The sequence below is a fragment of the Callithrix jacchus genome, chromosome 10 (genome assembly GCF_049354715.1).
Source record: "Callithrix jacchus isolate 240 chromosome 10, calJac240_pri, whole genome shotgun sequence".
Classification (NCBI taxonomy): Eukaryota; Metazoa; Chordata; class Mammalia; order Primates; family Cebidae; genus Callithrix; species Callithrix jacchus.
In genome coordinates, this window is record NC_133511.1 from 19759430 (window position 1) to 19830368 (window position 70939).

General features: G+C 49.7%; 1 protein-coding gene and 1 pseudogene across 2 annotated transcripts; one reads left to right on the plus strand and one right to left on the minus strand.

Moving 5' to 3' along the window:
* Nucleotides 1-709: 709 nt before the first annotated feature.
* Nucleotides 710-27665, minus strand: TRIM29 (tripartite motif containing 29). 2 transcript variants are annotated; one of them, XM_035264871.3, is made up of 10 exons: nt 26779-27665; nt 17575-17670; nt 16527-16760; nt 14927-15125; nt 12206-12307; nt 9845-9937; nt 7574-7672; nt 6315-6416; nt 4732-4808; nt 710-1870 (listed from the first exon to the last, which is right to left on the minus strand). In XM_035264871.3, exons 1-10 carry the CDS (start codon nt 27580-27582, stop codon nt 1808-1810), a joined length of 1869 nt encoding a protein of 622 aa, XP_035120762.1. In that variant the 5' UTR covers nt 27583-27665; the 3' UTR covers nt 710-1807. The 2 variants fall into 2 exon arrangements, with proteins under 2 accessions (XP_035120762.1, XP_035120763.1); XM_035264872.3 differs by lacking the exon at nt 6315-6416.
* A 28899-nt stretch (nt 27666-56564) lies between these two features.
* LOC128929057 (uncharacterized) lies at nt 56565-59489 on the plus strand (annotated as a pseudogene).
* Nucleotides 59490-70939: the final 11450 nt, after the last annotated feature.

Consider the following 70939-nt stretch of genomic DNA (forward strand, 5'->3'; position numbering starts at 1 on the left):
GGAAGAACAGTGAGAACAGAGGGGCCTGGGTATCCCTGCCACATCAGAGAAAAGAACGTGGTTGTTTGGCACCCTCTTCCCTCTTTACCACTGTGCCTCCTCCTGGCATGCTCACCTCTTCCAGGAAGACTTCTGTGGCTGTCCTTCCAGCTCTCTCTGGGTTTCCAGGGACTGAGAGTTCTTCTTCCTTTCCTCCATCCCCTAAGCCCAGGATGGTACTGTCAGGAGCCTGGCTCTTCTGCCAGCCTCAGTGGTGAGCTCCTCTGCCCGGAAGCCCCTCTGTGCACTGAGAAAACCCTCAAATCTGAAGCCTCCAGTGGGTTTCCACTGCAGCCTGAGTGTGAGCACCAGAGTGCTTGGGGTTACAGGCTCCCAGCCACTCCTGGGCCCTTCTCTCCCTGGAGACTCTGGGGTGGGCTGGCCAGAAGGTCTGAGCATGGCACAAGGTATTCAGCATATCCCCAGGCCCTCACCCCACTGTCGTTCTCACTGTGTTCATTGTTAGCTAAGCCCTGCCTCCCTGAGGCCCAGGCTCCTGCACTGCACCCCTGTGTCCCAGACAGGGTGACGGAAGTTGGGGAGATTCAAAGGAGAGCAGGAAGATGACCATGCACTCATGCACTCATCAGAGGAGAAAAGTGCATTCAGAAGAACTGCATCCTATTCCTCTGGGGACCCTCAGGGAAACAATCATTCAATGCAAGAGAAGTGATGGATCAATGGTTTATTCCAAAGGGGAAAGCCCAAGCTGGATGTCGCCCTCCCCAACCCCTGCAAGCTGGCCCATCCTCCCAGAGCCCCCATAGGCCTGGGGCTGTTGAGACAAGAGATGTCCCTACCACGCGCTCCTCATTTTGTCTCCTCTCTAAGCCCTGGGATCCTGATATGACACATGGGGGGTAATCAGAAGGATGAGGCAGTCTCTGACGGGGCAGTGGCTGAGACACCCTTTGCAGCCAGCCCAGCAATGTTCTCCATCTCCAGAGAGAATGCCAAATTATAAACTTTGTGAAACTCTGAGGGCAAATGGTATAGTAGCTGGTGAATGGTGGCTGAGCTTGTAGCTATTTTCATGCGTAGATTATATCATGTCAGGGGAATTCTTTATCCCAGCAGAGGGAAGAGAGGAATATCCTGGCTAGGGTCATCCTGTCAGTCAGGAGAGACCACCTTCCAGGGACCAGAGACTCAAAGTGGATGTGGCAGAGACCCACTGCCTCTGTAAGGCAATGTCAAGACACTGAGAGGTTTCCCTCTGCAGTGACCAAGAGCTGCAGGTGGTGCCGTGCTGGACACTGATAGCTAGGAGCAGAGAAGGCACATACGACCAGTCCTCTGGGAAGCAGAAGGCGGGCCATGTGAATGGGAGATGAGTGGCTGTGCTGTCCAGGCACCTGCGGACAACACTGAGGGAAGGGGCCTTGGAGAGAAGGGTCACTAGGCCTGGAAACAGCAGGATGTGGGCAGGAGAGGCAGGCTGCCAGCCCCCAGATCCAGCCCCAGAGGAGGAGGGCGGTGGCTTAAGGGAGGGCCCACCTTTCTCACCCTTGTGCTGGGTTGGCCTCTGAGCACAGGAACGATGGTGGACCATCTGAGGTCATAAGGCAGGAAAGGAATCTGAATGGCGTGTGGCCAGTGGGGAAGCTGGAGAGGCCAGGATCGCCCCGAGAGGCTGCAGAGGGCTGCAAAGGGCAGGTGCAGGACCAGGCTCCCTCCCACCCAAACTAGCACGGTAGCTTAGAAGGCAAGAGCAGCAGGGTCAGAAGGAAGAGCAGGGGTGTGGTGCCGCGTTCCTTCTGCCGGGAGCTCACGGGGCTTCGTTGGATCCAATCCCGTTGCCTTTGTTGACGTAGAACGGCCGGTAGTGAGACTGTGGGGGAAACAAGAGTGGTCAGAGAAGCTAGACAACAGATGAGCCTGCTAGCTAGACCCACCCTGCCCTAACCTGCTCCCAGGAAGCATCAGTGATCCAAGCCCCAACAATTCTAGAGGCCTCCTGGCCTGACCTGCAAGACCTACCCACCCTGGGATCAGAGGCTGGTCCCTAATGTCAGGATTTTCAGATTCAAATCCTAATTAGAGTCCATTCCCATAGTTAGTGGGTGGGCTTGAACCTCAGCCCCCAGCACACTGGTGGAACTTTCTCTCCACAGCCCAAGAGGTCCCTCCAGCGCCCCTACAGCTGCTATTTATACAGCACTTTCTACTCCACAGAACTTCACAGCACGGAGCCGAGGGCTGTATGTGATGCACTCATTTAATTTTTACAACCACCCAATTAAATAGATTACTATTATCATATTCATTTTATAGTTGAGCAAACCAAGGCACAGAGAGGCTAGGCAACTTGCCCAAGGTCACTCAGCTGGTAAGCAAGGAGCTGGAATCCAAGCCCCAGCAGGCTGCCTCCAAAACCCACACCCCCAGCTCCCAGTTCTTGGCATCGCTTCTCTTATGGCAAGGGCATCCAGGGTTTTCTTTGGCTCTTTCCACATAAATCTCCCTTACAGGGGGTGTGCAGAGAGGGCAGGCAACTGCCCCAGCCCAACATGGTCCCAGGCTCCCCCCAGCCCTCTGCCTCCCTCATCCTGTTCCTCCTCCTCTAGCCATTGGTATTCAGGGAGCATCTCTAGAGAGAGAGCCCAGTGACAGCTCTCCTAGCCTTCTCCGTATATCACATCTCTCAATAATTTCTTGAAATCGGCATGCCCCACCTCTCCCAGATCACTTCATCAGGGCCGTGAGGAGGCAGCCCTCCAGGATGGAGTGGAAGAGCACGGCTTAGCTGCTGCTCACCCATGCAAACACTGTCAGCCCCCAGAGGGTCTCAGGAAGAGGGTTTGTCCCTGAGCTGGGTCAGAAGCTGAGCCCACCCACATGCCCCATGGATCCCAATACAGGAGACACCATCTACCCCTCATACACACACCCCAAGGGTGCATTGCCCTTGGCCCTCTCTGCCGGGGAACTGGCACCTCCTGGTCAGTTCCTTGCCTATGTCTGGTCCACAGCAGGACTCATGGGCCTGTGGGATGCTCAGTCCTTGTTTAGAGCACCTATTAAACAAAGGAAGAAACTGAGCCCAGGGAGGGGAAAGAATAGCTATGCAATGGCAGAGCAGAGCCTGGATCCAGGTCTCCTGATCCCCGGGGGTCAGCCTGGACCCCAAGCAGTTCATAGGGCAAAGTTAATAGATTTGGAAATGGCCGAAGCCTTTCTTTGAGGAAGACCAGGTCAATAATATGGATTGCAGGTCGATAAATGGCATTGTCTGGTTAAAAGCCCGGTGTAGGTGGGCAGGAACACAGCCCTATGGCATCGGGGCAGAGTGCTCCCCCAACCCTCCCTTCCCCTCCCTAGCTTGAGGTCACAGCACATGTGGCAGTTGGAAGAGCTAGGAAATCATCCTAATTACAGATGGGGAAACTGAGGCACAAAGGAATCATTCTTCCTCATGCAAGGTCACACAGCAAGTGAATGGACGACTTGGGTGAGCCCCCAGGGAAACTGACTCTCAGCTCAGCCTCTCTGCACCCCAGCACCCGCCTCCACTCTCCTAGTTCTGGGTGCTTGCTGGACACCAGAACCCTGCCCTGCTGGGGGCCTCAAAGTGCTGATGAGTCTTCTCTTCAGGGCCCTAGGCTCTGAGAGAATGGGAAAAGTATGTGGTAGGGAGGGTAAGGACTGTCTAGAACAGAAACCTTCCCTTTCCTCCCCATATCTGCTTTTTGCAGTCCTGCTGTTGCAATGCCTCTGGGCTCGGCTCCAAATTACACACACGATCACTTAGCTCCCATCGCCAGTGATTAAAGATTCTCCCCAATTAAATCAGCCCCAGCCACTCTTTGTGGTCCAGGGCAAATCACCTCCCCTGGTCTGACCTCCAACTGAAAGGACAGCAAAGCCAAGGGCTCCAGCCCTGGTTCCAGCAGAGCTCCTGATGCCACCCACATGCCACGGCATCTGGCTGACTGCCTTCAGGAGCAAGCATTCAGGCACATGGGGGCTCTGCCTGTGAACCACAGTCCCTGGTCACTGAGGTCTCAGTCAGGATCAGGTACATCAGATCTAACGGGCATTGGGGATCATCTCAGTCACCACATTATAAAAAGCAAAAAATAGTCTCAGAAAGGGTATCTAACTTATCCAGGACCCTACCGTCTGCAGATGGCCTGGACCCCAAAGCCATACTTCCCTGTCATGCTGCTCTTCTGATATTCCTGGCCTAGGGCCATTAGATATTGACCCTAAATATATCTATTCCCAACTTTCCAGGCCCCCTCCACCCTGACACTATCACACCAATGGCCTCTTGCTGTCAGAAGTGGAGAACTGCCCCCAGGGAGGTGGGACCCATCTCTAGGAGGCCCGTCCTCCTGCTGGGCTGTTTTACAATCCCAGAGCCGGCAGAACCCAAGCTGTCATTCCACTAGCATAGGCATCCAACAAATATTTGCCAAATAAAAGATCAAGGCTTCCCACTTTATAGATCAGAAAACTGAGGTCCGGACAGTGTGTGCTTGGCCAGTCACCTGCCCGTTAGCCCTGGGTCCTTATTACTTTCTGCTGTGTGCAGGTATTCAGGCCACTGCCCCCTTCTTCTCCTCTACATGTTGGCCCAGAGAAGTCATCACCCTCCCAAAGGCCCTGGAACCTGTTCTCCCTGAGGAGCCCCCTTCAGTGCCCAGGTCTCTGGACCTGCCTGGGCTCTCCCGGCAGCACTTTCCTTACCAGCATGGTCTGCTTGCCAGATTTCCAAGTCTGGGGCTGAGCCTTGGGGCTCTGGCTCCGCATGAGGGAGGGGTAGCCTGGGAAGACAAGAGACTCAGGTCAAAGGGAGCAGGGCTGCTGGTCAGGGGCCCCTGGGGCCAAGCAGCACAGCTGCCTTCTCCAAAGTGACCACCAAGCATCATCCAGCCCATTACCAAATGCAGCCGCCAGAAGAGGCGTGCAGCAGCCAGGGTGCCTGGGGAGGCTGGCCGAAGGGAGGAAGCAGCAAAGCAGACAGAAGGAGGAGGGGCCAGCCAGGTAGGCTAGGCCAGGCAGCAGGGGAGTGTTGCCCCCACATCCAGTTCAGCATTACGCTGTTCTGCAGGGATTTCCACCCACCCCAGAGGTTCACACCACAGGCCCTTCCCTTCCCGGAGCCCAGGAGAGCCACACATAACCATGGCCTGCTAGAGTTTCCTGGCAGAAGGCGCTCACTTGGACTCCCCTGTGCTGTTTGAATGATGCTTCCCATTCACTGAGCCCCACCTGTGCCAAGCACTGCAGGAGGAACTTTGCAGATGTCTTCTCATTGAGCCTGGCCCCCATTTCTATGAGCTCAGCAGTCTGCCTGAGTTGCACAGCTTATAAGCAGCAGTCAGGATTTGAAACCAGGTGCTGCCGGACTCCAAAACTCATATTCGTGTTTTTCCCCCCAGCTCTGCGGCCTCACCCCTGTTTCACTAGCCAGAGACTAGGGCCTAGAGAGGGGCAGGAATTTATTCGTGCAGCCACCCAGGGTTAGGACGGCAAGCCTTAGAAGCCCGGAGCAGGTGTGCTCTCTGAACTTGGTTGCAAAGGTGCTAGTGTAGGGCAGTGCCGCCCGGACTCCCGCAGCCTCAGCCCAGACAGACCAGTAAGGAGCTCTGGTTCACAGACAGTGAAGGCCCTCTCAGTGTCAGCCATCAGCCTGCAGGGACAGGCAGTGTGCTTGGGAAGACACAGGCCATGACCTGGATACTGAGGCCCTCAAGAAATAATCAGGGTCTGTCCTGGGCCCGATCTGTCCAGAGAGAGGCTGCAGCCTGCCTTGAGGAAGCCCCTGTCCTGCCTTACTCTAAGCAAGGATGAGCAGATCAGGCTCATGATGAGCACTGCCAGGCTGCCAACTGGGCTGGACCTTCCCAGGTTGGCACTCAGCAAGGAGGAGTGGGAGGAGACAGAGCAAAGAACTTGGGTCTCTTCCTGCATCTGGGGGTGGGGGCAGCCTTGGAAAGAGGGGAGTCCAGGGGTCCTGAGTGGAGATCAAGAGGAGAATTCAGGTCTCACCTGTCAGTTCCAAGAAAGAAAATCCCATGCCAGCCATGAGAGAAGGGAGAATGGCAACAGGGGTGGGGTCAGGGTGGCCCAAGAGACCCGCCTTGTGAAGCAGGCAGAAGTCCAGATAGAGAGTGTGCTAGGATGGCAGGTGGGGCCATGCATCCCTCTCCAGGGAGCTCTGGGGACAAGGGACCAGCACACCCTAGAAGTGGCAGAGAGCCCCCAAGGATGTCCCACCTGCCCCGCTGTGGGAGAGAATAGGGGAGGGATGGGAAATGGGCAGGTACCAGGATTATTTTTAGACAGCCCACTGCGACCCAGTGGTTTGGAAAACTCTGCAGTGGCCTGTCCCAAGCTGGTGAACTGATAAGGGGTTTTCCCAGTGCCTGCTGGGAGAGAGAGAGGCATTAGTGGTACGGTGCTGGTCCCAGGAGGTGCCAGAAGGACCCACACCTCACTCTGGGGGTTGCTCTGAATCATGCCTGAGGGCGGCCACCTCCCCTGCCAGGTGCTCTGTGGTCCAGGCTTGACGAGAGAGCAGAGAGGCACCTGCCAGGAGCCAAACAAGCCAAGGCAAGTCCTGGAGCTCCCCAGGCCCAGATCAGGGCTAGGACATGCCCAGGGTCCTGCAGACTGGGAACCTCCACTCATATTCCTGTCTGTTTCACCTGCTGGCAGCTCCGAGAATCCCTGCCCTGGGCATAGTCTAGGACCCTGGGCTGGAAGGGACAGATGAGTGACGAGGCCTCAGAGGTCACTGCTCAGGGGTCTCTCTGCCCTGCATAGCCCTTCCTTCTCCAGAGCCAACCCAATTTGCTGATCTTGATTTCCAGGCCTGATGTTTGGGATGCCAGAAGAGAGACAGGGTTCCTCCCACCATAGCCATTAGCGCTGTCTCTGAGATCTTTCAGGAGGTACATGAGGACCTGGGCCCATATCTGGGGTCTGGTTCAAGCCTGCCCCTTTGGGATTCCCCCAGCCCCAGGAGACAGGAGGCATCAACCACTCTGCCTTGTCAGAGTGCTGGGGAGCACCGTAGGCAGGCAGGGAACAGGTTGCAGGAAAGGAGGAGCAGTCTTGGGGGCTTTAGAGGTGGTCTGGTCCTGCCTTTCCCAAAGGGCCACCTGCAGGATTGGCTCTGCGGGATGCTGGCGGGTGCTCCAGGCCCACAGGACCCTATAGCCAACCAACGCTGGGAATTCAATAAACTCTGCAGCAGAAGCAGCACACTTAGGATCAGAGAGGTCGGGGTGCAGGGGGTGTGGTGTGTCCCCCTGTCCTGACCACTGAGAGCCGCTGTTGCAGCCTGTCGTTAGAGACTAGTGTGCAGTAAAACAAGCCCTGGGAAGCACTGATGTGGCCCAGCCCCCACCCTGCCTTCGGTTCCAGCAAAGACCATGGTGGCAGCTCCCCAGGCTCTTGGGCCAGAGCTCTCTCCTCCAGAAGGTGAGGGAGGAACTAGTGGCTCAGGGAAGAGACCAAAGCAGAGCTTGGGAGGTGCGGTCAGCTGCGAGGGAAAGCAGGGGGCCAGGTTGGGCAAGCTTACCTTTCAGAGAGAAGGAGGAGCTGCCTTGGACGACAGGCAGGTCATTGTCAGAGCTCTGAATGCTGGAGGAGTACTCCCAGACCCGGGAAGTGTAGTTACCTGGCAAGGCAAAGGGCTGTCAGGCCCCCACAACTGGGCATGGGAGAGGAGGCACGACCAGGACACAGCCAGGTCAGTGACTCTCCAGCTGCTGGCCACGACTTAAGCCAAGATGCCACTCTGTGATCCCAGTGATGCCTCACCCCTGTCCTTCTGCCCCAAAGTTACCTTTCTAAAATATAAAACATAGACAGTTCCCTGCCCTACCTAAAGGCCACTGTCCTCAGAATAAGATGCAAAGTCCCAAGCGCAGCCCACAACTCTGTCATGAGCTGCTCCCCACAACCCCTGCCACCCACCCACCATCTCCCACTTCTTGGCTTCATGTCTGCTCTCCCTCCACCACAGAGCATTCCAACCAGGCTGAGCATTATTGTCTGAGACACTCCAGTTTCTCTCCTGCCCCAGGCTGTGTGCCCATACCCTGTCCTCTGCCTAGGACCCTCCTGCTGTTCCCCACCCTCGGTGATTCATGTGTGGGGTCTTCAAGTGTCAGTTTACATGGCACCTTCCCAGTGTCTCCATGTGCCTCAGCCCCCTCCCCACATCGTGCTGCGCCCGCTACCCTCTGGGTTGCCATTGCTTGTTCAATTGTTTGCCTCCCGCAGAGAGCTCACACAAACCGGGAATGTGCCTGTCTGGCCCCTGCATCACACCCGGAGCCTGGCACAGAGCCTGGTTCCCAGAAGGTGCTCATTGTATGGTTGATGGATAGAATGCATGAACCAATGAACAAATAAATACAAACACCTAAAATTTGGGGACAGAGGCAGCTGATAATTGCCAAGTTGAGTAGACTAACACATGCCTATGTGCAGGCATGTCCCGTAGTCCAAAGAAGGCAGTGAGGAGGGGGTGGGAGGAGCAGCCAGGGCACTCAGAGGGCATCGGAGTGGGGGCTCAGAGCCCCTGTGGGTGACGCACCCTTCTCCAGCACCACACCCCCACCCACCAGGCCTGAAGCATCAGTGGCCTCCTTAGTCAAGCTCACCCGTCAGCTGTCTGTGGGGAGGGCTGGGGTTGACTTTTGGCCTCAGGGCTCAGAGATGGCTGGGGCTGGCCACTGGCCCCAGTGCAAAGCCCCCCCACAGGGATCACAGGCAGCCTCTGTAGCAAGGCCTCCATGAGCATGCCCACCCAGGGCTCCGCGAGGCCAGACACCTTGTCCTTCTGTTCACTGGTGCCTTTCATCTCTCTCAACAGCTGCTTCCTGGCCTGACCTCTTCCTACTTTTGAGTCCTGGGGCTGTAGCATTGATTAGGACAAATAAGCTTTGTCCTCAAGGTGCTCACGGTCTACTGCATATGTGGAAGAGGAGGTACCCCTGGTCCTGGCTGTGAATCCAGTCCTGGTCATAGAGGCCCAGGCATTGCTCTGTCCTCCAGGTGCCCCTGACCCTCCTGTCTCCACAGGTCTTGTCCTCACTGAAGAATCCTCCAGTGCTATGTCCGGGCCTGGGGCTGACCTGGTCCTCTCCCTCCCCATGCATGGCTGGCATGTAACCAGGAGCCCCCAGGACAGAACCAGGGCCTCTCAGAACCACGTCTCATTGAGTGCATGGCCCTGCTCTTGGGCAAATGGTCCCCTCAGAGCACTGGGCAGAGGGAGACCCTGAACTGAGCAGTTTCCCCTGGGACAGGCACGTCCCCACCCCCATTTCACCTCTCCTGGGTCTTGAGGTGCTGCTTGATCACCTCCCTGCCTGGAGCTCCAGGGCCAGCCCCATTTCCTGCCATGCCTTCTTTTCTAGTCACAGCCAAACTAACTTGTTTTAGCCACTGTACAACTTTTCACTGCAGAAGTACACAAATCAGTAGAGATTTTCTGTGGGTCCTCGTGCCCTGATACTTGCTGTGAGCGGGGTGGGGGGTCCCCACACTTATGCCCAAGGTGGCTACTCAGCCTCAGTTTTCCCCAGATTCTTCCTCAGGGATCAAAAGAGCACAGGCACTTCAGGGACACCAGCCTAAGTAATGGTGTATCCCACGAATGTATCCACACACAATTCAAACTCCATAGGTAGGACCTCTCCCTACCCATGTCTGGGCCCCCCACCCATCCCAGCTCACATTGTGGACCCAGCCCCATGCCCCATGGCCCCACTTCTATGCCCCTCCTGCCTGCACAGCCCCATGTGAACCCTGTGCAGCCTCAAGCTGAGCCACCACCTACCTTTGGTGCCATAGAGATTGTTGAAATTCTTCTGGGTGGTCTCCTTGGTGAAGCGGCCGGGAGACGAGGGCTGGTAAGATGTCCGGGCCCCACCTGCGAAGCAGATGAAGGGAGCTGTCATTGTAGAAAAGGGTGTCATGCAGCACTCCTTGCCCCCAAAAGTTGCTCAAGTGCCCACCACAAGACCTGGATTCCACCACTGAGAGAGGTCCTTTGGGTCTGACATAAGGTAATCAACTAATTTATCACCCAAATCAGCATGCTTTTGAGAGTAGAAGGGCTCTGTTAGCCATGCAGAGAGCATCAGCATACACCTGGAGAGCCCATGGCCACCGCTGGGGCAGAGGTGGCAGGCTCTCAGCCCCATGAGGATGGAGCCTCCTGGAGTTGGCCTGATGCACCAAGAACACCTCCCAGGGGCCTACACAGGCACTGCTTCCCGGGAGATCAGAGCCTCACTTCACAAGTGTTTTCCTTCCCACACACCTGGGCTCTCACAACAGCCTCGTGAGGAAGCAGTGGTGACTGACACCCCCACTGTACAACTGAAATCAGTGAGCTCCCCTGTGTATTCCAGTCCTCTGTTACCTCTGTCCCTCCCCACCTGACCTTCAGAAGACACCACACCCCCAGTTCCAGCCCCGCCCGTCCCGCCTGTAAGCCTTTGTGCCGGTGGTCCCTGATGCCCTCTGCCCATCACAGTCATGTCCCCTCTACTGAGCACAGGTTGCTGGAAACTCACCCCTCCCGGGAAGGAATCACAGCCACTGTCAATCCCGCTAACCTCAAAGCTCCCAGACTCAGGATCCAGTCCCTTTAGCAGCCTTGTTCCTTTCATCTCCTTGGTGACTCCTTGGTACCCTCCCCCGACCTCCACCCTGAGCCTGGGAGCTCCCAGAGGACAGATTTCCTGTCCCTCCTGTCCTCGGCACAGGGTTCTACCCACAGTGCTTGGGCAGGAATGCCGGGGAAACCGGTTTCTTCCATCACAGACATCATAGACTGACTCACAGTGACAGAGCTGGGAAGTCTCCCAGCATGTGAACACAACCTCCCCTCTTCTCAGATATGGGTACTGAGGCCTGCCCAAGGTCCCCTAGGCCCTAGGCCCTCAGGGTGGCATCATAGCAGGTGGTGCTGGTCCCTCCACACCCCCCCCCACAGCCTGCAGGAGGCTCATGCCAGGCCCTGGGTCTCCTACAGAGCAGGAGAGACACAGGAACCTGTCAGGGCACTCGATGGCACCCCAGGGCCTGGCCAACGGATGGAAGGGAGAGACAGGAGGGACAGAGCCAGGGTAAGGCGGGTCAGGGGTTCTGAGGAAAGGGGTGCTGGGGCCAGCTGGTTAGAACAGATCATCCTCTCCTAGAACTTGGCCCAAAGGCACAGCACCCTGGGCAGGGAGGGGCAGGCTGGCCGGCTGGGGCCTGGCCCACACCAGGAATGTCAGAGGAGAGAGAGCCCAACACCAAGAAGCCTAGGGGCTGTTTTCAAATTGGGTGAGGCGGCACAGGTGCTTCTCTGCTGAGCTCATCTCATCTCTAAATCCCCCAAGCCTGTGTGTGTGTGTGTGTGTGTGTGTGTGTGTGTAAAGATATGTGTGAATTACTGATTAGCTCCAGGAGGCTTACCCATGCCTCCCTCCTCCCCCAGCTTCCCTCTCCTACACCCACAGACACACACACCCGTGGCCAGAGGCCTGGCATATCCGCCCTTCTGGAACGGGCAATGTTGTGGTTTGTTGCTGGCACTCAAGAATGTGAGCGGCCACCACAGGGCAAGGACAGGCAGGCACTAGTCTGTGCTAAGGCCAGCGCCTTGCAGGCTGGGACTGACCAGGGCCGGGGAAGGAGGCTGAGGAGGCAGGGTGCAGAGCCAGGAAACTCAGAAGAGGAGGCACCACTCTTCCTGCCTAGAGGAGCAGAATGGTCCTGGGGGCAGCAACCATCCCACAGGGCTGAGCCCCTACAAAACCCTGAGCCAAAGCAAAACGCAGCTCCAGCCTGGCAGAAGGGAGCCCAGGACACTTTCAGAAGGAAAGAGAAGCAAGGGTGTGGACTGGAGGCTAGAGGGCAAGGAGGGCGAAGAGGGGCTGCCTGTGTTTCCGGGTAGGAATGCCTGTGAGGAAGGAGCTGGCACCAAGTAACTTCTCATTCGAACCAAGACGCTTCTGAGAGTGAACGCAGATGCCATTCCTAATGACATCAGGACAACATGTAGATGCCAGGACTTTCCCAGGCAAACTGGACAGACCATCAGCCCTACCCAGAAGGAACCTGGCTAAGAGTCACTGCACAGACTCTGGGGGCCTCTGGGCAGCAGGAGAGACACTAGATCTGGGGCAAGGGGGCTCTCCCTTACCCTTGGGCGTCAGGTACATGGAGTATCTCTTCATCGTGTCTGGTGCACTCCACTCACCCCCGAAGCTGTTGGTGTAGTTATTCATGTAGCGATGGTCACCACCTAGGAAGGAGAGTGTCAGGTCAGCAGAGGGAGTAGGTGGGAAGGAGGAGCTGGCCCACTAGGGAGTTTTGCGGCTCAGTTGAGTCAGCCCATAGTCCATCCACTATGTCCCAGGGAGAGCCAAGGTTCTGCAACCTCAGAGAACATGGCGCTCTGCCCAGCATTCGCTTGGTTCCTGAGCTCTTGGTGGAGGAGCTCTGGGTGGCCTGCAAAGAGCCACCCACCCTCTTGGACCGAGCCCTTGTGAATAAGATCGTGTGCACAGCACTTCATAGCACTTCACCTTTACAAGGTGCTATTAATAGCCATTTCTTATGTGATCTGTACACCAGCTGTGGTTATCTCCCTTGAGACACATAAGGAAATTGAGACTCAGGAAGTGAGAGAAGCAGCTTGCCCAATGTCACATGCCACTAGGGGCAGAGTTGGGGTTTGAGCCCTGGCCCACTACTTCTGGGTTCAGTCCCAGACACTGCTGGCAGCCTAAGGTGATAGGATGATGACCCAATGTTGGCCTCCACAGCCCAGGGATCTGGGCAGTGGAGTGAGCTGCTATGGCCGGGGGCACTCACCTGCAGACCCCCTAACTCAGACAGATCTGCTGCTTGATGCTTGGCTTCCCTCAGCCACCCTCCACCCCATTCCTTTCTCTTGTGACTTCCCTGTGTCCTCCTTTCCCTGTCCTTCCCTCTCTCTCTCCTGAGCAAGCGAAGGAATGTGCCTGAGACCCTCATTTTTCATCTTCATTACCTGCACCTGGCAGTGTCCTGGCACACAGCAGATACTCAAAGAATAAGCAAATGCCCTCCTAGGTGTTGGCCCAGCCCTGAGCCCCACAGAGCCCAGGATGAAGTGGTCTGTGCCTCTTAGCACGGGGCCTTTGAGAGTGTGAATGAGTCCCTGGTCTGGTGGGCAGGCTGGCATCAGGGAGGAGTGGACGGTCACTCCACTGTCTGACTCACCTGCCACTGCCTCCTAGAGCAGACACACTCCCAGCATCCACGCAGCAGCCACACAAAACAACACAGAGGCAGAGGAGCCTCCCCCATGGCCCCAGGCACAGGTGTGGGCCACTGAATCAGTAGAGCCCATCCCTGCTCCTGCTTGCTAACTCGCCACACACCTCGTACAGGACGCAGGGCCACACCTGTACAGAGGCCTTGGCCAGTGTTGTGACCTAGAAATGGGACAGTGAGCAGACAGGAGGCTGAACAGTTTCTGCAAGACTCACCCCAGCCCAGTCTGGGCCAGCTCCCCCAGGCCTGGCCAGACCTCACCGGAGGGGCTCCCAGGGCCGATGATTATCACATTCTTCTACCCCACTGCTGCAGCCACCGGCAGCCACAGCTTCTTAGATGAGAGGGCATGGGAGACTGAATAACAGAGTGTTCAACCCCACGGTACCCCCTACCGAGCTGTGCGCCCTTTGAAAAGATGCTTCTCTGAGCCTCAGCCTTCTCCTCCGTAAAATGCAGTATACCCCGCAGGGAAAATAAGGTAATGTGCCTGAGGAGCTCGGTGAAATGCCCAGCATCTAGGGAGCAATCAGTCATCGCCGGCTGTCACCATCACCATTAGCATCATCACTACTGTCATTAGAAGGAGGATTTCAGGATCTGAGTGTCGTTTGAAGCCAAATGATTGTCTTCCTGAAATGGCTTGCTTATCTATCCTTGGGTGTGATTGAATGTACCCCAATTTTCACAGGGACACTGTGTGATATCACCATCACCAAGGTGCACAGATGGTCTCCTGAACCCCAACCCTTCTGCACACTCCTACTCTCCTCTTCCCCCAGAGAATCATATGCTCTGTCTGGAGAGCAATCAGGGGTCCTTTCCTTTGGGGCATTCGCATCTAGCAGTCATCAATAAGGCTGGACTCTCAAGGCCCCGAGCCATGCCTGGGCCACTGGGTGGGGCATCGGGGAAAGTGTGCTCAGGCTTTGGGCCCTGAAGGGACTGGGTGCAAAAGGACTTAACGATGTTGTTTCTCAGGTTCAGAGGTTTTTTGTGAGATGATTCAGTTCACCTCTGAGGGGACAGCATGACTCATAAGAAAAGCTGACTTCAGGGGAGCTGGTGAGTCACAGAGACTCTGTGTCTTACTGTCCCCAATCCAGCCCACCAGGCCAAGTCCCGCCTCTGGGCTCAGCACTGCTCAGCACAGCCATGATGACAGTCCAGTCCCCCATCCAGGCATGGCTGCATTTCTAGGTCACATCTGCTAGAGTCTGCAAAGCCACCAGTTTGGAGTCTGGCCCATACCAGTGGCTGCATCCACACAGCTGCTGGACTGGGCCTGGCAATTAGATGTAGATCAGAACGAAACCAGTCCCTTAGTCTGATGGACAACCCACAGAGAGGAGGCATTTGTGCTGCCAGTACCCAGGATGTTCCTGCTCTGGAAGCCCCTTGCAATAGCTTCATAACTTTGGCAGCAAGTTCAAAGGGGAGGAGAGTTAGAATCCCTGCATCCTAGTCCAAACAGCCTGAGGAAGTGTGGGTGAGTGGGAACAACGAGAAGAAGCTCACTGGATACCAGCCCACATCAGGCAGCAGGAAGTGATTTGGGAGAGAAAGGTCCACGGCCCTGGGGCCCAGCCACGAGGGGACCTACCGTTCTCCATGTGGTTCCTCTCAATGAAGTTACGGCTCAGGTCCGCCTTGCACATCTTCTCAACGTGGCGCATGCATACATTGAGTAGGTCATCCTTGAAGTTGCCTAGCGACTGTCCCAGGCCCTCCCCCTCCAGCAGGACATGATAGGTGGGCAGGGGTGGGGGTAGAGAGTAATTGCTCATCAATGCACCAAATTCCTACCAAGAAAGGAAAGAATGCCATGAGCTATGAGGACTCTTCTCTGCCAGGGGCTCTCACAGTGCAGTTGGGGGTCTCAGCGATGCAAGCTCCACTCTTCCTCGCTGGACATTTGTTTCTTCTGAAAGGCGAAAAGGTTCAACTAAAACCCACTAGATGCTAACATCCCTGATGGCACTAGCATTCAGATGTGTGCCTCCACAACTCTCTAAAGCGCGTGCATCTGTTTACCTCATAGGGCTTATGAGAGGAACACAAGCTGTGAAGACCAGGAGTCAATGCACTAAAGAAATGCAAGGAATTACTATAGTGTTCGGGGTCAGCCACAGTGGATTTTTTTTTTTTTTTTTTTTTTTTGAGGTGGAGTCTTGCTCTGTCACCCAGGCTGGAGTGTAGTGGCACTATCTCGGCTTACTGCAACCTCCGTCTCCCAGGTTCAAGTGATTCTCCTGCCTCAGCCTCCCATATTGCTGGGATTACAGGTGTGTGCCACCATGCCCAGCTAATTTTTTGTATTTTTAATAGAGATAGGCCAGGCTGGCCTCAAACTCTTGATCTCAGGTGATCTGCCTGCCTTGGCCTCCCAGAGTGCTGGGATTACAGGCATGAGCTACCATGCCCAGCCCACAGTGGTATTTCCACCTTTACATGCCATGCTCAGTCCTGCTTTTGGACTTCTCGTTTCCCTTCCCCCTCACTGAAGACTCTATCCTTCCTCTCAAATCCTAACCTGCCTCCAAGACCCAGTTCAAACTCCACCTCCTCCACAAAGCTGTCTTAGCTTCCTCTATCCTGCCTGCCCCTCTCTGAGCTTCCACAGGCACTTATCTCCTGAGCCATATGCTTTATCATTTAATTACACACTTTTCTATATTGTTCCCTAATTGTACATGTCTTATCTTCCCAGCTGGATTGCAGTTGCTTGGGGGCAGAAACCATGTCTTGTACCTCTCTATTCGCCATAGCACCTAATAGAGTACTGGGCACGCAGTAGAATCCAAAACACTCTAGCAGATGGAAGGATGAATGGATGAATAGACAAATGGAGTAGATTCAAGATAACAAACACGCCACACTCCTACGCCACTCCCCCTACACCCAATTCGTGGATCTCAGAACTCTTGCCTACTGAGCCTGGAGCACTGCTAGCACCTATCAATTGAAGTTGGTACAAAGTGATGTTTGTGTGCCATCTTGAGAGTAGGTAGGAAAATGGATTGGATTTTAAAGAATTAAATAGAATAAGTTTGGATAGATGGATGGATGGATGGATGGTGGGTTGGAAGGTGGATTAATGGATAGATGAATAGGTGGATAGGTGGATGGATGAATGATGGAGGAGGGTCTCGAAAAGTGGATGGGAGATTGAGGGATTGAGTAGCAGAGGAGTGCCTTGTTACCTGCAGAAACAACACAGAGTCACTGATGCTGTGCAGCTGCTCCCGGGTCTGCTTGTCCTCATGCAGTACCTTGGCCCTTTCATCCAGAGCATCCACGATCACCTTCACCTGGTCCACAGCATCCTGCTCCCGCTGCTCCAGTGCAGCCCTCACTTCCTCCTTTTGCTTCTCCAAGTCCCGCACCAGGTCCCGGAAGTTCTGCTCCAGGATGGCCTTCTCATTGGTGGTGAAGCTCTGGGGGTCCAGCGTCAGGGGAGGGATCAGACAGGACTTTAGTTGAGGAAAGAAATCTCCCGAGTCAAGTATATCTTTAGGTTTCCAGCACAGGATCAGGGCATTAGCACTGCCTCAACCTGGCAAGCCTGTTTAACCAAGAATCTCATTCAAAGGCATCACTGAGGGATGCTACCTGCTGACAGAGATAGCCAGGTTTGTTCACAGCCCACACTTCTTATCCACCTGTGGCTCCTTCTTCTTGGTGGGTTGACATGAGCCATCATTCCATGATTGAATGACTCCTAGTGGGCCCCAAAGTTCTCCCACGGGTCACAATATGCTCCCTGAAACCCTAACCAGAACCAAACATCATTCAGAAAATAAATGGGCTGGCTGTGTGTGTAGTCAGGGTTAAGCAGGCAGTGATTTCAGATTGTGGTTTGCAATTATCCAAACCATGGCAGACATACATTTAGCCACACCGGCATAAGTAGAGAAGGAATGGCATGTATTTGGTGGCTGGGTAGTCTGGTAGGCAGAACAGACATTGGATGACATTGGAAGACACACTGGAGGACAAGTCTGGAGTCTTTATTTGCTGGGATAGTACGAAATGGCCATTTAGGTCACAGACAGGATCCAACCTGGGTACTTGGCTCAGACTGAGAAGGGGAGTGGGTGAGAATGTCAGAGAGATGGGAGAAGCCAGAAGACACACGTGTGGGATGTCGATGTGGGCTTGAGACTCAAATGGGAGCTAAGGCCTGCCTCTTCACAGGCAGGCCAGTTGGGGTGAGGGAGTAGCAAGGTGATGAGCTTGGGGGCTGCTCACCTTGATGCGGTCCTTCTCCTTCTGCCACTTCTCAACTTCATCCTCAATCTCAATGATCTTGAGCTGCAGCTGCTCCTTTTGCAGTGACAGCTCCGTCTGCAGAGGAAGAGCCAGGATTGGAGAAGTCAGTGGGAGGAGATGGAAGAGGACCAGAGAACCAGGGAGCGGGTCCACCCAGGGAGCACATTTGCAGCCAGGGCTCATCACTCATCTATTCAGCTCTTCATTCAGCAAACATTCATCAGGACCTCAGATACGCCAGGCACTGTGCCAGTCGCCAAGGATCCAGCAATGAGTTAAATACCATCTTGCTGTATTCTCCGGCCACTAGGGCTGGACATCCTAGCCATGTCTTTTTAAGGGTGGTGCTTGCCCCTTTCAGTGGACCTGGAGACACTGGGAAGAGAAAGGAAAGGGACTCTGCCCAGCTCAGTGCAGCCCAGCCCAGGGAGTGTCTCGCAGCAGTAACAGTGTGCAGCGTTTCTATGGCATGACGTAGGGCTGTGTTGCAAGCAGCAGCCAGAGTTGCCGCCGGCATGGACTCCGTCTGGGCAAGCACAGCTATAAACCTGTTTATGGGAAAGGGAAGGCATTCTGCAGTTTTGGCAAGACAGGGACTTTTACCCAGGGACTCTGGGGAAAGAGAAGGCTAGAGAGGAAGGCTATGTAGAACGAAAGGAGGGGTTGTAGGGACCCATGCTCAGGGGGAGGATACAGACTGTTGGGGTCTGGAGTGGTTTAGGAAGAGGTTGTACCAGTGTATGCTGGGACATTAGCTTTCATTCCCATACTCACCTTCCATTTGGGGAAATGCCCTTCTCTGAAAAGCAGCCACAATCGAGGCAAAAAAAGAAGCATGAAGCTAAGACCAATCCCATCCAGCCAATCCTCTGTTCTGCTGGGCTGCCCTGTAGGACTCCAAAGCCCCTGCTAGTGTGAACAATAGGTGGTCTCCATCTGACAGACAAAGGCATCCAAGAGACCCTTGAATTGCTCCAGGTCTCCCCACTATCACTGGGTTTTGAATGCAGAGTCCCACTCCTTTCTCTGGCCATCTCCTTGAGGAGCTCAAAAGAATAGTCAAGGTGGGGAAGCCACAAACCACTAGGAATGTGAGTTCCATCAGCCATGAGTCATGAGCACCTGGGCATGTGCATCACCACCCTGCACACCTTCTGAATGCCCCACTGCGCCAAGGGAGTGCTAACAGGGGACCTGCTGCAGGCACTCAGGGAAGCGGATCCGATGGTAGATAGAGCTTCCCTAGCTGTCTTGGAAAAGGTGCCCAGAGGGTGGGGAAGGCATGGGGCAGGAGTTGCAAAACTTCCCAGAGTCTTTGAATCCCTGACCTCCCCGCCCCCACCACCACATTCCTGGGCTTTACAGGCAGTGAGACTCAGAGTTGTTCTCAGTAGCATTTACCCCACCAGCAATGGGCAGGAGATGCCATAGCATAGAAAATACCATCACCAGAGATGGAAAAGAAGACCTGAGAAGATGAGGATGGAGATTTGGCCCAATCTCTGGAAAAAAGGCTGGAAAGAAGCCAGCAGCCACTAAATAAGGTGATGAGAGAGTGGAAAACAGAGAAAACAAGACCCACTGTAATGGCAGAAACTCGACCCTCATACTCTCTGAGGATGCAGCGCCCAAGGGCCCAGGAAACACAGGCTGGCAGATCCAGCAGCCCCAGAGGTCTCCGAGAAGGCTGGACCTGGCAGGTGTATCTGAGCTGTGAGGAGCAGCCCAAGAGGCTGGACTGGGAGTTGGTCCCAGACACCTTTCTCATCTCTGGAGAACTGCTGAGTGAAGCCCGAGTTTGGGGAACAGCTGGAGGCCCCCCACCTCTGGACCCAGCTCAGCATTGGAGGAGTTGGCACCTGGGTTTCTCACCCCATCTTACCAGCCCCGGAACAAGGTCTGATGGAAAAGAAAGTAGAGAACAGAAGCACAATCCCTCCCACCATAGACCAAGGGCCAGCCCTGGTAAAAATCCTGTCTCAAATAGGGGACAGGCAGCACTTCTATGAATTGAGCAATGGAGGGCCCAGGGGGAGGTCACTGGGAACAGGTGGCTCTGAAAGTTGCCTGGCTTCTCTGTGCCTCAGTAGCTCTGTCTGGTCCATGGGGGCAGTAAGAGGACCTGCCCCCCAGAGGAGCTGTGGGACGCACTGGGATTGGGAGTAAAGCTCCCAGAAAGCATTTGGCACAGAGTGAGCAGTGTCTGAGCAATGGTCCCCATCGTCACTGGTGTGTGGGCACCTTCTGTAGACCAGGGGCCAGGCCAGGTGCTTTCCTTCACACCATGCTCAGAGGAGTGTTTGCAGTGTGGTGGGCAGTTGGGCCTTGCATTGGCAAGTGAGGAGCACAGCAGGTGTGATCAGGTGAGGTATTGGAGGTGTTCAGTGGTGAGGATAGGGTACACTGTTGGATTGTGATCCAGATGGAGTGTGTACACTATCCAGACACAGAGTGAAGAGTAGGGAGTGCTTAGAGAGGGTAGGGAGATCAAGACACAGGGCTGAGTGCAAGATGGAAGCCTAGCTCGTGGATAATTGAAGATTGGAGGGCACTGGCGGAAATGAAGGAGGGAAAAAGGGGATGAGGGTGGACTAACCACCTGCAAGTGGAAGGAGGTCTGACCAGGGAAGGTGAAGGCCACGAGTCAAGTCCCTGGAGTGAGCAGAAGTGCAGAAGGAGACCGGGTGAGGGCTGCATGTTTGGGGCTGCAGAGGAGGAAAGGTCTCCCCACGTGAGCATGGATTCACTGACCAAGACAGATGAAGGAGATGGAGAGTTCAGGGATGCAGAATTCCATGCGGATTAGAACAGAGAAGTGTCTAGGCCAAGAGCAGGGAGAGGCCAGTCCCCTGGGAGTCTATCCTGTGTAAGGGAGTGAGGGAAGAGGGCGACAGGGCTAGCTGAGCACCGAGGGCTGGAGAGCTGAGCCAGAGGTGTTGGCGGATGATGTGGAAACCGGTGAGGGCAGGGTCAGAAGGGGAGACTGTCTGCAGCTGTGGGTGGAAGAGTTGGTCAGGGTGGAGGAGAATTTGGCCTCCCATTTCTTTGGGGCACTGAGGAAGTCGGACACAGGCTGGGAAGGGGCCTTGTTCCCACAGCATTTCTTGCAAGACCAGACGGGCAGGACACAGAAGGCTCTTGGGAGGGACCTTGGACTGGGGACTCTGCTGCTAGAATGATCCTTTCTCACCTCTGGGATGTGTCCTACCCTGTCAAGGGAGGAGCGTTTTGGGTGAGACCTCTAGGGATGCACATCCTGTCTGTTCAGCTCTTGGCAATTTTTCCTGTATAGGAAGTATATGACATGGGAAGGTTTCAAAGATGTGGGGTTCTCCTTCAACACTAGGAGATGGAAGGAAGGGAGCTTTGATTACTGAGCATCTACTGAGTGCCAGGAATTTTCTCTTAACCAACAAACGCCTCCTGTGGAGGTAAGTGGCATTATCCCCATTTCGCAGGTGTGAACACGGAGTCCTAGAAAGATTACACAGCTTGCCTAGTTCTCACAGTTGGAAAGCTGTAAGGCTAAGCTGCAACAACAGGACTCAGATCCTGCTCTGTGCCTTAAGAGGCACATCTGGAGGTGGTGGCTCTAGGCTGTCCTGTGTGTCTTCTGTGATGTTGTCCTTCCCCTTTACTCCTGCTGACCTAAGCCCACCCATGCTCCCTTCACCTCACAGATGATGCACATTAGCAATTCCACCTCTTTCCTCTTACCCCCACTTCCCTCCTCATACCCTCCCCACTGCCCCCTGAGGCCCCAGCTTTCCCTCTCCCTCTCTCCCTCTTCCCTCAGAAAGTGGTTGAAGGCCCTGATGGCTGACAGGGCCCCGGCTCCCTACAGCCTCGCCCCACCCATGCCTCCCTCCTGACTTCCTACTCTCTGCTTCATCCCTCCCTGTCCAGGCCTGTCCCTAAATGATTCCTTTGTTCTCTTCTCCCACACTTGTCTGATTGCCTCTTGCTCTCTGATGCTGGGAACGGGCCCTGCATGGGCCACCTAGCCTTGAAATCCTTCAGCCTTGGGTGAGCAGAGGTTTTCCTGAGAGCAGATGGGTGGTTCAGCAGCCTCAGCCCAGAGGGTCTTCAGGTGGGCACCCACCTGGATAGGTGTACCTTCACTGCCCCCAGGGAGGGGGAGACTGGCCAGGATCTTCCCCTGGCCTGAATTCGCTGCATGGGCTGTCGGCAGTGACATTTGCCAGATGAGCCAGTTAATTGCCAAATTTGTACTCTCAGACAAATGGTAATTATCTGGATAAGAATCTGAAATGCTGGATAGATTTCCCCATTTCCACCTGGATGACAAACAGCCCGGGATCGGTTAGTCTGCTTGACTGGGGTTCAATGTTCCTCCTGCTTCTCCACAGCCTCAGGTCAGGGAAAGAGTGAGTTGGGGCAAGGAAGATATCACCCTGGCCATCTCCAGGCCAAGAGTGGGGAAGAGGATGGAATGCCAGGCCAACAGAGTGTCAGCAGTCCCCTCAGTCTCCTCCTTCACCTTGCAGGTGGGGACACAGGCACAGTGGAGACCTCCCCTTACTGGGCCATGGTTTCCTTGTGGTGAAATTGGACTAGATTTGATTTCCAACCCGGCTGCACATTAGAATTCTCTAGGGAGACCTTTAAAAATACCCCCTGGCGGCCAGGCGCGGTGGCTCAAGCCTGTAATCCCAGCACTTTGGGAGGCCGAGGCAGGTGGATCACGAGGTCGAGAGATCGAGACCATCCTGGTCAACATGGTGAAACCCCATCTCTACTAAAAATACAAAAAAATTAGCCGGCATGGTGGCTCATGCCTGTAATCCCAGCTACTCAGGAGGCTGAGGCAGGAGAATTGCCTGAACCCAGGAGGCGGAGGTTGCGGTGAGCCGAGATCACGCCATTGCACTCCAGCCTGGGTAACAAGAGCGAAACTCCGTCTAAAAAAAAAAAAAAAAAAAAAAAATACCTCCTGGGATAAGGCCTGGGAATGTATGTTTCCACAATTCACCAGCTGATTCTGGTCTGGGACTACTGTTTGGGAGCCACTGGATTCAGTGATCTCAAGAAGACCTCCTGATCCTACGGGAACAAAAAGGCTTCAAACAGCAGAGAAGAGCCCCAGCTCTGCCACTCTTGAGTGCTGCAACTCACTTAAGTCTCTTGGCGACTTTGAGCCTGTTTCTTCATCTGCACCACATAGGACATGCCGGGCCCAGCACTGGCACTCGGGCGTGCGCCATGGACACTGTGGACACTGGGTTGTCTGCTGCCTGCCTGCCGCTTTCCTCCCTGCTTCCTGTCTCCAAGCCTCTTTTATTTCGTTGTTTCCCCCTTAGCACCCTGAGAGGTTACCCTACCTCCTTTCTCACCCACCCCTTCCAGAGCAAGCATTCTCCCCCAAAGTCACCAAGGTCTCCAGGGAAAGGGGCCCAGCCCCTCCAGGGCACCCAGGACTTTAGCCCAACTCCCCTTCCCAAATCCCAAAGAGCTTTCCTGGGCAGACCAGTGCTGTTCGGACACTCAAGGATCAGAGGCTCCCTATGGCCAGCAGCCAGTGGCTCAGCCTCTCTGGAAGAATTGGGCAACAAGATGAGAAACAAAGCCATGGATGTGGCGAGGGAACGAAATTGACCCAAATGGTGAAGTTGGAGAAAATGGAGGCAGGGAGAGGCTGAGCCTTTCACAGCAATGCACCTGGCTGAGTTACCTCCATTCATGCCTCGTCATGCTGGTGCCCCAGAGCAGGCCAGACCCATGATAGGGCAGGGCCACCCAAGAGCAGCCAGACATCCACCCAGGAGGTCTTAACACCCTGGCCTGCTAAAGCTTGAGATAGGTAGAAGGAAGGACCATGAGACACAGAAAGGGCTGCATGTGGATATTTTCATCCCACTCACCTGACCTAGCCTGGGAAATGTCCATTGGCAGAGAGGTAGACTGGAGGACATGTATGGGACCTATTGTGACATTTAGGGTGGAATTGGAAGGGACCACCAGAGGAAGGGGCTGTCATGTTGATCTTTTTCTACCAGAGTTTCTGCTCAGAGTCTGTAGGAAGAGCTGAGGCCCAGGAGATGGGCACTCACAGCCCTGGGTGTCATCTCAGCCTCACACAACCGACCAAGGCAGGTCTGAGGCTACATCATCCGGGCCTTCACCACTGGCCTGCAGAACAGGTTTAAACAAGGCTGCTTGCAAACAGCTATGTGTGGGCTGATGTTTGGGTCTGCAGGAGAGGCCTCAAAAGGGTGCCAAGACTGGCACATTCATTCACTTTGGCCCATCAACCCACTAACCCTGCTCTGTGCCAACGTCCCTCACCTCTGACATTCCAGCAGAGCCAGGCCTAGACAGCCTGTGTGCCCAGCCCAGTCTCCTGGCTGCCTGGCTCCACTTCTCCCTGCCTAGCCCTATGCTGCAGGTATGTACGCAGCCTGCCTGGAGCTCCCACCATCACAGTCGCTTTAGGGGATCGGGCAGTTTCTCCTAAAGCACACATATCCCAACCACATCCCCTGGCGCCCTTTCTCTGGGGCACTCTCAAATACTGGAAGAGGGCTTTGGGGGCTTCCTCTTCAAACAAGGACCTTGGGCAGGCCCCTTTCTTTCTCTGTGCCTGTGTCCCCATCTTCAAGGTGAGGGAGGACACTCAGGGGTTGCTAATACTCCATTGGCCTGGCTTTCTGTCCACTATGGCTTGATGTTGACTTGCAGCCGCTCTGTGTAACTGGGCAGGTGCTCCCCAGTCCTGTGTGTGTGTATATGAGCCCTGCCTCCTGCCCTACATCAAGAGCCTCCCCTCAAGAAAGGGTTGTGAGTCCTGCAGCAGCCCCCATGCCGGAACCTGAATTCTGAATCTGAGCTCCTGGTACCTCCAAACGGGGCTGCCCAAGACCCTTGGGCCTACCAGAACCACCTCTTCCAGGAGCACCAGGCTTAAGCAGAGATACCCTTGGTTCAGACCAAATTTGAGCCCAAACCCTACATAGAAGATGCAGTCACTTCATGTAGAGTTTGGACATTGATTCTTCAATAAGAATGTCCTTTGCTTGTAGTCAAGGTGGGAACCTGAAACCTCTGCCTTCTTGATACCTCTTGGCCCTCTCCTCATCCTAGGGCCTCAAAGACATTTCTAAGAATCCTAGAGCTCTGTGGGTAATTTGAAAACCAAGAGTCTAGCCTCAACCTTTGGGAGACTGAGACTGATAATGGAAAGGAGTTATTCACAGACTCACAGCTAGTTAGAGGCAAAAACTAGGACTGGAAACTTGGTCACATTTCCTAAAACCTTGTCTGAGGCTCTGCAGTTTCTCAGCTGCTGTGATGAGGAGGACGGCCCCTTGTTCTGCATAACCTCACAGCAAAGCTCTCTAAGAATGAGTTTCAAGGCCCCTGTCCCATCTTTGTCTCCCAACAAAGCTTGAGGCCACGCTGGGGTCAGAAGATGGGAGAAGCTGGAAACATCGTCTTCCTGGGCCAAACAAGGCTTCAGGAAGGGATCTGTACATCTGTTCCCCTCTCTACCTCCCCCCTTTCTGTCCAGATGGGCAGGGTGTGGGTGAGAGATGAAGGGAGAGAGGATTAAAGGAGCAGCTCCCCCTGATCAGGAAGGCTGGGCAAGGAGGAGTCCTGCGCTGTTCAGATCTGCGGTGTGCAGAAGCTCTTCAGAAAAGCGGAGTCCACTGCTTTAAAGGCCAGGAAGGTTTGCCCCCTGGAAGGCCACACCAGAAAATTATGTACCTTAGGGTAGAGTGACCCCCTCATCTGTGGGGCACAGGGCAGTGGCCACAGCTGGGGTCTCTGTCCAAATCACCTTCCCCAGGTATGCTACATCCACAAGCCTGCACTCGCCTCTGCTCCTTCCCATAGAAGTGCATGCACAGTCACATACACCAAACTCATGCAAACACACTTACATATCACATAGACAAATACAGGCAAACATCCACAAAGGCACAAAAACACCCACGTGCACATAAAATACACACATATGCAGCTCCTCAACTTCTGATGGGGTTATTTCCCAATAAACCCATTGTAAGTTGAAAATGTGATAGGTCAAAAATGCATTTAATAACCCTAGACTACCAAGCATCATAGCTTAACGTAGCTTACCTTAAACATGTTCAGAGCAATTGCATTAGCCTACAGTTTAGCAAAATTTTCTACTACGAAGCCTATTTTGTAATAAAGTGTTGGATTTTATGGAATACTGTACTGAAAGCATAGCACTTTCACACCAACATAAATCGAACCATCCTAAGTCAGGGTTAGCTGTAAATGTACACACCATCCACACACAAACTCCAAACCTCCCCAACAGTGTCCAGCTATAGGAATAGGTGTGTCCACACCCAACCACACACGCGAAACGCGGGGCCCAGCTGAGAGACGGATAAAGGAGGCTGTGGAGAAGTCAAGAGACCAGCTGGGGATCCGCTAGAACAAGCAGCCACTGTAGCACAAATAAAAACTGCAAAACAGCAGAAAGGACATTTTGGTGGGCCCCAAAATTCTCTCCTTCTGGTATCTTTACTCACCTACAATCCATTCCTCAGGAGCCAATCCCACTCAGGTTGGAGGAATTGTCTCTTCTTTAAAGCCAAAAAGAAAGAAAAGAAAGAAGGAAGGAAGGAAGGGAGGGAGGGAGGGAGGGAGGGAGGGAGGGGGAGGGAAGGGGAGGGAGGGAAAGAAAAAAAGAGAAAAAATAAGAATAAGAGGAAGGAGACAGAGAAGAAGCGGGGGGGGGGGGAAGGAAGAGGAGGGAGAGGAGAAGAAAGAGAAGAAGTGAGAAGGAAAAGGAGAAGGAGAAGGGAGGAGGAGAAGGAGAAGGAGAAGGAACACCCAGCCAGGCACAGAGCCCAGGAGTGAGTTATGTGCCATTGGGTCTTACTCTCTGACCCAACTTGAATTTATCCTATGACTTTGATCAGGCCCCCAATCTTTTCTGAGTCTCCATCTGCTCATCTAGAAAATACCCCTGTCTCCTGAGACCTTAGGGGATTGGAGAGCCACCTCTGATCCCCAGCTGGGGTTAGGGGCAACAGGGGGCATGAAGGGAAATAAATGTTTACTAAAAGAGCCAAGGACAGTAGAGGTTTAAACCCCAAACACCAGGAAGCCCCATTGGAGAAGATAAGGTAGGAGGGTCAGGGTGAGGGGAGAGGCCAGGAGGGGCAGGAGGGGCCCAGCACGCACCTCTTTCTCGGCCTTGGCCTCCTCCACTGTCACGGTGCTGTGATTCTTGTGCTCCTGGAACATGCAGAGGTAGCAGATGCAGGTCTGGTCAGTCTGGCAGAAGAGCTCCATAGTCTTGCCATGCATGGGACACTTGCGGGCCTCGAAGTCCCGGATGGGCTCCAGCAGCTGGTGGTCTCGGAAGGCGGCGCCCTCCAGGTGGGGCTTGAGGTGCAGCTCGCAGAAGGAGGCCTGGCACACCAGGCAGGACTTGACCGCCTTCTGCTTGTTGCCAATGCAGGAGTCGCACAGCACCTCCTCGGAGCTGGACTTGGCCGGGGAGAAAAGGCCCGTGTCTGCCCGGGGGTAGCTGTTCCGCCGCGCCTCCCCGGGCTCCACGATGGACACTGAGGGCTTCCGCGGCTCCGAGAAAATGGACTTGCGCAGCTCGCCTTTTTCGGCAAAGGTGACGGGCGGCTTCTTGGCGGCCCCCAGCTGGAGCCCTGCGTACGGTGACCTCTTGCCTTCCAACGAGTCCATGCTGAAGTAGTTGGAGTTCTTGTCGTCGCCCGACTCGACAAACTGGATAATGGGTCGCCGCCACTCATTGCCCGCGAACAGGGCGCTCCTCCCTTCCCCTGGCTTCAGGGCACTGCCCAAGCTCTTGCCCTCGGCTGCCTCCCCGCTGTGCCCGTTGGTGGTCTTGGCATCCTTGCCGTCGGCCTTGGTGCCATTCTCCAGGCTGCCATTGGGACCCGACGGGCTCCGAGCATCCCTGGCTTCCGGGCTCGACCCGTTGCTCCTGGAGGCATCAGCAGCTTCCATCGCAGGGGGGCTCAGCTGATCTGTTTCAGGCTTGCTGGGGTTCAGGGTAGGTGACCTTGCTGGCGGGTGTCTCGGCAGGGAGTGGGGCAGGCAGCCGCAGGGCCCAGAGACACACCTGTGGGGAGGAGGAGGGGAAGGAGGTGGAGGGGAGGAGCAGCAGGTACAAGCCTGACACAACGGGCCCAGGGAGAAGCAGGCAGCCCCGGCAGCCAGCAGAGCAGATAATTACACGGGAGCCACGCCCTGTACAGTCATCCCTAACCTGATTTTTAAAAGAAGTGTTTTTTTCTCCCCCAGCTTAATTATTTTCCACAACTCAGCAACCAGTTGGGCTGCTTCCCTCTGACGCACTTGCTTCTCATCGGGGGAGCGGGGAGCCTCTGTCTTCACAGGTGGGCAGGCTTCACTGAGCCCAGAGGCCCCTGGGGCAGAAGATGAGGTGTCTGCAGAGGCCTACGGGGCACAGGGCTGTTAACTGGGTCACACAAGTCAAATAGCCTTGTAATTTGCGGGCCTGAGTTTCAGAAGAAAGATGGTCCACCCTGGGACTGTGGAGCTGCTTTTCACCACAAGCAGGGAGGATGGGTTCCGTTTGATTTGGCTACTGGTTACTGAACCCTACTTGACAACCTCCAGGCACATTCCTAGGTACTTAATATATATGACCTCATTCGAGCATCCCTAAAACCTGTTCAATTACCCCTTTTTAATAGATGAGAAAACCGAGGCTTTAAGAAGATAACTCACTGCCTAAGTCAAGTGGCAGAGCTGGGATTTGAACCCTAAGCCTTTGAGATGCCAAAGTCCCTTCTGCAGCTGGGAGGTCATGGAGTTACCTGAATATCTCACCAGAAGATGGCTTCTGAGAGTCTGACCTATCCCAGTGGCCCTAATAAGATACATGTAGACCTTAGATTATTGCTATCAGAGCAGGCCAGACCCTTCATGGATTCAAAGGACTGAGGCACGGGAATAAGGGAATCCAAGCAATGCCAGGCCAGGTGGTTGGGTTCTCAGGGCCCAAACACTTGACTCACCTGTCTCCACACTTGCCCTTCTGTGTGACTCAGAAAACATCTGCCCATCCTCTCTGGGCCAGGCCACAGGCAACGTCCTCCAAAAAGAGGCCAGTGAAGTGTGGGATTCAGATAATCTCAGAAGTCACCGGTTCAAATATGACTATCATATAAATACAGACCTCAGGAAGAAAAGTGAGGAAAACAAATGCTATCCCCTTCCCCTCCCTGGCCCCTGCAGAACACCAGGGACCCTCAGCTCTTGTAGGATATGCCCCGAAAGTCACTTCTGGGCTCTGACCCACTGGCCTCATCCTGGGAAGCCTCCAAACCCCCAAGGAAAGGGCATGCCTCTCCAGGGCCAGGCTGGGTGGGGCAGAGAAGACAGTTGGTGAGGCTGGCATGGCAGGTTCTGGGCTATGTGGAGGGGAGTGGGTTTCCCGTCCTTCACCTCAAATCCAGGTCAAGTCAGGAAGCCCCCGCCCCTTTGGCTGACCAGACCTTTAACAAAGGTAATCCTTTGTAAAAAACAGCCCCTGGGAAAGAGGGCAGAGACAAGCCCAGCTCACAGAGCAGCTGAGTTCTGAGGGGATGTATGTGGGGTGGTGTTGGCATGGGGAGTGCTGGCTTTATGACGGGGATTCCCCTCTTACTTGAGGTCTCTGTCTGTGGCCCCAAAGGAGCCCTGTCTTGTGTGAACTCACTGGTGAATTGGCTAAGAGCTCATCGGGCCTTCTGGGGAGGGGAACATTTTCTCAAAATGCCAGACCCAATTTCTCTGGGCTCTTGCCTGAGGTATGGAGGGAGAAGGAGGGAGGGAAGTCCTGTCCTGGCATGCTGGATGGGGACATGCCCCTCCCTCTTTCCCTGATAGTGTTTCCCTAACCTGCAGAGAACAGGCAATGAGGAGAAAAGAACAGAGAGGACATGAAGAAACAGAAGAGGAAAGCCATCGGGGTCTGGTTACAGTCCAACATCAATGCTGGTTGAAACTGGGGTACACTGGAGGGCCTCTGTTAGTTCTTAGAGTTCATGCACTTATCTTCCAGAAATCTGGGGAAAGATTCTGAGCTTTAGGAATAGGCAGACACAGAGTAGATGTTCAGGAAATATTTGTGGGTGAGTGGATGAACAGACGGATGGATGAATGCATGAAAAAGTTAAAGCTAGATGAATATGAATGGGGAAATAAACAGATGGATAAGATGTGTAGATAATGGACAGTGGGTGGTTGGATGATGAATGGATAGATAAATGGGTGGGTAGATGAATGGATGAATGAAATAAGTAAAAGCTAGATGAATATGAGTAAGGAAATGGGTGGGTGGGTGGATGGATGGATGGATAGATGGATGGGTGGTTGGGTGGATGGATGGATGGGCGGGCGGATGGATGGATGGATGGATGGATGGGTGGATGGATGATGGGTGAGTGGGTGGGTGGATGGATGGACAGATAGTTGAAGAGCTGGGTAAAATAATTTTAAAAGAATGGAAGGAGAGAGAAAGAAAAGTTGATATATGGGAAGGAAGGAGAAAAGAGAAGGCAAGAGTAAGGAAGGAAGGAGACAGATAGGCAGTAAGTAGGTGAGTGGATTGCAAGATTGTGTCAATAAAAGTTTAGTGACAGACTCTTCCAGGAAAAAAAGCACGGGTTTGTAGTGTTTGAAAATTTCTCCCATCCTAGTCAGTCCCAAGCTACCAATGTGAAGAGCGCTGGAAAGAGATGCACAATGTCTGCTCTCCCAGCCAGTGTGTGAACCTGCTCCAATGCATCGCTGGAGGAATAGTGGACAATCAAAGTGGAAGACAGCTTATAAGAGGGAAGATAGAAAGATGGATGCTGGAGGAAGCCAGGGGAACAGGCTCAAGTGACTGAAGGCAAAAGGAAGATGAGGTGAATTTCTCTCTTCCAAGAGGGTTTCCCTAACCCAAGCCCAGTGACCACTGCCCCCATTCAACCCCTGTAACAACCATCCCTGTCTGTCCTACTCAGGAGGCATTTAGCTCAGCCCTCCTGTTTGTTCATTACTCATTCATTCACACATATTTACTGAGCATCCTACCATGGGCCAGGGTTAGGCAAGGGACTGATCATACAGACATGAAGGAGTCCTAGATCGTGCCAGTGGGGAGCTCACAGTTTAGTGGAAGAGATCAGTAAGCAAATCACTTAAATTTGGCATGAACAGAGAATGAGAGAAATATGTTCGAGGGTCATGGGCTGGCCAGAGGAGGGAGAGCCCACCATGTGCTGAGAAAGGCTCATCTCTCCAACCAGGATGAGCACGGCTCACTTTCCATGCACATAAGTGACCTCCCTGGCTACACAGAGACAGTGTTTGACTTGACTCAGCAGATGTTTATTCAGCTGAATTCTCAGTCAGTGCTGGTTAGCTGGTCTTTTGGTTCTCCTAGGCCAGGGTGCAGGGCCCCTCCTCCCTTGAGGGACGGCTCTACCCAAATGCTGGGTAGAGGGTAGAGTCTCCTGGAGATCCCAGAATCCAAGGGTTGAAAAGAAGCAAACAATTGTCCTTTCAGAGCTAGTCCCCAAGCCCTCGTCCCACCACCCCAACATCCCTCCTGGAGCTGAAATGAAGAAGAGAATCCCCACCCCTGGTGACTGAGGTCTGGATGGGCACTGCACACCCTACAGGAAGGTGATCACACCTGGAGCTCCCCAGACCCTCGCTCAGGACCTGACTACAGGCATCTGCTGGGGTCCTGCCCCTCTCCAGCCTCAAACTCAGTTGCACAGGTTCCATAAAAGGGCATTTCCTGAAAGCCATCAGAGCCTATGTGTCCTATGCAACTTGGCAAAAAGCCCCCAAAGGCCATCATCTGAACTGCTGTGGCAGAGGAGCCTCTTTACCTTTAAAGGCATGGAAAGAAAGGGAGCCCGTTGAAGCCCCCCAGTCACTCCTCCCACATCTCATCCTGTTCTCCCTCTGGTCTAGCTTAAAGTCTTCCTGCTGCAACATCCCTCCCTATACCAGGTGGTGGTGAGATGTGACTGGCTGCCAGCCCCTGCCTCATCCCTCACAAGCTTTAGAAGGTGAGAAGAGCTGGCAGGTGTGGCTTCCAGAGAAGGATTCCTTCCTATGGAGCAGAGGCAACTTCTACCTTTTGCTGCTTGGCCCTCTCAGACCAGGCATGCCTGACAGCTCCCACGGAGTCCCTCCTCCTACGCCCACCCACAGGCCAACCCCAACCCTCCTCCCAGGCTTCTCTCATGAAGCACCTCAAAGCTGTTCCCTTCCTGGCAGCCTCCCTTGATTCAGCGGGTGGAGCCGCCTTCACTTACCTACTGTGTGGCCTGGAAACACCGGATTCTGTCACCAATCATCTTCAGATGAAAGAGGCAACCCCTTAAAAGGAGAACACTCTCAGGCTTCCTCGGAATCCCAGGGTCAGGAGGGAGTGGTCAACTGGTCCGTCCCCTTGCCCCTGGGCAAGGCTCTATCCAGAAAGTCTTTGATGTATCTTTTAAAGAACTATATATTCTTTAAAAGACCTGTGAGAAAAAAGATTTCACAGCTTCCCTCAGCCATTCATTTCAAGTTTTAGGACTGCTTGCTGCCGGAAGTTCTTCTTTGAGTCTAACATAAATACTCTATAAATGAAAGTGTACTGTGCAATTGCAGTTAAGGAACTGAGCCTCCGGCACTGCAAAAGGGAAGCTACAAGGTCATTGCTTCTGTAAGGGGAAGAATCTGATCCAGTCCTAATGCTTAGTTCTTTTGACTTTTTTTTTTTTTTTTGAGACAGGCTCCCACTCTATTGCCCTGGCTAGAGTGCCTCTCTCCTCTCCCCTCTCCCTCCTCCCCTCTCCCTCCCCTCTCCCCCCTTCCTCCTCCTCCTTCCCCCTCCCCTCTCTCCCCTATCCCCTTGATGTGATCTCCTCTTACTGCAACCTCCACCTCCCAGGTTCAAGTGATTGTCCCACCTTAGCCTCCCAGCACCTGGGACTACAGGCCCACACTACCACGCCCAGCTAATTTTTGTATTTTTCGACGGGGTTGCACTATGTTGGTCAGGCTGGTCTCGAACTCCTGACCTCAAGTGATCCACAGGCCTCAGCTCCCAAAGTGCTAGGATCACAGGCATGAGCCGCCGTGCCTGGCCTCTTCTGACTTCTTGGTGCCCTTGTCCTCTTTTCACACCTCTAGCTGTAGACAGCAGCAAGAAGCCCGTGGTGGTTCAAAACTTTATAGCAATAACAAAATTTCTGAAGTCTAATTTTCTCATGCCTGCTCTCCTAATACAACAGAATTTGTCCTGAAATTGGAAGGATTTAGATTATATATTAGGAAGAACTCTATAGATTGAGCAGTACTGTTCCTGAGATAATAAATTCCTTTCTTGGAAGCCCTTCAAAAACAGGACTGATTTCTACCTGCCCAGAACGTTTCAGGCACCTACCTGGGATGGAAGGAGAAAGGAAATGACAAGACATTTATGGCACCTCTTCAGGGGACCAGGCATGATTCCAGCCCTAGGGTACAGAGAATAAGAAGACACTGTCCTCACCCTAAGGGCTGTTAGCTCACGGGGTCCCTGAGGATTCAAGCAACAGTCCTCTTTCCCCTACTTCGAGGATGGCCCTTGGCTCCTTCCAAGGCTTTTGTACCCCGAGAAGACACTGGATCCTAACTGTAGCTCTCAAGTGAGCAGAACCAAGACAGGGCATCCCCAGGGGATGTCCTAGGTGGTCAGGTCTGGGTTTGGTAGTACAAACTGACCTAACACTCTTGCATAATGGGAAGGACCCCAAGTCCTCTGCCACCTTCCCAATACTGGCCTAGGACTCTGTGGAAAACACCCATTGGATCAGGTGCCTTGGAGCCCCCATGCCTCCCCACCCATCAACACCCACAAACAATGCTGTGATGGTTATTTCCGTGTGTCAAGCTGGCTAAGCTATAGCACCCAGTCATTTAATCAAACACTAATCTGGGTGTTGCTTTGAAAGTGATGTCACCTACAGTCCGTTGACTTTGAATAAAGGAGATTATCCTCAATAATGTGGGTGTGCCTCATCTGGTCAGTGGGAAGGCCCTAAGGGTTAAAAACTGAGGTTTCTCAGAGAAGAAGAAATTCTGCCCCAAGATTATAGTATCAACTCCTGCCTGCCCTCTGAATTTGGGACTTATCAGCCCCAACAATCTCATGAGACAATTCCTAGAAACAAATCTCTTCATATAACTATGGGTCCTATTGCCTCTTTCTCTGCAGGATCCCGACTGAGTCCTGCTGTAGCCCAGCTCTGACTGCTGAGAACTATGGCAGTGTTTCCCCGCGGGAGAAGAACTTCACCTGGGGCTTGAGGGACTAGCTGGCTGGGGTGCAACCAGAGCTGGGATGGAGGAGCCCCAGGACTTTCTTGATAGGTGAATTTTGGCAAGTTACTTAATCTCTCTGAACCAGCCTCCTTGCCTATGAAATGAGGCTGATCCTAGCACTCTGGCAGGACCGTTGGGGGATTAGGGAAGGTGAGACATTGTGAAAAATGCCTAGACTGTGCCTGGCTCCCAAGCACTGCTCAGTACGTTTTTGTTGAATGTTTCACTTTGAGGGAAAATGAGCAGGATTTTCTCTGCTGGAGAAGGACTGGAGACAGCCTGGTGAAGAGGAATTGCCAGGGCTTTCTTCCTGCTCCAGCAGCTGGGGTGGGCAAGCCTTCTAACTGTCTGTTCCTGGCTCTCCTCCATATCATCTCCCAGGTACCTTCCAGCCCTGAAATTCTATGATTATAGGGTTGCATCCTGAAATGCAGAGAAGGGCAGTGAAAATAATTAAAGACTTGGAAAACGGGACCTGAGAGGGGAGGGTTAAAGGCGCTGGGATTAGTTAGCCTGGAGAAGGGGTGTTTTAATAACACCCTTCTTTACCTAGAGAGAGTTATTTGGATGGAGGCACTGGTCAGTTTCTCTCCATCCCTCTAGAGGGCAAAGCTAGAGGGGACTGGGACCCGCCTAACTGGCAGTTAGAGGGACTGAAGTTAGACAGCAGGTGCCTGCCTTGCCCAAATAACATCAACTTTTTTACAGGACTTGTGGGGAGGTTATTAGTGGTAGGAAATGAGTTAGATGACCAGTGGGTTTTCTCCTTGCTATTTGAATTCTAGACACTAATTTCCCTAGAATTGTGAAAAAAAAAAAGAGGAAAGAAAAAATTGAAGAGCAAATTGAACAGGTGGATGGGGCTAGCCCAGCAGCACTCCCCAGCCCTGCCCCTGGGCACAGCGGAGTGTCAGCCCAGAGGCCCAGAGCTTACAGGGGGCCAATCAGCCAGAAGACTGTGCCCTGCACTTGTTCCTCAGACTCCAGGTCTTCCTTCCCCACTCCTCCCATGCAGGTTAATGTAAACCTGCCCCAATTCAGGAAGGCATTAGGGAAAAGAAGATCTGTCTCTCATCCTGGGGCTGCAGTAGCACTGACTCCCAAGGAACATGCAAACCCAGCCAGTTCCTTCCCAGACCCCAAGCTTCTTCCCTTCACCATCATTGTCACTACCAGAATAACAAGGCTGGCTCCTATTCTTTGTTGGGGAATACTCTGTGCCAAGTACTCACATAGAGAACCCCTAATTCCATAGTACACAGTATAGGTAAGGAAATAGAGGGCCAGAGAGGTAAAGCAACTTGCACAAGACCACACAGCAAAGCCAGGCCATCTATTCGTGCTATCTGAACTTCACTACCAACCCATGAGAGAACATTATCCTCGTCTTTCTGATGAAGAAATTAAGACTGAGAAGTTGAGTAGTTTACCCTCAGTCACTCAACTGTTAATCAATGAAGCCAGATCTCTCAGCTCCAAAACCTGAACATTTCCCTCCTAAATGAGGATGGTGGGGCATACCCTGCTTCCTGCAGTTTTCTCCATGGATGGAGGAAAAAAATCCTGGGAGACCCCACAGTAGGTGATGAGCAAGGATCACTCCTCTGTCCATCAGAGAAATTGGACAGAATAATGATAAGAAATCGCATATTATCATTTTCATTAAGCATTAACCATGTACCAGGCACTGTGCTAGACCCTTAACATGCTTAGCTCAATCAATCCTTCCATAGGTTGGATTGATACAGTACATAAGGTACTTCCATTCGCCCCATTTTAAATATGAGGCAACTGAGCCATGCAGTGACTTGCCCAAGGTCACAAGGTGAATAACCAGCAGAACTGGGTTTGGAACTCCACGTACTCTGACTCCAGAACTCTCCCTCTAATCCCGTGAACTGTGCTGTGAATTTTTCCTCCTGAGCCCAGTGTGCTAACTAATCTAACCGCTAGTTCTGCACTGTCTAAAACTTTTCTCTATGCCCTTCCTGTTCTTCCAGCCTTTACTCCTGAGGTGCCCCAGAGCCATCTCATTCCACCTGGCAGCCCCTGCATCCACCCTGGCCTCCCGAGCTCAGAATGGGGGAGACTTCTTGCCCCAGGAGGAGGCTGAGGCAAGTTGGAAGCTGCTCTGCTACCCCAGGCAAGGCCCGGCTCCCTGTGTATAGCCTCACCTGGGGACACAGCTGAACCCAGGGCCACAACCAGAGCTGGAGCCACAACCCGGATGTGACCCAGATGCAGACCCAGAGCAGAGCACTCCGGGGAGGCCCAGGGAGCAGGAGGAGGCAGCCCAACACTGCAGAGATGGGAGGTATGGATGGCCTGAAAGGAGAGGACCCAGCTCTGCCTAGGGCACTGCCCTGCCTGAGACCTCTAGGGAGAGAGGAATGGGAGGGAGGAAGGGGACAAAGTGAGGGGGCACTCGCACCAGCTCAGTGCCATCCTGCCAGAGCCATGTGCTGCTCCAGGAAGGGCTGCTCCAGGCGGGGGCCCACCTCAGAGTCCTTGTCATCCAGGCAGGGAGGCTGGGTGTGTCAGCTTCTGGCAGGGGAGCTGCTGGGCTCTCCATGCCTCACCTCTGGGATGGACCCTCTCCTTACACACAAAGCCGAACCAGACTTAACCATCTGTAGCTCCCAGAAAACCCTACCAATGGGTACCTCCCGTAGGGCTGCCCCACATGCTGTTCTGGTGCCTCTCCACCCTCTGTGGGTCTCAGCTTAGTTGACATTTCCTCCAAGAATCGCTGCCTGACCTCCCCACTCCAGTCCAGGCTGAGTGACCTCTCTGTGTGCCCCTGCAGCTTCCCTCAGTTCCCCAGGGCCTGCCCTGCCACACTGCATTGGAATCATCTGTTTACACCACTTCCACCAGCAGGCCATAAGTCCAGGCCATTTCTGTGGCCACATTGTCTAACACAGTGCCCTTCATTGCCCAACAAGTATCATCGAGTTCACAGGTGATTAAAACAGAACAAAGCCAGCGCAGACTGCAGGCAACTTGTGAGTGCTGCCCCAAAGCCTAAGGTTTCCGGAGGGCTGCCAGGTGCTCAGCTGGTTCTTGGCAAGTACAGATCAGGGTGCAAGGGCTGTGGGATGCTGACGGCTGCGGCAGTTAGGCCAAGTCTGGTGGAAGGTGAAGGGTTGAGGGGAAAGGCTGCCCGGGGCAGGGCAGCTCCAGCAGGGAGGCCGGCCAGGGGGCCTGGGTGCGGGGCTGGGAACCTGGCTCAGATTTCCTCTAATCTGACAGTTTTCAGGGAAGCCAGGTGGAGGAGACGTGTCTGGACAACAACGGCAGCCTGTCCATCCTGTTACAAATGTGCTGTCACTCAGATGACAATGTAGCAAGAGCCCTGCCTGCCTCCACCCTGGGGAGACATAGGGTGGCAGAGTTGGGGGGTGGGCAAGCTCCAGGGAGAAAGGGCAGGAAGCAATGCCTTGGCGTGTCTGTCCTGAGCACTCCCCACCCCGCCCCCCACCCCACCTCCTGATCTCCCCTGAAGCTGGGGACTGCTGTCCCTGAGCCCCAGGGCTAATCTAGCCATCCACAGACCAAAGGCAATGGAGGTGGGAGGAGAAGGAAGAAAGCTAGGTGGGAGGGAGAGAGAAATGAAACGGGAGTGGCAGGAATTCGAGAATGCAGCAGACGGCAAGAGCCACAGTGAGTCAGTGAGAGGGGGAGGCAGATCACATGGAGAAGCTAAGTCAAAACACACTTCACAGCCTCTGAGCTCCTCCCCAGCATTGTCTGTATGAACACAAAACAGCCCTGTGAAGTGTAATTATCCTTTTCTTCCCTTTTGTTTTAGTTCACGTTTTAATTATGGAAAACTTCAAAAACACACAATGTAAACACAGTAGTGTAATTTCAACCCCTATGTATCCATCATCCTGCTTCAACAATCAGCATGTGGAGTCATTCTCCTTTCGCTGTATTTTCACCCACTCCATTTTGATCCTTTTTTGACATTACTATTTTTAAGGAAAACTCGCACACATTAAAATGTGCAAATAGTAGCTCTACAATGTTGATAAAATGTTTCTATCCAAGGAACCCACATCCCTGTTATAATATGGTACACCACCACCTCACTGGAAATTCTCTCACGTTTCTTCCCAGTCGATCTCACCACTCACCTCCATCCCCAACTAATCTAACTCCTAGCGCTGGACTAGTTCTGACTGATCTACAGCTTCACATAAGTGGACTCACACAATATTCACTCCTTAGTGCCTTGCTTGTTTCTCTTAGCATAAAGTGTTCGGGACCCATCTGTCTTAATGCACGTATCGTTTATTTCTCTGAAGTTGCTGACTAGGATTCCACTGTATGGGCACATCAGAACTTACCTAGTGATTTCCTGCTGGTGAGCACTTGTATTGTTTCCTGCACTATTGCATCCAATAGTGCATGACTATTGTGAATAAAGCGGCCGTGAACATTAGTTTTTGTGGGCATGTTTTCATTTCCCCTGGATAATTACCTAAGAGTGGAATTGCCACATCAAGCACTAGGTGTAAGTTTAACCTTTTGAGAAACGCTTTTTTTTTCCAAAGCCGTTGTACTATTTTGCATTCCTGACAGCAAGGCATATGCATTTCAGATGCTCTGTGATCTCAGCATTCGGTTGTTGTAAGACTTAAATTTTAGCCATTCTAGTAGGTATGTCGTAGCATCACATTGTAGTTGTACTCTGTACTTTTTAATAACTAATGATGCTTAAGCAATGTTTCATGTGGTTATTGGCATCCATATATCTTCTTTTGTGAAGTATCTGTTTAAGTCTTTGGCCTGTTTTTTTGTTAGCCAGGTGTGGTAACACACGCCTGTAGTCCCAGCCACTTAGGAGGCTGAGGCAGGAGGATAGCTTGAGCCAGGGAGGCAGATGTTCCAGTGAGCCAGGATTGCACCACTGTACTCCAGCCTAGGCAACAGAGCAAGACCCTCTCTCAAAAAAAAAAAGTATTTTGCCCATTTTTAACATGGTTGCTTGTCTTTTTATTATTGAATCACAGGAGTTCTTTATATATTCTAGTAACAAGTCCAGGAGATACATGTTCTCTGAATATCTTCTTCAAATCTGTGGTTTGTCTATTAATATTCTTAATTGTGTCCTTTTAGATTTGTTAAGATATAATCTATGTAAAATTCACCAATTTTAAGTGTACCAATCAATGGGTATTTTTGTTTGTTTGTTTATTTGTTTGTTTTGTTTTGAGACGGAGTTTTGCTCTTGTTACCCAGCCTGGAGTTCAATGACGCGATCTCGGCTCACCGCAACCTCCGCCTCCTGGGTTCAGGCAATTCTCCTGCCTCAGCCTCCTGAGTAGCTGGGATTACAGGCACGTGCCACCATGCCCAGTATTTTTAGTAGAGATAGGGTTTCACCATGTTGACCAGGACAGTCTCGATCTCTTGACCTCGTGATCCACCCGCCTCAACCTCCCAAAGTGCTGGGATTACAGGCGTGAGCCACCACGCCCGGCCCCCAATCAATGGGTTTTTGACAAATGTATACAGTCATGTAACCACCACAAGAAGCACGATACAGAAGTTGCTGTCACTCCAAAAGGATCCCCTGTGCTCCCTGGTAGTAAAGCTCCTCCTCCTCGCCCCTGGAAATCACTGATCTGCTTTCTGGCACTATAGCTTTGCCTTTCCTAGAATTTCATATGGCTGGGAACTTGCAGTATGTAATCTTTTATTTCTCACTTTTTTCACTTAGCATAATGTTTTTGAGATTCACCCATGTTGCTGCCTGTATAAGTAGTTCCATTTTAATGTTGAATAGCATTTCATTGTAAATGTATTCCATAATGTATTTATTAATTCACCACTTGACGGACATTTGGTGTTTAATTCAGCTTGGGGTTGTTATAGCTACAGCTGTTATGCATAATTACATAAATGTCTTTGTGCATTTATTTTCATTTCTCCTGGGTAAATATCTATAAATGCATTTGTTGGGTCATATAATGAGAATATGTTTAACTTTTTTTTCATCTTTTTTTGTAATTTAAGTTCTTGGATACCTGTGCAGAACGTATAGGTTTGTTACATAGGTATACATGTGCAACGGTGGTTTGCTGCACCCATCAACCCGTCATCCACATTAGGTATTTCTCCTAATGCTATCTCTCCCCTAGCCCCTCACCCCCAACAGGCTCTGGTGTGTGGTGTTACCTTCCCTGTGTCCGTATGTTCTCATTGTTCAACTCCCACTTATGAGTGAGAGCAAACCCTGTGTTAGTTTGCTGAGAATGATGGTTTCCAGTTTCATCCACGTCCCTGCAAAGGACATGAACTCATCCTTTTTTATGGCTGCTTAAGATTCCATGGTGTATATGTGCCACATTTTCTTTATCCAGCCTATCATTGATGGGCATTGAAAAAATTATCATTTCCCCCATGAATTGCCTTGGCACCTTTGTGAAAAATCAATTATCTACATATGTATAAATCTATTTCTGGACTCTCTATTCTGTTCCAATAATCTAAATGTCTACTCTATTCCATAATACACTACCTAATTACTATAACTCTGTTGTAAGTCTTAAAAATCAGATAGTAAGTCCTCCAAGCTTGGTCTTTGTTTTTCATAATTTTTTGTACCTGTTATAATCCATGGCATTTCCATGTGAGCTTTAGAATCAGATTATAAAATTCTTTAAAAATCTGCTGTGATTTTGACTGAGAGTACATTAAATCTGAAGATCAATTTGGGGAGAACTGACAGCTTAATGATCAAGTATTAATAATATCAATCCAAACCATGAACATGGAATGTTTCTCTATTTATTTAGATTGTCTTTAACTTCTGCTAGCAGTTTTGTAGTTTTTAGTGTATTATATAAACTTTTGCTGATTTATCCTTAAGTGTTTCATGTTTTTATGCCATCATAAATGTTATTTTCCATTTAAATTCAAATTCTTAGTTTCTAGTATATAGAAATACAATTAGGCCAGGCACAGTGGCCCACGCCTGTAATCCTAGTATGTTAGGCGGCCAGGGTGGCAACTCTACCTTGAGGACAGGAGTTTGAGAACAGCCTGGGTAATGTAGCAAGATCCCATCTCTACAAAAGATTTAAAAATACAATCAGTCAGGTGTGGTGGCACATGCCTGCAGTCACAGCTACCTGGGAGGCTAAGATGTGAGGATCGCTTGAGCCCAGAAGCTGAAGCAGTGAATCATGACTGTGCCACTGCACTCCAGCTGACATTACAGAGTGAGGCTCCATCTCAAAAAAACAGTAATTTTTGCATATTGAACCTGTGTCCTGCAACATTGCTAAACTCATTTATTAACTGTAGTGCTTTAGCTTGCTTGTGGATTCCCTATGATTTTCTAGAAAATTATGTTCTTTGTAAATAAACACAATTTTGAATCTCCTCATCTGTGCCTATTTTTCTTTTTCTTGAATTCTTGCACTGGCTGGGACCTCCAGTACACTGTCAAATAGAGATGGTTATAACAGACTGACTTGCTTTGTTCCTAATCTGAGAGGGAAAGCATTTCATTTCTCACCACTAAATATAATGTCAAGTGTAGGATATTTTTTAATAGATAACCTTTTCCAGATTGTTTAAGTTCCCTTCTATCCCTAATTTGCTAAGATTTTATCATGAATTTGTGTCGAATTTTGTCAAAAACTTTCTCTGAATCTATTGAAATGATCATTTTTTTAAGTCTGTTTATATGGAACATCCGTTTTCAGTTGCTGCCATAAAAAGCTTGATGGCTTACAACAACATGAATTTATTACCTTATAGTTCTGGAGATCAGAAGCCCAAAATGGGCTAAAATCAAGGTGTTGGCAGGGCTGCAGCTTCTCTGAAGGCTTTGACGATAGCCCATTTCTCTGCCTTTTCCAGCCTGTGGGGGCTGCACATGTGCCCCGGCTCACGGCTGTTTTCCATCTTCAAAGGCGGCATTTGTACCACTCCAACCTCTGCCTCTGTCATGACACATCTTTCGGTCTGACTCTGACTCTCCTGCCTCCTTCTTTTAGGTACGAGGACCCTTGTGATTACACTGGGCCCACCCTGATAATCCAGAATAATCTCCCATCTCAAAATCCTTAACTTAATCATATCTGCAAAATATCTTTTGCTATGTAAACTAGCATATTCACAAGTTATGTGGATTAGGACATAGATATTATGATTACAGTATATGATAAATCATAGATTGACTTTTTTTAAATGGTGCTTAAAACACATAGTATTTACGCTTTATCATTCTTAAGTATACAGTTTGGTAGTGTTCACTACATTGACATTGCTGTATAACAGATCTTCAGAAGTTCTTCATCTTGCAAAACTGAAACTCTATCCCCATCAAACAACAACTCCCCATTCCTCTTTCCCAACTCAACAAAACCGCGATTCTACTTTGTGTTTCCATGATTTGACTATTTTAAATAGCTCATATAAGTGGAATCATACACTATTTGTACTTTGACAATGCTTATTTTACTCAGCACAGTGTCTCCAAGGTTCATTCAAGTTGTATATAAATTGACTTTTGAAACTAAAAGTAGATCTACCATTTAATCCAGCAACCCTACTACTAGGTATCTACACAAAGAAAAAGAAGTCTTTATACAAAACACACACACACGCTCATGTTTATAGCATCACAATTTGCAATTGCAAAGATATGGAACCAATCTAAGTGGCCATAGACCAATGAGGGGATAAAGAAAATGTGATATGCATACGCTGTGAAATACTGCTCAGCCATAAGAAGGAAAGAAATAATGTCTTTTGCAGCAATTTGTATGGAACTGGAGGCCATTATTCTGAGAGAAATAACTCAAGAATGAACAATCAAATGCTGTATATACTCACTTGTAAGTGAGAGCTAACCAATGAGGATGTAAAGGCATACATAGCAATACAATGAACTTTGGGGACTTGTGGGTGGGGAGGTTGGGAGCAGGGTGACATAAAATACTTTTAAAGTTACACTGTTCAGGTGATGTGTGCACTAAAATCTCAGAATTCACCACTACAGAATTCATCCATGTAACCAAAAACCTCTTGTACACCAAAAGCTATCTAAATAAAATAAATAAATAATTTAAAACTGTAAAAAACTGACTTTTGAATGTTAAGCGAACCTTGAATTCCTAGGATAAATGGCATTGGTCATACTATATTATTCTTTTTATATATTGCTGATTTTTTTTCTGCTAAAATTCTATTTAGAAATGTTTCCTCCTCTTCTCCTCTCCTTTCTGCCACAGTTTGTAGAATTGGTATATTTTTTCCTTAAACGTTTAGCATCCCAGAAGTGGCTCGTACTGGCTCATGACAGTGTACTTTCAAATTCTCAGAAATTTTGTAAGCCAGTTGTTAAATACAGCCAGTGTTAAAAATTAAATAAATTATGTTAAAAACAAAAGTAATGTGTATAGAATGAATATTCATCATAGCTTAAATATTTTTGCTACATTTTATTTCTGTCAATGCTATTAGGATATTTATGACTATTTCATCTATATGGCATTCTATTGCACATCTCTTTTTATCTCCGTCATGAGTGACATCACACTGGTAGCATGAAACTGACCACAGTGGGAATATTTACACTGTGGAAATTGACAAATGCTACAAAACAGGTTGTTGTTTTTTCTAGAGACGCAGATGTAAAACATTTACCAGTATACCTCTGGGTAGAATGCACTAGTGAAACCACTTGATCCTGGAGTTTTCTTTATGGAAAAGGTTTCAGTGTTTTAAACTATGATTGTAATTTCTTTAACAGATCTAAGATATTCAAATTATTTCTTATTGAATGATCTTTGTAGTTTGTATTTCAAGAATTGTGTTCATTTTATCATCTAAGTCACTGAATTTATTGGCATACAGTTGTTCACAAAATCTCCTTAAGTTTTCATCAACATTTGTAGGACCTGTAGTAGCATCCTCTCTTTCATTCCTGATACTGATCATTTGCGTCTTCTCTCCTTTTTTCTTGATCAGCCGGGTTAGAGTTTTATCAATTGTGTTGATCTTTTCTGTGGTGTAAGGACTAAAATTAAGGTTCAATATTATGTGCTACTTTGATATCTGGTAAAAACAGAAGGGCCTCATCTAGCCTAGCCCCAAGTTTCTCATCCCACTCTGCTCCTGTCCCTTAGCCAAATACTCTTAATAAAGAGAACCAGGTGCAGTTAAACAAGCCAATCACAGCCTCCATCAGGAACCATGAGACACCCCATTCGCTTAGTGCTTGTTCTCTGCTCACAAGTACAACCCCCGTGTGATTGTTCATCTCTGTTCCCAGGTGCAACACCCCTGCATGAGATGTGGTATCCTCCTCCCACTGTTATGAGTATATGTAGCTAACAAACTGCTGTCAATCTCATCTGGTGTCAGGCGTTGTATATTCCATCATCCCACTAACCCTAGTGTGGGAATTTCTCTCTCACCTACTTGGTTAATAGAAAGCAATTAAAATATGGGGGAACGATCCAAGATGGCCGATCGCTAACATCTCGGGATTGCAGCTCTCAGTGGAAGCGCAGAGAACTAGAGGAGCCACGCTTTCAGACAAATTCTGGTCGCTCACAGAGCAGAAGAACCCCAGTGGAGGAGTCACACGGTCGCCAGCGCAACTCTTCTGGCCAGTGCAGCGGTTTCGCCGGCACCTCGGAGCTGCAGCAGGGCACCTCGGAGCAGAGTAAACAGGGCTGGCTCCCCTTCCGACCGAGGTTTGGAGGACCCACGCGGGTCCCCAGCACAACTCCTGAGGCCAGCGCGGCGGCTGTGACGGCACCTCTGCGCGGCAGCTCTCGGCGCAGAGTAAACGAAATTGGTTCCCCTTCTGACTGAGGTTTGGAGCCCCGGGAAGGCAGAGTCGCCTATTATGGACACAAGAAGGAAGCCAGACAGGAGAATCCCGGGCAGAAAAGCACCATCAGTCTTAACGCCGCTGTTCTGGCCCTGGGAACTAACAACTTGGATGTCCACTCAAGAGACCTAATCTGAAAGTTGGTAATTTCAAAAACGACAGGAGGATAAATTTACAATGATGGAAGAAACCAGCGTAAAAAGGCTGAGAATACTCAAAATCAGAATGCCTCTCCCTCTAAAGATGATCACAGTTCCACATCAACAATGGAACAAGGCTTGATGGAGAACAAGCGCATCCCAATAACAGAATCACGCTGTTGTAGCCATACGTAAAGAAACTAAGAACTTTGAAAAAAGGCTTGATGAAATCCTATTTGAGAATAGACAACTTAGAGAGGAATATAAGTGAATTAATGGAACTGAAGAATACAATACAGGAACTCCGAGAAGTATGCACAGGTTTAAACACTCGAATTGTTCAAGCCGAAGAAAGGATATCAGAGGTCAAAGTCCAACTTAATGAAATAAAACAAGAAGACAAGATTAGAGAAAAAATGATAAAAAGGAATGAGCAAAGTCTCCGAGAAATATGGGACTATGTGAAAAGACCAAATTTACGTTTGATAGGTGTACCTGAGTGCGACAGAGAGAATGAATCCAAGCTGGAAAATACCCTTCAGGATATTATTCAGGAAAACTTTCCTAAACTAGCAAAGCAGGTCAAAATTCAACCCCAGGTAATACAGCGAACACCACAAAGATATTCCTCAAGAAGAGCAACCCCAAGGCACATAATCGTTAGATTCACCAGGGTTGAAACGAAGGAGAAAATACTAAGGGCAGCCAGAGAGAAAGGTCAGGTTACCCACAAAGTCAAGCTTATCAGACTTACAGCAGATCTCTCAGCAGAAACTCTACAAGCCAGAAGAGAGTAGGGGCCAATATTCACCATCCTCAAAGAACAGAACCTTCAGCCCAGAATTTCATATCCAGCCAAACTAAGCTTCACAACTGAAGGAAAAATAAAATCTTTTATGAACAAGCAAGTACTCAGAGATTTTATTACCACCAGGCCTGCTTTACAAGAGCTTCTGAAAGAAGCATTACACACAGAAAGAAACAACCAGTATTAGCCTTTCTAAAAATATACCAAAAAGTAAAGAGCACCAACATAAAGAAGAATTTACATCAACGAATGGATAAAACAGCCAGTCAACATCAAATGGCAGTAACTCTAAATTTAAATCGACTAAATCCCCCAATCAAAAGACACAGCCAAAACCCAAAGGCATGTTACATCCAGACCTGTTTCACATGCAAGGATACACAAAGGCTCAAAACAAAGGGATGGAGAAAGATTTACCAACCAAATGGAGAGCATAAATAAATAAATAAAAAGCAGGAGTTGCAATTCTCGTATCAGATAAAATAGATTTTAAAGCAACAAAGATATAGTGGTAAAAGGATCAATGCAACAACAAGAGCTAACGATCCTAACACCCAGATACATAGAGACTTAGATTCAATGAGACAAAAAATTAATAAGGATATCAAGGACTCGAACTCAGATCTGGAACAAGTAAACTTAATAAATATTTATAGAGCTCTCCACTTCAAATACACAAAATATACATTCTTGTCAATACCACATCACACCTACTCATAGGTTTAAATGAAACATTAATTGGCCATTATTAATACCCATTTTTTTTCAGAATAAAGCAATATTTCTGTTCTCTCTCCCTCTTTCTCTTCCTCTTTCTTCCTCTCCTTTACTCATTTTTTTCTTTCCTTCTCTCAAAAAAAAAAGAAAAAAAAAAAAGAAAGCAATTAAAATACTTTCCAAACAATGCATTGAGGTTTCTTGGATTTTTATTTTCCTCTCATTTTTTAAATATTTCATTGATTTCTGCTTTCATCTTTTTATTTCCTTCATGGGGTTTAATTGGATTTAATTTTCTCTTTCTTGTTTGGTTTCTTTTGGCAGTATCTCAGGTGATTGATTTTAGAACATGTTTTTCTAATAAAAGCATGTAACACTATATGTTTCTATCTAAGCATTGATTTAGCTACATCCAAGTATTTTTTTATTTCAGATACTTTCATTTCTAGAAGTTCCATTTGAGTCTTTTTAGTACTCATTTCTCTCTCATTAAGTTCATGTATTCCTCCACCTTCTCTAACCTATGAATCATATTTATAACTTTTTTAACATTCTTGTTTATTTTATTGTATCTGGTTTTGATTGGTTGATTTATCTCCTGAATATGGGTCATATTCCATCATTCTTTTTGTGTCTAAAATTTTTAATTAACTGTTGTACATTGTAAATTTTATATCATTGGGTGCTGGACTTTTTTGTGTTTTTTTTAAGTAGTGTTGGACTTTATTCTGGTGCACGGTTAAGTTGGATCCTTGCAAACCTTATAATTAAGGCTTGTTATTAAAGTGGGCCCATTGCAGCCTTTACACTAGAATTAACTTAACCCAGTGCTAAGCCAATACCCTTCTGAACATTCTATCTAATGCCCCATGTATTATACAATCTCTCAACTCTGGCTGATAGGAACACAAATTCTAAGTTCCTTGAAAGCTCCAGAAACTGTTCTGATCATTCTTTTATTATTATTATTATTATTTCAATAGCTTTAGGGGTATGAGTAGTTTTTGGTTAACTGGGCATTAGAGACTCAGAAACAAGGAGGGTGGAAGGAGGATGAGGGATGAAAATTTACCTACTGGGTACAACATACATTATTTGGGTGACAGGGATACTGAAAGCCGAGACTTCACCACTATACAGTTCTGCCCACTCTTTGGCGAGTCATCAGCTTTGGGTCATTTACTCTCACAGATTATAAATCCAAGTAGCCAATCAAAGACTCAAGGGACACCTATGAAGATCTCAGACCTCTGTTTCTGTGAAGATTTCTCCTCTTTGGTACTCTGCCCTGCAAGTTCAAGCACCTTTGCTTCTTTGAACTGCAACTTTCTTCACAATTCAGTGAGACTACCAGGTCTATTTTGCTCCTCTCCTCCTGCCCTGTGACCTGGAGACTGCCTCCAGCCAATAAGCCAAGGCAATTGTAGGGCTCTTTTCATTTGTTCCCCTTAAGGATCATAGCCCTGCACTATTGTTGTCTGTAAAACATGTTTTCACATATTTTGTCCAGTTTTCTAGTTGTTTAAAGTGGCAAGGTAAATATAGTCACTGTTACTCTATCATGTTGAAAGCAGAAATGCTTATCGATGAGCAAAATTTGTTTTTCTTATTTTAATGATGCCTAATATATTATTTTTTTCTTTTATGATTATTAATTTCTGGGTCCCATTCAAGACATCTTCGCCTACCTTCGAGTCTCAAAAATATTCTTCTATGCTTACTTTAAAAAAAACATGTATTTTAAGCTGCTATATTTAGATGTATGATCCAATGCTAATATTTTGATATACGGCATAAGGTTCAGAGGTCAATGTACATTTTCTTCAGAATAAAGATGTCTAATTATTTAAACACCATTTGTTGAAAGATTTTCTTTTCTCTATAGAATTGCTTAACGCCTCTGTCCAAAATGAATTAACTATGTTAGTGTAAGTCTATTTCTAGAAACTCTGTTGTGTTTCACTGATCCACTTGTCTACATACGGCAATACAGCACTGTCTTGATTGCTGCAGTTTTATAGTGTAAATCTTTCAGCTTTGTTTTTCCTTTTCAGGATAATTTGGGTTCTTTGTACTTTTTTTTATTTTCACAATAAGCCTATAAAATGCTATCAGCAAAGCCTTCTAGGATTATGATTGAAATTACATTAACTCTCTAGATTAATTTGGCAAAAATTACATCTTCTCACTCATAAATATGGCTATCCTCCCATTTATTTAGGTCTTCCTTAATTTCACTTAACAACGTCTTATAATTTACAGTGCACAGTTCTTGTGTATTTTTGTAAAAGACTTTTCTAAGTATTTTGTTATTTACAATGGTATTGTAATTAGAATTTTTCCTTTTCCAATTGTTTTTCCAATTGCTAATATGTAGAAATGCAATGTATTTGTATTGACCTGGTATCCTCCAATCTTACTAAATTCACTTATTACTCCTAATAATGTTTTTAGCCACATAAACTATCATGTCATTTATGAATACATACTGTTTTACTTCATTTTCAGTATTTATGTCTTTGATTTATTTGTCTTGCCTTATTGCAGTGGCCGTGATCTCCAATACATTGTTAAATAGAAGTAGTAAAAGTAGACATCCTGGCTCTTTTCCTGATTTATGGGGAAAGTATTCAGTTTTTCACCAGTAAGGATGATTTTAGCTGTAGGTTTTTAATAGATGCTCTTTGTCAGATTAAGAAAGTCACTTTTCTAGTTTTCTGAGAATTTTTATCATGAATGAATGGGGTTTTGTCAAATGCTTTTTGGGCACTTACTGAGATAATAATATGAATTTATAATAACTGATTTACAAATATAAAATGCATAAACCTCAATTAGTCAGGTATATAACCCTTTTTATATATTGTTGGATTCAGTTTGAAATTAAATAATACAGCTTCAAATAACTCAAGAATCAAAGAAAAACCAAAAGAGAAATTTTAAAATATTTTGAACTAAATAACAAAAACACAGCACACTAATATTTTATTTCATTTCTAAATATCTTATTAATTTTAAATTTCATTCCATCTTGGTTAGAAAACACTTTATAATATTTTAATCTTTTGAAATTCATTGAGATTTGTTATTTTACCCAGCATATGATTCATCTTGGTGAATGTTCCATGGACACTTGTAGGGAAAATATGTATTCAGCAGTTATGTGTAGTATTCCATAAATGTCAATTCAGTCAAGGAATAGTGTCATTCAAATACTCTATATTCTAACTGAATTTTTGTCTAATTATGCTTTCAATATTTGAGTTGTAGATAAAATCTGCAACTATGCTTATAAATTTTTATATTTATTTTTTCTATCAGTTTTTGCTTCATTTTGAAGTCCTGTTATTTGATTTAGTACAGATTATTAAAATTATAACTAATTACTATTAGATTTTAGTACATATTTCTAATTATTATGCTTCCTTTACATATTTATCTTTTAATCATTATGAAGTATGCCTTTAATTTCTGGTAATACTCTTTGTCTTAAAGTTCAATTTGTCTGATATTAATATAGCAACTCTAGCTTTTTGATGAGTTCTATTTAGATGGTGTATCATCAGTCAGTGTTCTACCAGAGAAACAGAATCTACTGGATATCTATATTTCTATAGATATATAGGATGTGTGTGTGTGTGTGTGTGTGTGTGTTTGTGCGCGCGCGTGTGTTCAGAGAAAGAGAATTTTGAGGAATTGGCTTATGTGACTGAAGGGGTTGGCAAATCTGAAATCTGTAGAGTAGGGGAGGCTGGGAGGCTGGAAACTCTCTAGCAGGAGCTGAGGCTGTAGTCAGTCCACAGGCGGAAGTTCTTTCTCTGGGAAACCTCAATTTTGCTCTTAAGGCGTTCCACTGATTGGATGAGACCTACTCAGATTATTAAGGATAACATTCTTTAAGTCAACTGATTATAGACATTAATAACATCTACAATATACCTTCATGCCAACACCTAGATGAGTATTTAATTGAATAATTGGGTACTATAGTCAAGCCAAATTGAAACATAAAACTAAAATATACCATTACAAATAGTACATCTTTTTTTTTTTTTTTTTTTTTTTTTTTTTTTGAGATAGAGTCTTTCTATGTCACCCAGGCTGGAGTGCAGTGGTGCAATCTCAGCTCACTGCAAACTTCCCTCCCAGGTTCAAGCAATTCTCCCACCTCAGCCTCCTGAGTAGCTGGGATTACAGATGCACGCCACCATACCCAGCTAATTTTTGTATTTTTAGTAGAGATGGGGTTTCACCATGTTGGTCAGGCTGGTCTCGAACTCCTGGCCTCGTGATTGATTCACCTGCCTTGGCCTCCCAAAGTGCTGGGATTACAGGCTTGAGCCACCTTGCCTGGCCCACAAATTGCATATCTTTATTCATCCTTTTACTTTCAACCTATTTGTGTTTTTTGTATTTAATATGCATCTCATATAGTCAGCACATACCTAGGTCCTGCTTCATTGTCCATTTTGATAGTCTACTCCTTTTAATTAAAGCGTTTAATTCATCATTTTATCAGTAATTTGTCAAATCACATTTGATACAATATAAATAAATTTGAGTTTAGCTCTGTCATTTCCTATTTGTTTTCTATTTATCTATTTATTTCACATGCTCTCTCATTCATTTGTTCTTCCTCTCCAGACTTCTTTGAAATTAATCAAATATTTCCAACTATTTTATTTGATTCTTTTATTATCTTTCTTATCTACTTTTCTTTGCATTTTAGGAGTTGTCCCAGGTATTATAACATGCATCTTAATTTACCACAATGTACTTACAATTAATATTGTACTTTACATAAAATGTAGGAATCTTGCAGCAGGAAAAAATCCACTTACATTTACCCCCATACTTTGCTCTGCTTTTGTCAGATATATTAATTTACATAGGTTATAAACCCCTTGCTACAGTGTTATAATTCTTTCTTTAAACAGCCATATGTCTTTTAAAGAATTTAAGATAAGAAAATATGATAAGTGTGTTGTCTTTTATATTTACCCACATATTTATCATGTCTGATGGACTTTATTTTTCTGGCAAATCTGAGCTACCATCTGGTGCCATTTCCCTTCAGCCTGAAAAACTTCCTTTAACATTTTTTGTAGTGTAGTTGTGCATCTAATGAATTCTCTTCATTTTTATCTTAAAATATATTTACTTGGTCTTCATGTTTAAAAACATTTTGCTGAATATAGAATTCTGGCTTGGCAGGGTTTTGTTTTGCTTTTTCCTTTCAGCATTTTCAAGATGCTGCACCATTGTGTTGATAAGCTGATCATGATCTGTAACACTGTTCTTCTCTGGATGCTTTCAATATATTCTCTTTATCTCTGGATGCCAGCAGCTTGAACCTCAGGTGCCCAGATATGGTTTTCTAGGTACTTACTTTGCCTGGGGTTCACTGAACTTTTTGAATTGCTAAATTAATGTCCTTCACTTAATTTATGAAGTTTGGGTCATCATTTCTTTAAACATCTGTCTGGCTCATTTTCTTTTTCCTCCTTTCCTTTTTAACTGCAGTGATACTCATCGTAGACTGCTTGATGTCCCACAGACTTCTGAAGTGCTCTTCATTTTTCTTTAAATTTTTTTTCTTTGTTCTTGGGGTAAGATGGTTTTTATTGGTCTATCTACAAGTTCACTAATTCTTTTGCCTGCCATCTCCAATCTGCTGTTAAACCCATCTAGTGAACTTTTTATATTATTTCTTGGTCGTTTTTGGCTCTAGAATTTCCATTTGGTTCTTTTATCATAGGATTATTTTTCTGCTGATGTTTGCCATCTGTTCATTCATAATCCATATATTTTTCTTTACATTCTCAAATGTTTATAAGAGCTGCTTTAAAATCTTTGCTAATTGCAACATCTGGATCATCTCAGGGTTGGGGTCAACTGAATGCTTTTTAAATGAGTATGGGCCATGTTCTGTTATTTTGCAAGTCTGTGAGTTCTGATTAGATACTGGACATTATGAATGATATATAGTAGAGACTCTGGATTCTGTCATATTTCTTTGAAGAGTAATTTTTTTCCTTTTTAACTTTTAGGTTTGGGGGTACATGCGAAGGTTTGTTGCATAGACAAACACGTGTCATAGGGTTTGTTGTACATATTATTTCATTACCCAGGTATTAAGCCCAGTACCCAAGACTTATCTTTTCTGATCATCTCTCTCCTCCCATCCTCCCTCTCAAATAGACCCCAGTGTCTGTTCTTTCCTTGTGCTCATAAATTCTCCTCATTGAGTTCCCACTTAGAAGCGAGAACATGCGGTATTTGGTTTTCTGTTCCTGCATTAGTTTGCTAAGGATAATAGCCTTCAGCTCCATCCACATTCCCAAAAAAGACCTGATCTTTTTCATTTTTATGGCTGCATAGTATTCCACAATATAATGTACCATGTTTTCTTTGTCCAAACTGTCATTGATAGGCATTTAGGTTGACTCCATCACAGTGCTATTGTGAATAGTGCTGCAATTAACATTCATGTGCACGTGTCTTTATGGTAGAATAATTTCTATTCCCCTGGGTATATACTCGGTAATGGGATTGCTGGGTCAAATAATAGTTCTGCTTTTAGCTAGAAGAGTAATTTCTACAGCAGCTGTTAGTTAACTTGATTAGACTGAAACTCCAAACTCTGCCTCTCCTGTGGTGAGCAACATTTGAAACCTTTGCTCAGTTCTTTCAGCTTCTAGCTGCTGCTTTTTTTTTTTTTTTTTTTTTTTTTTTTGCCAGGCTGCCTGGGGTCTACCTCATGCCTTGACAGTTCAGCTTCATAGCTTAGCAACCAACCAAGAATTTGAGCAGATTTTACATTAGATTTTTAAGGTTCACGCCCTCTGTGGTTCCCTCCCTTTCAGCATTCCCAATTTTCTGATTGCTCTACCCTGACACTTCAAACTAGTAAGTCTGCAGCTTCTGCCAAAGAACCCACCCAGATGGCATGCCCTCGGAAAAAGGCTGCAAGCTCGTAAGTCTCATTCTTCGCAGTTCATTTTTCATGGATGGACATCGTTTCAGTTTATGCATTTAATTATTCTCCAATGTCTTCAAGTAAATGGGTTTTTAATAATATTTTGTCTAGATTTGATAATTGTTCTGTGCTGCTGGTGGCTGCTTGGGGAGGAGAGCAGGAAGGAGGAACAGTTAGTACAATAAAGCTATTCTTCCATTACTGAAAGCCAGAATTTTATTGTCCCTTTTACACAGTAGGAAACTGAGGCCCAGAGAACCAGTGTGACTGATTCAGTGTCTTGTGGCTAATAATCAGCTTTAATATCTAAGTCTTGCTATCGTTGATTGATGGGGCAGGTGCTCCTCTGATTTTTTTCTGTCTTTAAATGTCTCTGTCTTCTTCTCTTTTCTCACCGCTCAAGCAGATTTACCCTGGATCGTGTGTGAAGTGTGAACATCTTACTGTCCATTCACAAACTGCACTTGCCTTTTCCTTCATTGTCAGACAACTGCTGGGGCATGGCGGTGGCTGCTGGCCGCACAGATGCTGAGTGAGACTCGTGGTAGTGATAGCAACGCTGCCAGCACCCTGGACACAGCTGGCAGTTGATTACCACTTGTACTACAGAGGCAGAGAGGGTACTGTAAACAGGATCTTGGGCCATGAGTGCTGAGTTTGGTCCTGAATCTGCTGCATAATCATCATGAGACCCGATACAATTCTAATAATCACTCCAAACATCAGTTTCTTATGTGTGTAGTTGAATGATAATTCACAGTAGTATGGTATTGTTCTGAAGGTCAGAGGAGCATCTATGCTTTGTAAACTGCACAAATATGAGTCCTCCTAGTTGTTATCAGTGACTGGTGAGGATGGCAGATGGTGAAGCTGGCCACATAGGCACAGAGGTTATTGCCAGCAACCAGGGCAGATGGAAGCCTCTGGGGTAATTCTCTGAGAGTTAAACTAGGTAGTGAAACCCACACAGGAAGGGTATAGAGGTGGCCCAAGAGACTGTAAGTTTGAAGCTGAAAAGATTTGGAATCGTCCAAGTTTAGTCACAGCGACAAGGGCGTATATAAAGAGGCAGGACTGGTCTGTGATCATAGCTGGAAATGAGAAGCCCAAGCCTTTGAGCCCTGTTTGGAGAAAAGCTGGGGTAATCAAAAAGCGAGGGTTGGCAGGAAGCCAGAAAAAGACGGAATGTTTCTTTTTTTTTTTTTTTGAGACGGAGTTTCGCTCTTGTTACCCAGACTGGAGTGCAATAGCGCGATCTCGGCTCACCGCAACCTCCGCCTCCTGGGTTCAGGCAATTCTCCTGCCTCAGCCTCCCGAGTAGCTGGGATTATAGGCACGCGCCACCATGCCCAGCTAATTTTTTGTATTTTGAGTAGAGACGGGGTTTCATCATGTTGACCAGGATGGTCTCGATCTCTTGACCTCGTGATCCACCCGCCTCAGCCTCCCAAAGTGCTGGGATTACAGGCTTGAGCCACCGCGCCCGGCCAAAGACGGAATGTTTCTATGAGATCCAGCAGTTCTAGGAGAGCCCTACAGCGAACAGGGACACTTCCCGCACCAGGAGGCATGTTCTGTTGGAGGACAGGGGACTTCATGGGGTCTCCCTGAGAACTTCCGGTGACACTTTACAAGGATGGAGGAACCATCATTTGTTCTGAATCCAAGCCCACTGAGGAGCCTGGAGACCTAGTCAGCATCCCAGAGAAGCACCATGTTTGGCAGACCCGCATATTGGAGACCCTTTCCATTCATCACAGTCACAGCTAACACGCTTGGTGCGGGCACCGTTCTAGCACATGTCTGCCAAGTATTTGTAAGGGTGTCTCACAACAGCTCTGCGAGAACCTTTCAAACTGCGCTGACGTTATGGTTTCTTCTTCAGTCTCCTGGAAGTTTATCATGAGTCAGTTCCTCGAAGACAGACTGCCTCTGATTCTACAGACAGAAGCAAGCTTCGAGGTCTGAAAGCAGTGAACGGACTACAGATTGCGGTGACCCCAGCCCCCACATACACACGCTCGGGGCTGCTCCCTTTAGAGGGCCTGACGTGGAGTCCAGCCAGGCACCCGACTGGCGTCTCTACATTGGCTGTGGACATAGTGGTGGTGGTGATGGTCACAGCTTACCCATGATGTGGCAGATCTGGTGAGAGCCTCAGGCTGGGAACACCTGGGGTGGGGAAGGGACCTCCGAGAAGGAAGACGGTCTTCGGTCCATCAAGTGATGACCTGAGGAGGCTTCCGGGAGTCAGGAGGGGCTGGACCAGCGCCCGAGTCCCACATATATGTGTAACGCACTGGAGTTTGCACTTGCGTGACCCTGTCACCATCACCTCCTGGACTTCTCAGCAGTCTCCCCACTGCTCTCCGTAGAGTAACTCCAGCTCACCCCAAGTCACCCTCTACCCAGCAGCCAGAGGGATCTTTCCGAACATAAATTCCCTCTTCCATCATCACACCCTGCCCAACCTCAGTCCCTTCAGGAGAGAGACCCAGGCCTTGAGACGGTCGACGGTCCAAACCCTCCAAAGTCTGGCCCGGTCGCGGCACCCTGGGACCCCAGCGCATAGAGAGCGCTTAGGTCGTGAACGACTCAGCCGAGCGGCACCGGCGCACCTGGGAAGCGCACCGAGGGAGCCAGCTCCAGCTGACGCGCTGCATGAGCGGAGTCGTCCTTCTCTCCACCGCGAATGCCCGCAGGATGCGAGCGAAAGACCCGCCAAAGGGACGCCGAGGGGGCGCAGTTGGGGCGCGGAGGTGGGGGCGTGAGGCGCGGAACGGGCACGGGGTGGGGGCGGTGAGGCCAGGAGGGTGCGCGGAGGTGGGGGCGTGAGGCGCGGAGGAGGCGCAGTTGGGGCGCGGAGGTGGGGGCATGAGGCGCGGAGGGGGTGGCTTGAGGCGCGGAGGGGGCGCAGTCGAGGCGCGGGACGGGCACGGGGTGGGGGCGGTGAGGCGAGGAGGGTGCGCGGAGGTGGGGGCCTGAGGCGCGGGGCGAGAGCGCGCCCCAGTGTGGCCAGGCGGAGAGGCGCGGCCGCCCGGGCAGTGGGGGCGGTGGGAAGCGCGCGGCCCCCGCGCTCTCAGCGTTCCCTGGCCTGCCCCGGCTAGCTCGGCTTTGATGGCTGCTTCCGCTCCCCATAAAGGCGTGTTTCACGGCCAACGCTGGCCCGGGCTTTACGTCCACCCTCGGGCTCCCTTTGAGCGGCAGAGGGCCGCGGTGAAATCCCCGTCCGACCGGGCCGTTCTGGCTCTAGAGGGAGGCCCAGGGAGCGTGTGCCGGCGGCGTGCTCGGTGCCGGGCTCCGTGCCGAGCCCTGTTCGTTGCTAATCCCGGTTTCTGGCCCTGGGTCCGTTTCCCTGGCCCTGGCCCTGGCCCCGGCCACTTCCCCTCTTTGCGCGTCGGCACCGTGTTTATTAGTTCATTTCCCATCCCCACACCAAGCACTGCCTGGCACAGAGCGGGCACTCGGCAAAGACTTGCGGGATGAGCAGACGAGCACATCTAATGCTCGCAGGCGCCCTCTGCGGTGGGCGCTTACTACTTCCTCGGGAGGGATCTGGGATCCGCGAGGGGCCCCTGCCCAGAACCGTGCAGCCTGTGGAAGGCAGCGGGCGCCGGGATGCCGACTGGATCGGATGAGCTTCTCGGGAGATTCCCAGAGCTTGGTGAACAGAGAGTCTGCCCTGACGGTCAGGCCTAGCCCCACCGTCAATAGCAGCCCTAGGCGGAAGGGCTAGGAGAGGCGGAGGGGCCGCCCTGTGGAAGTGGCGTCCGCAGTGCCGAGCTCCTGTGCCTGGGAGGACGCGGGCGCTGGGCGACCCGCAGGCAGAGCTCCCTCGCTTTCTCACAGCTCGGCTCGCGGGAAACCACGCTGCCCCCTCGGCACAGTGAAGACAGGCAATGGCTGCTCCTAACAGAGGCCTGGCTGGGGAAGGGGCGCTGACACCCCGGAACCCCCTGGGCCCTCTGGAGGATGGAGCGTGGGGGGGGGGGGGCGGGGAGCTCTGTCTTGACCACACAGATGCAACCCATTCTTGGCACACCGGCGTACCTTGCCCGCAGATAGCGCTCTGCTCTCGTGGAGAGGTCACAACTTCCAGCCAACCCTCTGACCAAGGCTCTCTGCCTCTCCCAAGGAGCCCCCAGCACACTGGGTTTCCTCACCACCTGCCTCCATCTCCCTAAGCCCTAACTACTCATCGGAACCTGGAGCTCCCTTCCCTGCCCCAACTGTCCCTCTGTGGACCCCATTACACTACTTTCTGTCTAGCCCAACTGCCCTATCCTTTATGCAGGCTGTCAGGGGCAATGGTGGTGAGCATGGGTTATGGAGTCAGATCGCCTGGGTTCAAATCCTGGCTCCGCCATCTTCTGAGTGTGCGACCTTGGGCCAGTTCCTTTATTTCTCTGACTCAGTTTTCTCATCTGTAAAATTGAAGGAATGGTGGCATCCATCTCATAGGGTGGCTGTGAGGGTTAGAGGGCACACTGCTACAGGCACAGTGAACGTCAGCTCTTGTTGCCAGCCTCCCCCGACGCACAGCACGCGCAGCTTAGTAACTTTACCCTCACCCAACACGTAACGCTAACTTGTCCCTCCTAATGACCTGTCCCTCATTTGGCTTGTCCACGAACTGTGGTTCCTCAATCTCACCACAGGGTGTCTCCACGCCACTGCTCACCAGCCACCCGAGGCCCGGGCTACTGGCTGAGGCCCTCCTGCTCCTGGGGGTCCTGTTTGCGCCTGTCTTGTCTTCAGTGGGGACAGGCTCTGACTCCTCTGGGAAGCTGAGGGCTGTCACTGACCTGCACCCCCTGCCTTGTTGGGGTCAGCGGAGTGGCTTGGAACAAAAGTGCCGCTTTCCACGTGGCGTCCTCTCTGCCTATCCATAGTTGCCCCACACTGTTGTCAGGAGTCTCAGCCAGCGCCTCAGTTCATGATATTCACGGCGACATAGCTGTGGGGAGATCCCACGCCCTCCCATGCGGGGGCATTGACCTGCCTGGAGAGAGGGGCTCTTGCCACCCGCGCGGGGCCCCTCCCCAGCCTGGCTTGGTAACTGTGGACATCTGTGCTGCTTCCTCTTCTCCGCAGCCCATGCTGCCGTGAGTGTTCCCCTGTGAGGGTCATTAGAAGGGGGTTAATTACCTCCTTTTGGAAGTTCCAATGAGACCATGTAGGTGAAAAACATCTTGCAAACTCTTTATTGCAATAAAAATGTTGCTTGCCAAAAATAGGGAAACGGGGGCTAGGTCAAATGACTGTCCCAAAGCCACAGAGCAAGTCAGTGGTGGCCGCAGGCTTCCTGATCACAATCTAGCGATTCTCCCAAGAAATTGACTGGGGTGGCCTCCTCTGTGTGGACCTAGTCCAGGGCATTGAAAGGGCTCAGAACAGAGATCCTGGGGAGGAGGAGGAAGCTGGGGATGAAGGAGTTAAGGGGACCCGAAAGCGGGGATAGCTGAAGGCTATTAACAGAGGAATGAGAGGATGAGGCCAGCAGGGGCCTGGCTTTGATTAGGCCCCCATGGCCATCTGGAGAACCAGACACTGGAGATGCGTTGGTTTTATGGGTTCAGATGACATAAATTATAGGGGCATTAATGGGGCAGAGGGGTTCTTCCCTCAGCGCTTCTGAAAGAGGTTGCATGGGGGGCCCTCTTTCCTAGTAACCAGGGCCAACCCCATCTCCTCCAGCCTCTGCTGTGTCTCCCTGACTGCAGTACAATACCCCCCACAGGAAATGCCCTTCAGGAGTCTGAGAGCATGCACCAGACCCAGAAGAAAGAGAGACCCTCTGCTGCCTCTACAGGAGCCACATCAGGATGGTGGTACTGCCCGCAGCCATCGTACAATGGGAGACCCAACATCTGGCTCAGCACATCCTCAACAGCCAGCCAGTTGAGAATGGCCATGTCCCGTTTGTCTCCAAGACAACTGCAGGACTTGGACAGTCATCAGATCACACCCTTGATGGAGAAGGGCTTGGTGACCATCCATCCAAACGCTTCAACTGAAGCCCAAGGCTACATGGCTGACTGACCTCGATGCTGGACTTGAACCCTAGACTCCTCATACCCGAGCCAGTACCACTTGCCATCATCATGCAGCCCCTCTGGATCTCAGTATTTTCATCTAACCATAACTGTTTGGCCTTCCTCCCAGCTGAAGTGGAATGAAAAGTTGGCTGAAAAAGGCTTTGAAAAGTTAAAACCACAATATGAGTGATTGCAGCATTATTGCAGTTTTGTGAGCAGAAGCTGGGGAGCCCATGGAGTTCCTCAAGAATGGAAAGTTGGCTGAAAAAGCCTGGGGAGCAGGGATGGAGGGTTGACAACCAATTCTTCCACCACTTTATATACAATCTTAGCTAGTCAGAAAACAACCTAAGCAATGTCTAGTAAACTCGAGGTACAAATCTCAAATGCAGCCATTTCTCTTCTGGAAATGTACCCCTCAGTTATATCTGCACAGATATGTCTTTGTACCAGACTGTTCATTGCAGCTTTGTCTGTAATAACGAAGACTGAAAACAACCTAAATGTCTATCATTAGGGGATGGAGTGAGTAAACTGTGGTACCCAGGCAAAGAATGAAGTAGATTTATATGCATACACAAATGCAGTCAATTCATGTGAGGATAAATCTATGCAGGATAGATTGTTAAAAACAAGTTGTATATGGAACAGTAGAGATACTATGTTCCTGCTTATGCCCAAGAAAAGAAGGTACATGTAAAGCATGGGAATTTCTGAATGACACACAAATTCTGTTAATAGTAGTTGCCTCCAGGCTGGGAGACAGGTGGCTTCCTGTAAAGAAGCCACTTTATAATGAAAAGTTTGCTTTTCATTATATCCCTATTTTAGCATATGTATATGTTCCACTTTTTCAGTTAAATGGAGTTTAAAAAAAAAAAGAAGAAGAAGAAGAAAAAGAAGAGGAAGAAGAAAGAAGAAGCAGAAGCAGCCAGTCTAGAAAAATAACTGCTTGGAAATAACCTCATTTCTGCACTCGATCCACCTTCTGCCTTCCCAGTCTTGACCCTGCTCCCTTGCACAGCTCTGACCCACACCAGCCAATAAGTCACAGCTTCCACCATAGCTACAAGCCTTGGGGGCAGCTGCCCTTCATTCTACAAGAACCAAGGCCTCCCTGTCATGCGCAGCCGCAAGAAGACTCAAGGGTCCTCATACAAGGATCTCAGATGCTTGGAAAAGGGGCATTTTCCCAGGTGACGCCCTTTGAGCAAGCCAAGGGGCTTGGTTTCCTATTAAGCCCATGGAAGGAGTGGCAGTTAAACACCAAGCTTCAAAGAGTTGAGGATTTTCAAACATCGCTTTTGGGGAATCCGCAGCTTTTATTGGAGGTGTCAGACATTAACAAGGGCTCCGCATCATTCCCAGCCTGCAGAGCCCTCTCTCCCTCTCTTCTCCGCCCCCACTCACTCCAGCAACCAGCTTCCCCACTTTGATGAATCAGGAGAGGCTGAGAGTTCAGGAGGGTATTTCTGTCCCACTCTTAGCCCACCTTCTCCCCCATTTGCTTCAAGAAGGTATGGAAGCTGAAAGGACACAAGGCGGGGGAGGTGGGGGAGAAAAACCAAGGGAAGGGCTGGGGAGCAGGTTCAGATAGAGGCAAAAGAATCCAACCTTGCTTACCTGCTCCTTTGGAAACAGTTTCATGGCAAAGAATTAGAAATTCTGGAGCCGACCTTATGCCAGCTGGGATGAAACCCTCAACGCACAATCGCTCCCTCTGGGCAATGATCATCTTCTTGGATATTTTGAGATCATTAATGGAAGGAGTTGTAGGAGCTCCATTTTGTCCAAATATGTAGCTACATACGAGATTTCCTTGACCACATTTCCAATGCTGGCTGAGTTCCCAGCCTTAAGATGTACCTAAGATGCACCTTCTAATTCACCTGGAACAGACAACACGCTCAGAAGTATTTGGAATGGATGTATGCATTCCTGTATCCATGAATGAATGAATGAATGAATGAATGAACGAATGAATGAACGACGCTGTTTTATCCTTATCTTTTTTACCAAATGAAGATATGAGATTAGATGTTAGAAATTAGACACCGGATTAGATTCAACACTAGAAATTATTCTTGTTGGTTGGGGATTGGAATCTCTGAAAATACTTTACCATGAGTTCTTAAAGGAGAGGTCCCCTGTCCTACGCATGTTTTAATAAATGATGGATGGATGGATGGATGGATGGGTGGAGGATTATATAGTATTGTGACCCCTGAAGATCTAGGGGAAGGATAAGACAAACATATATCAAGTGAGTCCTTCCTGAGGCAGGAGGATGGACAAAATGACCTATCGGGTCTATTTCCAACCCAGGTATTAATATCTATAGCCAGAATGGGCAATCGGAAATATTTGTGTCTAGGCCCTGAGGATATGTCATTACTTGGGTTTCTTAAAAGTTATTTTTTGCTAAACTGTGAACAGCCCTCAGGAAACTCAGTCTCTCACACTGGGACATGGTGGTCATCTCCACTGCTGGCCCCTGGAGCCTCTTCTGATGCCAGTAACCATGGTGACACAACATGGTCACCCATCAGAGTCCAGGACTCCTCTGTTCCACTCAGAGAAATCCCCTGAAAGAAATTGAGGAAAGAGTTCTATGCTTTTCTGAACACCTTCTTCCTGGAGAGTGTGTCCCAGGTCAAATATAGAGAAGTAAAATGGAGGTATGCAAGGCTTATTGGTTCATTCCACTCAAGGAGTTGGCAGATCTTAAGAGCAATACACCAGTGGAAAGTTAACTTTTTAACTTGCAAGAAACAACAAAGAAAGGAGCGCAGCAGACATTGACCTTGAGATAAGACTTCTGTCCCATTCTTCTCCAGACCTCTTTGTCTCTCTCTTTGACTTCCTGTCCTTTTCCTAAAGTCCCTTCTTTCTGGTTCCCTGGACCAGTGTCCCTGCCCTATCCCTTCCCACAGAAAGTCCCCTTATTGATCGCCTAGCTGGCATCGGTGTGATGAAAGCCCTTCAGTCTCCCATGGGAGAGCTCTGGCCAATGTCCTCAATAGCCTAGAAGCAAGCATGTCTCCATCCATGATGAGCACTGGTTTTTTTCTCAGCACCAATTATCTCGTCTCTTATGAAGAAGGGCTATTTTTCTGAGCTTGTCTTTGACCCTGCCCCTTGTAAAACAATAGCCCTAGCATGAATTCATCTAAGGAGCATCACCCATTCCTGAGCTTGGCTTACAGCAGAAGTGTCGCCATGTGTTCTCAGCATCTGGGATGACTAACATCCCCCTGACGAAAGGTAGGGAGGCTATCTGTTAGTTCATTCTGCCATAAGAATTATCACAGAGAATGATCCATACAACTAGATCCTGTCTCTGAGAGGGGTGTGGAGCATATGCCGTTCTCATGATGTCCCACTGAAACACTAGGGGTGAATGTGTCCAATAGTACTATTCCCCCAGTTGACAATTATGAATGACTTGATCCTTTATGGTTTACCCAATGTGTTCATGTATATGGTGTCTTCTAATCCAACTTTAGGAGGCTGATAGCACTGTTGTCTCCATCACATGGTAAGGAAGCTAAAATTTGGAGACTCATCCAAGGTCATATAATGGATAAAAGGCCGAGTAAAGCCTAGGACACGGGTGCCCTGACCCTCCTGCCTTCTCCACTTCACCCTTTTAAGACATGTTTATATTTTGCCTAGAAGCCATGTTGGTACTGAGACTGCTACTACACCAGCTGAGAGTTTTAAAACCACTTTCCTCTTCCACAGACAGGGCTAGAAGCTGGAGTTTCTGAAGCTGCTTGGAAAAGAAACCACATCATGAACAAAGACAGCTCACTGCATAATCTAGGGAGAGAAAGAAGAGGAGGAAGGGGAAAGGAGGGAAAGATGAGAAGAGAGGCCAACAAACAATTCTCTAAGGATTTCTGGGAAATCACATACTTGATACATAATGCACATATGCTCACACGCACGCACACACGTGCACACACACACACACACACATCTGTATGAGGGTGTAATGGAACCAGCATAGGCTCTGGAGCCAGGTGGACCTGGCTTTAACATTACTGCTGTGAGTCTGTAAATAAATCACCAGATCTTGCTAATTTCTCCATTTTTTCATCTAAGAAGTGAGGGAATTAATACCCTCAAAGACCTCAAAAAGCTCCAGTGAAATGTTGAGCCAGAGGCTGGAGGAGAGGGGACTGGGGACTGGGGAACAGGGAACGTGCCCAGTGGGAGTCAGAAGAGCCATGAAGGGAAAGAGTTTGAGACCCTCAGATAACCATCCAAGAAGTCTCATTGAGGAAACCACTCTCCAACAGTCACAAACCCCAGAAGAAAGGTCACATTCTTTTCTCCTTACGACTTTGATACCAGGCCCAGTTTCCCCTCCCTCTTAAGCACCCTTTCCACCATCGCCACCCTAATACATTCTCCAGATTTGGCCAGAGGACTCTCAGTAGCCTCTATTCAGCCATGCTGATCTCCCCACCCTTGGCTTCTTTCTGTGCCAGAACCAAAGCCCCATGGATGGGTAAACCTGAGACAGGCCTGGGCCTTCCGGCCTGAGCTGGGCCTCTCAATGGCGCATTGCAGAAATAGCAGCTGAAAGAGGGGCTTCACACTTAGGGAGGCTAATGGAGGGCCTGCACATGTCAACCCAGAACTGAGATTTGATAAGGTCCAGGGAGAGGAAAGGACCAGGCCCACTGCATTCACTTTACTGACCAATGCCAAGGCCAAGGGCAAAACTGAGAGTCAGGTACTGAGGTTGTTGAGCAAATAAGCTGAGCTGAGCCCAGAGCTCTGCAAGAGAACAAAAGCAGGTGGAGGTGATGGTAGCTACAAGGGCCAGAGAAGGAAGCTGGGCATTGATGAGATGGACATTCTGCAGTCACAGGTGCCCCTGGACATCAATCCAGTGGGCTGACTCAGTGACCCAAGCTGGAGGCGTGGAGAAGCTGATTCGGCCGGAACAGGCCCCTTCAGAAATAAGCGTGGGTGATGAGCTGGGAAGGAAACAGAGGCAGCTACATCAAGCAGGCCCCTGGGGGAGCTCCAGCGTTAGTGGCCCAGCGCTGTTGCCGTGTTCCCAGGGCAGCTTTGATCCCTGCCTCATAGAGCATCATCACGGGGGCGGGCAGTCTCTTTTGGGGGAGCCAGCCCCTCTCCTCCCTGCTGCCTAATTAAATCAGACCCTCCCCCACCCCCACCTTTCTTTGCGCAACATCTTGGATTTTCTCCTGCCCCTGATTTCCCCACGACACTCCACCCTCACACTCCTTCTTATTCCAGCCTTTCTCCTCCCTGACTCAGCAAGCAGGGAGCTGCCTCATGCAAGCCTAGAAGAGCAGAAACAGCCACCCTTTGAAGGCTCCTCCATGACAACCTGCATACTACTCCTGGCTTGTGACCGGAAGCATTCCATGGCATCTCTCTGTGCGTTCTTCCTTAAGAGAAGTGAAGAAGATTCCCACCAGTCCCTGTGCTCTGTAGTTCTCATCCTCCAAGCGATATTAGTAGGGGTGGGATCTCCTGTCTTCTAGACCCTGAACCAAGGAGCTTCAAGGCACTTGAAGTTCGGAGAAGTTAAAGCAATTACCCAAGATTGCATAGCCATGCAGCAACTGAGCCAGGATTTAGAACTGTGATCTGTTTGCTTCAGGCCAGGTACACAAGAGCCTCAGCAGTCATTGGTTGATTGGCTACAGATGATATTTTAACAGGCAGAGAAACTCAGTGGGTTGTGCTGGCTATAACATCTCAGGGGTCATGAAGGCTGGCTGGGTCTATTACTAGAATCTGTTCACTCACCTTGTTCCCCTCTCTCCACTTGGAAATGCACAGCCTATGCAGGTTCCCCACAAGTAACAAAATGTCAGGGGGACCCACTGAATGGTCCTCTGGGAAATTCCAGCCCAGCTAACACACCCTCAGGGTCCTGTGCAGGACCTTGATGGAGTCTGCAGGGAGTGACAGGCAAGGACACACTGCTCACTTCCTCTGCAATTGGCCCCCAGAGCTTGGGGCAGAAGTCTGGGATGATTGGGGTGCAGGGAAGTTCTGGGTTTCCTAGGCATCTGACTCAAGGCCTAATTCAGGGGAAAGTTGCCTCCACCAAGCCTGGGCCCCAGCTTTCTCCTGTTAATTGAGACAATGACCCAACTCCCAGGACTGCTTCCAGCTTGAAAGGGGCTTTAAGATGCTGGGATGAAAGGCTGGGGTTGAGTACAAAGCAACGCAAGCTGTCCTGGGAGTGGGAGGCTGGCCCTGGGCCTCTCCATCGCCCCCATCCCAACCAGGGCTGAGTCACTTCCTCCCTTCTGAGGGGATGGAGGGCAGCAGATGGTCCCAGAGAATCAGGCATGAACCTCAGTCACCACCAGAGGTCCCATCCCTGGAGGGGAGGAAGGTGCTGAGGGCCTTGATGCTGGAGGGGCTGAGATCACGCATCATAGCTGCATGAGTCTCCTCTTGATGTGTCTGGGGGAGCAGGATGTCTCATCCACGAGCATCCTTTGTTACACCTGAAGAAACCCAGGAATGAAGAGGCAATGAGATTTCCCAAGGTCTCATGGTACATCTGAGGAAAGAGCAGATCTGGAGCCTGCAGGCTCCCGGAGCCCCTCCCGTGGGCAGCCAGACCCCAGGTCACTCATGTTCCTGGGAAGCTCTCCCTTGAGCTCCATAGCACTGCACTTAGTACTGCGGGGGCAGCATAGAAGCACAGACATGGTCTTTGCCTTCAAGGAATTTCTTTTGCTGCTAGACTAGCATCTCTTTAGTACCTGGAAGGATCACTTCAGGATTTAAAACAGCAACCAAAAAAGGGATGCTCCGAGGGAATCAGGCAGAGGTGAGGGCTGCTAAGGAAGAGGGTCCCGGGGCTGGCCCCTGCCATCACATCAGCACCACAAGGTCCTCCAAGACATTCTTTTCCTGCCACCCTTGGTTGCATCCAGAAGACTAAGCTCACCAAGCCAGCTCCTCGGGTTCTCTTGACCTGGGGGACCTCAAATCTTCCACCTCCCAAGGGACTAGTGTTTCCATTCAGCATTCATTCAGGGGACATGTAACTAACAGCTGGAGCCCACTCTGAGCCAGGCCCTACGCTATGGACGAAGAAGTGAGGGTCCTTGCCCACGCAATACAGAGGAACCGTATGCAGCCACGAGGCTGAAAGTGGCCTGTGCTGAGCTGGGAGTCGGTACAGGCAGCACGCTGTGAGGGCCGGGGAAGGAAGCAGTGTCAGGTCAGCTCAAAGCACAGAAGGCAACTCGCTTGTACTTTGGAACCAAGACCCTTCCTCTTTCCAGTTTTGAGCCATCTCCCCCCATTTCAAGGCCTACCCTGTCATTCCTTAAACCAGCCTGACCTAGTGAAACTCAAATCAAGCTCTAAGCAGTTTCTTCCACTGGGAGCTCTCTCATCCCTGGAAACTCACCCAGTGGAGGTAATAATGGCATTAGCGTGTTGTGTGAACGTGCGTGAAGCCTTAGCATGGCACCTAGGCGGGGGCACAGGTCCCTCAGCCTTTCTTGTTCCTTTCCTCTTGGTACTTTCAAATCCACACGTATTAGAAAGCAATGGGAAGTGTTTGTGCAAACTGTGAAGTCCCCCAAAGCATGGGTGCACCCTAGGGAGAGGGAGTCTGTATAATGATGAAGAGGGCTTTACTATAGAAGAGGTGCAGGCCACTCAGTTGTTTGAAGTGGCTTGAGTGGAGTCTGGCCCAGAAGAGGGGGCTCCCTGCAAGGACCTCTCAGGTTCCCTTTTGGTTGGGCCCATCTGAAGGTTGCAGAGAGGGCACAGAGGGGCGGAGTGTAAGCGGCCCGTGGGCTTGTTTTTGCTAGTGTTCTGGGCACAGGGCTTGCTCCTCCTGGCACTGGTCCTTCCTGGGGCCCCCGCTCCAGCTTGTTAGTTTTAACTAGAGCAATTTCCTTTGAACTCAGTTTGAATTAGCATCACCATGGCGATGGATCGGGGTTTTCACAAGCCGACCTGGTCTTCACCCCTTAAGCAATTAGTTCGAAGGAGAGAAGGAGAAAGAGGAGGAGGGAAGATGGGAGGTGGGGGAGAAAATGGAAAGAAAGTGAAGGGGACCAGAGGAGGAGGAGGGAAAATAGAGAAAGAGAAGTAATGGGGAAGAAGAGGATGAGGTGTGAAAAGGAGGAGGAGGAGGTGGAAGGTGCGGAGGCCGAGGAGGCTGTGGAGGAGGGAGGAAGGAGAAGGCAGGAAGGAAAGGAGGACTGTTCTGCCAGGCTAGCCCAGGGGCCTAGAGAACTCCCAGGGGCCTTGACCTTACCAGTTCTTCCCACAGCCCCATCTACTGGGAGAAGCCAGAGGAGCAAGGGAACCAGATCTCTGACCTGCAGCCTGGGAGGAAGGACCCTGTTCCTACTTTCTCCAGGGATGCCCAGGAGCCTGCCTATGAGCAGTCAGTCCCCAGGCAACAAGCCCACCTTCATTCAGCCTCTTCCTCCTGCAAGACCAGGCTAGGAGGACACAAGAACAGGAGCTTCGAGTCTGAGAACTGAGGAGAGGTGGCGGGTCCTCTAGATACTTGCCCTAGAACCTTGGGCAAGCCGGCATCCTCTAAAATGGCAAAGATGGCTCCTCTTCCTCGGGTTCAGAAAAGGAGGGTCAGGTGAGAGGGCTGGAGCTCACAGGGGATTTTGTGCACTCAAGAGAGCCCTGGCACAACGCCGCGTGGTCTCCAGGGGCTCACTGCTCACCTGCTTGTCGGCTGTCTTACTTGGCTGGGAGCTTCAGGAAGGCAGTGACTAGGTCTTCATCATTGTTGAATTTCTAGACACTAGCACAATACCTGGCATGTTACATAGGCAATAAGTACTTTTCAAATGAATTAACAAATTGATGAACTATGGTTACTTTCCCCAAAATGGGTGGTAAGAGTGAGGAAAGTGGACCAGCAAGCCTGAACCCACTAGAATTTGATAGAGGTGAGGATCTCTTTCTTCAAGACTCAGCATGTCCTCATGTCCTCCAAGAGGCCCTCCTGGATTTGCCACGCCCCCCCCCCACTATGTTCCATGGCTCCTGCCATCCTCCCATCACCATGCAGTCTAATCATTGATTCACTCATCCATTTCCCCAGCTAGGTCAGCTCCATGAGTAGGGGACTGTCCCCAGGTCCTTGCACACTCCAGGCCCTGAGCGGATGCTCTAAACATGTTGGTAAATACATGAACCTGAGTATCCCAGCCAGGGTCACGTGTCAGGCTTTCCGAGGCCAGTAAAGGCAGTGTCTGGTGAAAACAAGCCTGTGAATGGACTCCCCACACAGCACGCTGAGTGGGAAACAGGCTGGGGAGGATGGAGGCTCCAGAGAGCAGTCGCTGATACCTACTCTACGAAGGACTGAGGAAGAGAGGTGTTCCCTGGGCCACCAACCAGAACTCTGGCCATGAGATGTGCAGGAAATACTTAGGGTAGAAATCAGAATGAAAGCCAGGCACGGTGGCTCATGTCTATAATCCCAGCACTTTAGGAGGCTGAGGCAGGAGGATCATCTGAGTTCAGGATTTTGAGATGAACCTGGCCAACACAGTGAAACTCTGTGTCTACTAAAAATATAAAAATCAGCCAGCCATGGTGGTGGGCACCTGTGTAATCACTATGTCTATCTGTCCTAAGAACCCTGCTGCTTCTCCCTCTCTGTCCCCACTTCTTGCCCTTTGGCTCATGTTCTGTTTCTCCTCCCTTCCCAGCTCTCACCACTGCTCCAGCCTCTTTTCCCAAGTCCTGTCTTGGCCTCTCTGCCTCTCCCTCCCTCCCCTTTCCTCCTCTGCCACTCATTATTTTAAAAAAATCTTTCTAAATACGCCAAAAATGCACTCATCCCCCAAGGACCCCTGTCTAGCACAAAGGGCTGGTTCTTTTTGGCCACTCCCTGTGGCCTCCTTCTTGCCCACTGCCTTTGAATCGTGGCCTCATTCACATGACTGGAAGGGCTAACAGGGCATTTTCCCACATGGCCCAGTGGGGAGGAGAAGAGGGTGGGGTGGTGAGTTGGATGAAGGAGGGTGGAGACAGGCAGCTGAGAGTCTTCTCAAAGTTTGGCTCATCCTCAGGGGAAACAAGCTGCATACTTGATATCATGACTAACTCCTTGGAACTACGGGATCCATTAGGTATGCGGGAAAGATTCAGGTTAGAAATCAGAGTGACCGGGCCGGGCACGGTGGCTCAAGCCTGTAATCCCAGCACTTTGGGAGGCCGAGGCGGGTGGATCACGAGGTCAAGAGATCGGGACCATCCTGGTCAACATGGTGAAACCCCGTCTCTACTAAAAATACAAAAAATTGCTGGGCACGGTGGTGCGTGCCTGTAATCCCGGCTACTCGGGAGGCTGAGGCAGGAGAATTGCCTGAACCCAGGAGGCGGAGGTTGCAGTGAGCCGAGATCGCGCCATTGCACTCCAGCCTGGGTAACAAGAGCGAAAGTCCATCTCAAAAAAAAAAAAAAAAAGAAATTAGAGTGACCATGCAAACCAAAAGGACAGCCACCGTGTGGAATGTTTGGTCCCCATGGCACAAAGATTTGGGCTTCTTCCTGGGATGTGTTGGGATCCTTTTGGCATGGAGGTGGGGGGGCACTCTGTGATTCCTGGGTGACCCTCTGGATGTGAGCACCCCTGGAATTCTGGAGGGATCCCAATGCTCCCTGCGCTCTGTCCTCCCACCCCACATTCCTCCCTGTGCTCTCTGCTCTCTGGTCAAGTCCCGGGTCCACAGGAACACTGACTTAGAGTGTGGAAGCTCCTCCCCTCAAAAGCTGGGTTGACCTTGCTTCAGCTGAGTCCAAGAGAAAACACACATCTGACACATCCCAGGGCTGGGGGAGGGAGGCTAGGGCAGATAAGGGGAACATCCAAGGCCCCGAAGTCCCAGAGGGAGTCTAGACTTCTCACGGAGCCTGAAGGACCGGCATGGGCAGAGGGGGTGCAGGACCTCCGAATGGCTCTGCCCCTGTGCTGTGGAATTGCTCCCGCAGGAGGCAGGTATCGGGAGAAGGCCTTGGCCTCAGCATTCCGCTGCCCTTGTGTCCTCGGGTTCTGAATTTCCTAATCTCCTTCCTGCATGTCCCCTCAACAACCTCCTCTCCCTTCCCCACTCCACTCCACCCCACAGCAGCTGGGCTGCTGGAAGTCGGGAGTGTTTATGAGTTAATCAGAAACTCCTGTACTTTGCTCTTGAATTCAGGTCATCATTCCTTTGTCCTGGGGCAATGGGGTCAGTGTGCTCTCCCCTGGTTTAAATAGTGTGTAGCAAAGTAAAAGGGGAAAGTAGGGTAAGGAGAAGGGAATTTACATTTATCAAGGGCCCCCTGCTCAACATCAGACCCTGGGCTGGGTGCTCGGCAGAGACCAAGCTCACAGCTGTGCTAGCAGCTGGGTGTTTCCATGTTCCATTGAGGAAACCAAGATGCACAGACTTGAAGAAACCTGTC

Coding starts and splice junctions, on each gene's coding strand:
- TRIM29 (XM_035264871.3), bottom strand. CDS start 27,582: ATGGAAGCTGCTGATGCCTCCAGGAGCAACGGGTCGAGCCCGGAAGCC. Junction 7,673..9,844: donor CAATCTCTATGGCACCAAAG/GTAGGTGGTGGC, acceptor TTGCCTTGCCAG/GTAACTACACTTCCCGGGTC. Junction 4,809..6,314: donor GCTGTCTAAAAATAATCCTG/GTACCTGCCCAT, acceptor TTGTCTTCCCAG/GCTACCCCTCCCTCATGCGG.